Below are 70,799 nucleotides of genomic sequence, written 5' to 3'. Positions count from 1 at the left end.
CAAAACACATATATAGAAAACTATAAAACACTGATTAAAGAAATCAAAGAGGACACAAATAGATTTATACTGTGTTCATGGATTGGAAGAATCAATATAGTGAAAATGAGTATACTACCCAAAGCAATCTATAGATTCAATGTAATCCCTATCAAGCTACTAACGGTATTTTTCAGAGAACTAGAACAAATAATTTCACAATTTGTATGGAAATACAAAGAACCTCGAATAGCCAAAGCAATCTTGAGAAAGAAGAATGGAACTGGAGGAATCAACCTGCCTGACTTCAGGCTCTACTACAAAGCCACAGTCATCAAGACAGTATGGTACTGGCACAAGGGCAGAAATATAGATCAATAGAACAAAATAGAAAGCCCAGAGATATATCCACGCACTTATGGACACCTTATCTTTGACAAAAGAGGCAAAAATATACAATGGAGAAAAGACAATCTCTTTAACAAGTGGTGCTGGGAAAACTGGTCAATCACTTGTAAAAGAATGAAACTAGAACACTTTCGAACACCATACACAAAAATAAGCTCAAAATGGATTAAAGATCTAAACGTAAGACCAGAAACTATAAAACTCCTAGAGGAAAACATAAGCAAAACACTCTCTGACATAAACCACAGCAGGATCCTCTATGACCCATCTCACAGAATATTGGAAATAAAAGCAAAAATAAACAAATGGGACCTAATTAAAATTAAAAGCTTTTGCACAACAAAGGATACTAAAAGCAAGGTGGAAAGACAGCCTTCAGAATGGGAGGAAATAATAGCAAATGAAGCAACAGACAAACAATTAATCTCAAAAATATACAAGCAACTCCTGCAGCTCAATTCCAGAAAAATAAACGACCCAATCAAAAAGTGGGTCAAAGAACTAAACAGACACTTCTCCAAAGAAGACATACAGATGGCTAACAAACACATGAAAAGATGCTCAACATCACTCATTATCAGAGAAATGCACATCAAAACCACAATGAGGTACCATTTCATGCCCGTCAGAATGGCTGCTATCAAAAAGTCTACAAACAATAAATGCTAGAGAGGGTGTGGAGAAAAGGGAACCCTCTTACACTGCTGGTGGGAATGCAAACTAGTACAGCCACTATGGAGAACAGTGTGGAGATTCGTCAAAAAACCTGGAAATAGAACTGCCATATGACCCAGCAATCCCACTGCTGGGCATACACACTGAGGAAACCAGAACTGAAAGAGACACGTGTACCCCAATGTTCATCGCAGCACTGTTTACAATAGCCAGGACAGACATGGAAGCAACCTAGATGCCCATCAGCAGACGAATGGATAAGGAAGCTGTGGTACATATACACAATGGAATATTACTCAGCCATTAAAAAGAATACATTCGAATCAGTTCTAATGAGGTGAATGAAACTGGAGCCTATTATACAGAGTGAAGTAAGCCAGAAAGAAAAACACCAATACAGTATACTAACACATATATATGGTATTTAGTTAATCGGTAAAGATAACCCTGCGAGACGTCAAAAGAGACACAGATAAATAGAACAGAATTATGGACACTATGGGAGAGGGCGAAGGCAGGATGATATGGGAGAATGGCACTGAAGCATGTAAATTATCATATGTGAGGCGAGTCGCCAGTCCAGGTTCGATGCATGATACAGGGTGCTTGGGGCTGGTGCACCGGGATGACCCAGAGGGATGGGATGGGGAGGGAGGGGAGAGGGGGGTTCTGGAAAGGGAACACATGTACACCCATGGTGGATTTATGTCAGTGTATGGCAAAACCAATACAATATTGTAAAGTTAAAAAATAGATAATAAACTAATTAAAAAAAAAAAGCAAGTTAGCCATCACTGTTCCACTCAAGAAAAGACAAATCATGACACCTCATGGCTAAAAGCCTCTTTTCATTTTTGACAGTTTTCAGTTTCCCAAACAGCTAAGAAGTTGTAGCTTTTCTAGCAGAGTACACAGCATTAGATAAAAGAATTGGGAAAATATAATAAATATATACTATTAATAAATATATGATAAATTGGAATATACAATAATCATTGAAAATACAGGTTTAGCTTGCATGATAATGGAAGTGATTTTCAAATAAAACTCATCAGATGGTTCTGGTTTCCCCTTTCTACAAAACTGACACTTCATATGATGCAGAGCTGACTAAATAAAGAAAATAAATTGGAAATGGGTATTTTAAATGCTAGCAACACATATAAATATAATGCATATAATACATACAAATATGTAAATTGACAGCCTCAGGTGTCTCATACATCTTCATGACTCAGCTAATAGAAATCATCAGTACAAATGCCAATAAGTGAAGTAGTCACCCTCCCCAATCATTTCTAAGCAATAGGTCTTTGGCTATAATTCAAAACAACAAAAGAAGAGGAATAACTGTAATTGTTAACTCAACCCAAAATGTGTGTGCAATTGTGTCATAAATACATATGAGCTCATCAAATGTACTCAGAATACTAGAGAAATAGAAAGGCTAACATTTGCCCCAAGCCCTCATGAGTTCCTCAGCTGGAATTAAGGCACTTTTGTACCCAAAATCATTATTTAGGAGAAATACTAAAGATGATCATTTTCTTATAGGAAGAAGGAAAAGAGTAGCAAGTTCCAAGAGAGGGAAGGATAAGTTGGGAGATTAGGATTGACATATACATACAACAAATAGATAGAAGGGATTAGATCTGGTAGACAGAGTGCCTGAAGAACTATGAAGAGAGGTTCATAACATTGTACAGGAGTCAGTGACCAAAAACACCCAAAAGAAAAGGAAATGCAAGAAGGAAAAATGGTTGTCTGAGGAAGTTACACAAATAGCTGAGGAAAGAAGAGACTCGAAAAGCAAGGGAGAAAGCAAAGGATATACCCAACTGAATGCAGAGTTCCTGAGAATAGCAAGGAGAGGTAAGAAGGACTTCTTAAATGAACAATGCAAAGAAGTAGAGAAAAACAACAGAATGGGAAAGACTAGAGATCTCTTCAAGAAAACTGGAGAGATACAGGGAACATTTCATGCAAGGATGGGCACAATAAAGGACAGAAACAGTAAGGACCTAACAGAAGCAAAAGAGATTAAGAGGAGGTGGCAAGAATACACAGAACTATATAAAAAAGGTCTTAATGACCTGGATAACCATGATGGTGTGGTCACTCACCTAGAGCCACACATTCTGGAGTGTGAAGTCAAGTGGGCCTTAGGAACCATTACTACCAACAAAGCTTGTGGAGATGATGGAATTCCAGCTGAGCTACTTCAAATCCTAAAAGATGATGCTGTTAAAGTGCTGCACTCAATATGTCAGCAAATTTGGAAAACTCAGCAATAGCTACAGCACTGAAAAAGGTCAGTTTTCATTCCAGTCCCAAAGAAGGGCAATGCCAAACAGTGTTCAAACTACCATACAATTACACTCATTTCCCATGCTAGTAAGATTATGCTCAAAATCCTTCAAGCTAGGCATCAACAGTATGTGAATTGAGAACTTCCAGATGTACAAGCTGGATTTAGAAAAGGCAGAGAAACCAGAGATCAAATTGCCATCATTTGTAAGATCATAGGCAAAGCAAGGGAATTCCAGAAAAACATTTACTTCTGCTTCATTGACTACGCTTAAGCCTTTGACTGTGTGGATCGACAAACTGTGAGAAATTCTCAACGAGATGGGAAAATCAGACAACCACCTGTCCCTGAGAAAACTGTATGCAGGACAAAAGACAACAGTTAGAACCCTACATGGAACAACTAACTGGTACAAAATTGGGAAAGCAGTAAGACAAGGCTGTAGATTTGAGAGAGCTAAGCCTTAGGAAGGTTGATAAGGAGTCCAGGGCCCTCAAGGAGGAAGGAGTCTGGAGCCCTCGAGGAGGAGAAAAGGGACAAATGGTTTTTTTCTATATTGCTTTGTCTTAGTCACAGAAGACATTTTTTCTTAAACTCTGAGTTGTTATGATAACAGTCTTTAAGGCTAACTTTCTTTAAGCCCAGAGCTAATGATTATACAACAAAACAACTCATCTTGCTCAACGATATGTTTTTCCTTAAGCTCTGTACTAATTATTATATAACAGCAAGGTATCTTGCTCGACATGAACCTTCTGACTAATCTCATATATTGTCGGAGTGGGCCCGGTAAAAGTACATAAGGCCTTGATAAGACTGGGAATGGGGCACTCCCCCTTCTGATGTCTATGCCAGAAGCTCTCTCTGTCCCTTTTCACTTTAATAAAACTCTGCTACACAAAAGCTCTTGAGTGATCAAGGCTGGTCCCTGGTCCCAAAGCTAAATCTTCTTCTTCAGAGATCACAAATTCGACATTGTTCAGTGTATAGCTATCATATTGTCATCCTGTTTATTTAATTTATATGGTGAATGCATTATGTGAAATGCTGGGCTGGATGAATCACAGTCTGGAATCAAGATTGCTGGGAGAAATATCAACAGCTTCAGATATGTACAAGATACTGCTCTAATGGCACAAAGTGAAGAGGAACCGGAGAGCCTATTAATGAGGCTGAAAGAGGAGAGTGAAAAAGCTGGTTTAAAACTCAACATTCAAAAAACTAAGATGATGACATGCCGTCCCATCACTTCATGCCAAATAAAAGGGGAAAAGTGGAAGCAGTGACAGACTTTATTTTCTTGGGCTCCAAAATCACTGCAGATGGTGATTGCAGCCATGAAATTAAAAGACACTTAGTCCTTGGAAGAAAAGTTACGATCAACCTAGACAACATATTAAAAAGCAGAGACATCACTCTGCCAACAAAGGTCCATCTAGTCAAGCTATAGTTTTTCCAATAGTCATTTACTGGTGTGGAAGTTGGACCATAAAGAAGGCTAAGCACCAAAGAAGTAATGTTTTCGAACTGTTGCTGGAGAAGACTCCTGAGAGTCCCTTGGACTGAAAGAAGATCAAACCAGTCAATCCTAAAGGAAATTAACCCTGAATATTCTTTCGAAGGACTGCTGCTGAACTCCAATATTTTGGCCACCTGATGTGAAGAGCCAACTCATTGGAAAAGACCCTGATGCTTGGAAAAAGTCAAGGCAAAAGGAGAAGTGGTGACAGAGAATGAGATGGTTAGATAACATCATCAACTAAATGGACATGAATTTGAGCAAACTCAAATATTACAGGAATTGCAGCTGTTGAATACTTCTCCCCATGGCTGCGGACCTGGAGCCTTTTTTTTTTTTTAATAAATTTATTTATTTTAGTTGGGGGCTAATTACTTTACAATATTGTAATAGTTTTTGCCATACATTGACATGAATCAGCCATGGGTTTACATGTATTCCCCTTCCTGGACCCCCCACCCACCTCCCTCCCCATCCCATCCTTCTGGATCATCCCATTGCCCCGGAGAAAGAGCCCTGAGCCCTTGTCACATGCATCGAACATGGAATGGTGTTCTGTTTCACATATGATATATACATGTTTCAATGCTATTCTCCCAGAACGTCCCACCCTCACCTTCTCCCTCAGAGTCCATAAAATTGTCCCATGCATCTGTGTCTCTTATTCTGTCTCGTATATAGGGTTATCGTTACCATCTTTCAAATTCCATATATATGCATTAGTATACTGTATTGTTGTTTTTCTTTCTGGCTTACTTCACTCTGTATAATGGGCTCCAGTTTCATCCATCTCAGTAGAACCGATTCAAATGTATTTTTTTTAATGGCTGAGTAATATTCCCTTGTGTATATGTACCACAGCTTCCTTATCCATTCGTCTGCTGATGGACATCTAGGTTGCTTCCATGTCCTGGCTATTGTAAACAGTGCTGCGATGAACATTGGGGTACACGTGTCTCTTTCAATTCTGGTTTCCTCGGTGTATATGCCCAGCAGTGGGATTGCTGGGTCATATGGCAGTTCTATTCCCAGTTTTTTAAGGAATCTCCACACTGTTCTCCATAGTGGCTGTACTAGTTTGCATTCCCACCAACAGTGTAAGAGGGTTCCCTTTTCTCCACACCCTCTCCAGCATTTATTGCTTGTAGGCTTTTGGATAGCAGCCATTCTGACTGGTGTGAAATGATACCTCATTGTGGTTTTGATTTGCATTTCTCTAATAATGAGTGATGTTGAGCATCTTTTCATGTGTTTGTTAGCCATCTGTATGTCTTCTTTGGAGAAATGTCTGTTTAGTTCTTTGGCCCATTTTTTGATTGGGTTGTTTATTTTTCGGGAATTCAGCTGCAGAAGTTGCTTGTATATTTTTGATATTAATTGTTTGTCTGTTGCTTCATTTGCTATTATTTTCTCCCATTCTGAAGGCTGTCTTTTCACCTTGTTTATAGTTTCCTTTGTTGTGCAAAAGCTTTTAATTTTAATTAGGTCCCATTTGTTTATTTTTGCTTTTATTTCCAATATTCTGGGAGGTGGGTCATGGAGGATCCTGCTGTGATTTATGTCGGAGAGTGTTTTGCCTATGTTTTCCTCTAGGAGTTTTATTGTTTCTGGTCTTACGTTTAGATCTTTAATCCATTTTGAGTTTATTTTTGTGTACGATGTTAGGAAGTGTTCTAGTTTCATTCTTTTACAAGTGGTTGACCAGTTTTCCCAGCACCACTTGTTAAAGAGATTGTCTTTTCTCCATTGTATATTCTTGCCTCCTTTGTCGAAGATAAGGTGTCCATAGGTGCGTGGGTTTATCTCTGGGCTTTCTATTTTGTTCCATTGATCTATATTTCTATCTTTGTGCCAGTACCATACTGTCTTGATGACTGTGGCTTTGTAGTAGAGCCTGAAGTCAGGCAGGTTGATTCCTCCAGTTCCATTCTTCTTCCTCAAGATTGCTTTGGCTATTCGAGGTTTCTTATATTTCCATACAAATTGTGAGATGATTTGTTCTAGTTCTGTGAAAAATACCATTGGTAGCTTGATAGGGATTGCATTGAATCTATAGATTGCTTTGAGTAGTATACTCATTTTCACTATATTAATTCTTCCAATCCATGAACACGGTATATTTCTCCATCTGTTTGTGTCCTCTTTGATTTCTTTCATCAGTGTTTTATAGTTTTCTATATATGTCTTTTGTTTCTTTAGGTAGATATATTCCTAAGTATTTTATTCTTTTTGATGCAATGGTGAATGGTATTGTTTCCTTAATTTCTCTTTCTGTTTTCTCAATATTGGAGTATAGGAATGCAAGGGATTTCTGTGTGTTAATTTTATATCCTGCAACTTTACTATATTCATTGATCAACTCTAGTAATTTTCTAGTAGAGTCTTTAGGGTTTTCTATGTAGAGGATCATGTCATCTGCAAACAGTGAGAGTTTTACTTCTTCTTTTCCTATCTGTATTCCTTTTATTTCTTTTTCAGCTCTGATTGCTGTGGCCAAAACTTCCAAAACTATGTTGAATAGTAGTGGTGAAAGTGGGCATCCTTGCCTTGTTCCTGACTTTAGGGGAAATGCTTTCAATTTTTCACCATTGAGGATAATGTTTGCTGTGGGTTTGTAATATATAGCTTTTATTATGTTGAGATATGTTCCTTCTATTCCTGCTTTCTGGAGGGTTTTAATCATAAATGGATGCTGAATTTTGTCAAAGGCTTTTTCTGCATCTATTGAGATAACCATATGGTTTTTTTCTTTCAATTTGTTAATGTGGTGTATTACATTGATTGATTTGCGGATGTTAAAAAAACCTTGCATTCCTGGGATAAAGCCCACTTGGTCATGATGTATGATCTTTTTAATATGATGTTGGATTCTGTTTGCTAGAATTTTATTAAGGATTTTTGCATCTATGTTCATCAGTGATATTGGCCTGTAGTTTTCCTTTTTTGTGACATCTTTGTCTGGTTTTGGAATTAGGGTGATGGTGGCCTCATAGAATGAGTTTGGAAGTTTACCATCTTCTGCAATTTTCTGGAAGAGTTTGAGTAGGATAGGTGTTAGCTCTTCTCTAAATTTTTGGTAGAATTCCGCTGTGAAGCCGTCTGGTCCTGGGCTTTTGTTTGCTGGAAGATTTCTGATTACAGTTTCGATTTCCGTGCTTGTGATGGGTCTGTTAAGATCTTCTATTTCTTCATGGTTCAGTTTTGGAAAGTTATACTTTTCTAAGAATTTGTCCATTTCTTCCAAGTTGTCCATTTTATTGGCATATAGCTGTTGGTAGTAGTCTCTTATGATCCTTTGTATTTCTGTGGAGTCTGTTGTGATCTCTCCATTTTCATTTCTAATTTTGTTGATCTGATTCTTCTCCCTTTGTTTCTTGATGAGTCTGGCTAATGGCTTGTCAATTTTGTTTATCTTCTCGAAAAACCAGCTTTTAGTTTTGTTGATTTTTGCTATGGTCTCTTTTGTTTCTTTTGCATTTATTTCTGCCCTAATTTTTAAGATTTCTTTCCTTCTACTGACCCTGGGGTTTTTCATTTCTTCTTTCTCTAGTTGCTTTAGGTGTAGAGTTAGTTGATTTATTTGATTTTTTTCTTGTTTCTTGAGGTACGCCTGTATTGCTATGAACTTTCCCCTTAGTATTGCTTTTACAGTGTCCCATAGGTTTAGGGTTGTTGTGTTTTCATTTTCATTCGTTTCTATGCATAATTTTATTTCTTTTTTGATTTCTTCTGTGATTTGTTGGTTATTCAGAAGCGTGTTGTTTAGCCTCCATATGTTGGAACTTTTAATAGTTTTTTTCCTGTAATTGAGGTCTAATCTTACTGCATTGTGGTCAGAGAAGATGGCTGGGATGATTTCAATTTTTTTGAATTTACCAAGGCTAGATTTATGGCCCAGGATGTGATCTATCCTGGAGAAAGTTCCATGTGCACTTGAGAAAAAGGTAAAATTGATTGTTTTGGGGTGGAAACTCCTGTAAATATCAATTAAATCTAATTTGTCTATTGTATCATTTAAAGTTTGTGTTTCCTTGTTTATTTTCTGTTTAGTTGATTTATCCATATGCGTGAGTGGAGTATTAAAGTCTCCCACTATTATTGTGTTATTGTTAATTTCCCCTTTCATACTTGTTAGTATTTGCCTTATATATTGTGGTGCTCCTATGTTGGGTGCATATATATTTATGATTGTTACGTCTTCTTCTTGAATTGATCCTTTGATCTTTATGTAGTGTCCTTCTTTGTCCCTTTTCACATCCTTTATTTTAAAGTCTATTTTATCTGAAATGAGTATTGCGATTCCTGCTTTCTTTTGGTCTCCGTTTGCATGGAATATGTTTTTCCATCCTTTCACTTTCAGCCTGTATGTGTCCCTAGTTTTGAGGTGGGTCTCTTGTAGACAGCATATATAGGGGTCTTGTTTTTGTATCCATTCAGCAAGCCTTTGTCTTTTGGTTGGGGCATTCAACCCATTTACATTTAAGGTAATTATTGATAAGTATGGTCCCGTTGCCATTTACTTTGTTGTTTTGAGTTCGTGTTGAAACATCCTTTCTGTGTTTCCTGTTTAGAGAAGATCCTTTAGCATTTGTTGGAGAGCTGGTTTGGTGGTGCTGAATTCCCTCAGCTCTTGCTTGTCTGTAAAGCTTTTGAATTCTCCTTCATATCTGAATGAGATCGTTGCTGGGTACAGTAATCTGGGTTGTAGATTATTCTCTTTCATTACTTTAAGTATGTCCTGCCATTCCCTTCTAGCCTGAAGGGTTTCTATTGAAAGATCAGCTGTTATCCTTATGGGGATCCCCTTGTGTGTTATTTTTTGTTTTTCCCTTGCTGCTTTTAATATTTGTTCTTTGTGTTTGATCTTTGTTAATGTGATTAATATGTGTCTTGGGGTGTTTCGTCTTGGGTTTATCCTGTTTGGAACTCTCTGGGTTTCTTGGACTTCTATGACTATTTCTTTCCTCAATTTAGGGAAATTCTCAACTATTATCTCCTCGAGTATTTTTTCATGGCCTTTCCTTTTATCTTCTTCTTCTGGGACTCCTATGATTCGAATGTTGGGCGTTTCATATTGTCCCAGAGGTCCCGGAGGTTTTCCTCATTTCTTTTGATTCTTTTTTCTTTTTTCCTCTCTGCTTCGTTTATTTCCATCATTCTATCTTCTACCTCACTTATCCTATCTTCTGCCTCCGTTATTCTACTGTTGGTTCCCTCCAGAGTGTCTTTTATCTCCTTTATTTCATTATTCATTCTATATTGACTCCTTTTTATTTCTTCTAAGTCCTTGATAAACATTTCTTGCATCTTCTCAATCTTTGTCTCCAGGCTATTTATCTGTAACTCCATTTTGCTTTCAAGATTTTGGATCATTTTTATTATCATTATTCTAAATTCTTTTTCAGATAGATTCCCTATCTCCTCCTCTTTTGTTTGGCTTTGTGGGCATTTCTCATTTTCCTTTACTTGCTGAGTATTTCTCTGCCTTTTCATCTTGTTTAGATTGCTGTGTTAGGCGTGGCCCTTCTGTATTCTGGTAGTATGAAGTTCCTCTTTGTTGTGGAGGTTCCTCACTGCGGTTGGGGTTGGACAGGTGGCTTGTCAAGGCTTCCTGGTTGGGGGAGCTTGTGTCGGTGTTCTGGTGGGTGGAGCTGGATTTCTGCTCTCTAGAGTGCAATGGAGTGACCAGCATTAATTTTTGAGATGTCTATGGATTTGGTGTGCCTCTGGGCAGCCTGTATATTGATGCTCAGGTCTATGTTCCTGCGTTGCTGGAGAATTTGCGTGGTATGTCTTGCTCTGGAACTTATTGTCTCTTGGGTGGAGCTTGGTTTCAGTGTATTTATGGAGGCTATTGGATGGTCTCTTATTAATTAATGTTTCCCCTGGCTTTCAGTCTTATTCTTGCAGTAGCCTCAAGACTTCTCCTTCCATACAGCCTCAATAATAAAACTTTTAGGTTAATGGTGAAAAGATTCTCCACAGTGAGGGATACCCAGAAAGGTTCACTGAGTTACATGGAGAGATGAGGTGGGGGGGGGGGTGGGTTGAGGTGACCAGGAGGGGAAGAGGGGAATTCAAATGTGGAGAGAGCAATCTAGCCAGTAAGCACTTCCCTCTGTGCTTTCCACAGTTTGGAACCCTCAGAGTGATTCACAGAGATACATAGAGAGGGGGGAGGAAGGTAACAGAGGTGAGCATGAATAGAAAGGGAGGAATCAAGAGGGGAGAGAGAGATCTGGGCAGTATCCTGTTCCTGAAGTGTTCTCCGGTACCCAGAACACCCTCAGAGATTCACAGAATTGGGTTGAGAAGAGAAGGAGGAGGGTGGGAGATAGAGGTTCCCTGAGGGAGAAGAAAGAGCATCAATAGGGGGAGAGAGTGATCAGGCCAGTGATCACACTCCTGAGTAAAAATGGGTCCTAAAGATTGGGTTCTTAAATGTACAAAATTGATATCAAATATGTAAAACAAAGATTAAAAATCTAGAGTAGAGGTTAGACTCTTATAAAACTTACAATCTAAAAAAAAAAAAAAAAGGAAAAAGGAAACAGTGTAAAAAGAAAAAAAAACAGTAAAACAGTAAAAAAAGAAACAGTAAAAAAATGTAGAACAGGAAAAAAAACATTAAAAAAAGAAAACACAAAAGGTATAAGATATATGTATGTAGTTTGCTTCAAAAATAGGGTTTTTTTTTTTTTGCAAGTTAATAGTGGGTTATGAAAATGAAAGTTAAAGGTGTAATAGAGGACTTGAAGAAAAAGGAAAGAAGAGAAAAAAAAAATTTTTTTAATTAAAAAAAAAATAATAATAGTAAAAAATATATATATCCCGGACTTTCTCTATCCCGGACTTTCTCTGGAGCTGTTGTGAGCAGTGTGGGATCTGCTCAGTTTCAGATAGATCCTTATTCCTGCTTATACTTTTCAAGATCTATAGGTCCTTTTCAATGCAGTCGGTATTAACTACAGGGATCTTAATCTGTTGGCCTGTCCCTTCCAAAGCGCTTCCCTCTGTTTATTTGGCTTCTGTTTGGAGATCTCTTCAGTATCTAATTTCCGCCCTGCAACAAAGCGGTGGAGGTGATCTCTTTAGGTTCGCTTGTTCAATCGTGCTGTGGGGAGGAAGGAACACTGCAAATCTGGCGTGTGTGTGGTAAGCTCGCAGTGTCTCGGCCGCACTGGGTTCGCCCCCGCTCACGGCGTGTGTGCTTTCCCCGTCTACCCTGCTCAGGCTTCAGGTTACTCGGCCGGGGAGCGGGCCCTGAGCTGCGTGCACTTCCCAGGTCTAAGCCGCTCAGGTTCAGGCTCCCGGTTACTCCACAAAGGCGCAGACTCGGTTTCGCCCGCGGCTTGTGCCGTTCCCGGTCGGAGCTGCCCAGGCAGCCAGGAGTTTGGCGAGCGCGCTCTCCCCTGTTGGGGCGGTGCGGCTTATCACCTCCCTGGTCCCCGCCTCGGTTTACGGGCGCGCCCGGCTCCGGTGTGCTTTGTGTCGGTTCTGGGGAGCTGGTCTCTGGCTGCGACCCTCCCGGCGGCTGTCGACCCTCCGGGATCTCAGGCAGTCTTTGCTTAGAAACTGGGAGCCTGTTTGCAGTTTGGTAGGGGGTGCCCTCTCTGGAGCCGAGTTTGCCCCTTTCCGGCTCTGGCGGGCCCCGCCTGCCCGCTGTGTCCGGCGGGGGATGGGGCGGTCCGCAGCCGGCTAGCTCTCCTCTGGTATCGCTCAGTCTTTTGTTCTGTGAGCGGGCCGGCAATGCCTTAGAGTTGGGCTTTTCGCGGGATAGTTCTCTCTCTCTGGCTGTCCCACAGTTTAGGTTACTATCTCACGTTAGCTCCCTCAGATTGCCCTCGGGGCACTCGGGCCCGGTCCTTACCCTAGGCAATGCCGCCCGCTCCTCTCCGTTCAGCCCCCACTTGCTGGTGGCGGATGATACGAGCGTCTGGGGTTCTTTGCTGGGAGTTGCTTTAGGCACGTAATCTGTGGATTTTATTTATTTTTTTCCTCCCAGTTACGTTGCCCTCCGAGATAAGAAATCCTCCCCCACACCCGCCGGTGAGAGGGTTTCCTGGTGCTTGGAAATTCCTCCTCTTTTACGACTCCCTCCCCGGGACGGGTCTCCGGCCCTAACTCTTTTGTCTCTCTTTTTATCTTTTATAATTTCTCCTACCTCTTTTGAAGATAATGAGCTGTTTTTGTGGAAGCCTGACGTCCTCAGCCAGCCTTCAGAAGTAGTTTTGTGGAGTTTGGTCAGCGTTCAGATGTTCTTTCGATAAATTTGTGGAGGAGAGAGTGGTCTCCCCGTCCTATTCCTCCGCCATCTTAGCCCCGTCGACCTGGAGCCTTTATAAAGTGAGTGAGCACACCATCTTGTCCAGTCTCAGCTGGGAAGCCATCCAGCCATGAGGGTCTACTACCTTCTCTTTGCGTTGCTCTCCTAGTTCTTGCTGCCTGTTTCAGGTAAGATGTGCTGGGAAATGAGAGGACTGAACAGATAGAGAATTTATCATTCAGAGTCAGCCCTCTCCATTGTTCTGGGGATTTTAGACAAAGTAGATTTATTGTCCAGGAACTAGACATCATCAATTTGTTTTTTCTTTCTGCCAAGACCATTAAAAATCTGAAAGTAGTTGTCTCCATCTCTTCCGATTAGTCAATCAGCTCACAAACCACCACCTTTGTGGGAGGATTGCCATGAGACAGGAAGAAAGTTATGTAAAACTTTAATGCCAACAGGAAAAATGGGCTTAATCTGAGGACAGAAGCACAGATTCACTTTTTTTAGCTTAGTGGTTGGAGGTAGAGTCTTTTGGTCACTTAAGGACCCAAAGGACTGTTGCAGACCCTGCCTCCTAGGGGTCACTTTGTAGTGCTATGGGTAATAATTTAATGTTATTTAATAATTTATGTTACTTAGTGTTATTTAATAATAAAAATGTTATTGACTAATAATATTGCATAATATTTAATAATATTCAACAATAAAATGTTATAAATAATAACATCTAATAATAAAATTTTATTTAATAATAATAATAATGTTATTTAATAATTTAAAGTTACGCCATTAGGTGACTGTTTTGATGAAGCATGCATCAGATGGTGACCTGATGTACTGTGTTCTTTGCTTGTACCCAAACAACATGTGTACTTAGACATTACTTGTACTTAAACAACTTGTGTACTTAAACATCATGAAGAACGGGAGCATCATGAAAACATCCACCAAGAAAGGGGATGAGCATCAAGAGTGTATAAAGGTCAGGAACAGTAGGGCTTGGGGAATACCCTGTTTTTCTCCTTTGATCTGGCCAATCAAGGGGCCAGTCAAGTTGTTTTCCATTTCCCTCATTCTCAAACTCTCTGAACTCCTTTGAGAACAAAGAACTTTGTAAGATAGAAAATGGCACACACCCAGACTCATGGCGAGGTCCCGTCCATGCGTGGACGCGTGTAGTGGATGGTGCGCCCACTGGGACTCTGGTGCGCTGACCATGGTGACTGCCCAGCTTCTGTGAGCCAGATGAAGGTGCTTTCCCCTGGATGGATGAGATTCATTTGCTAAGTGCTATTGTAAATTCACTTCTTTCCTTTCGCTTTGATCCTTGATTTGTACTAGCCTAAATACTTTAATAAATTGGTTTTTGTTACCAACCTGTGGACTACATCTCGAATTTTTTAAAAGAACCACGGAAGCAAAGCAAAACATTTTTGGCATAGTCAGTAGGTTTTGAGATGCTATTACTTTTTCACGGGAAAGTTGATCCTGTTCTGGATGGGAAGATCCTTCTTTTAGCAGTTTAGCTCAGGAATGGGAAAGGGGGCTGGACTATGTGAAAATTGAGACACTGTAATGTGGTATGCTGAGCCGCTGGACATGTTGGAACAGCTTCCCATGGTTAACTTGGAGAAAGGTAAGGAACAGACTCTTTTTTGGAAGACGAGGTTGGTGTTTGTTCACGGCTTATAGGAAAATACATACTAGGAAGGCAGAATTGGAAACTGAAAAGGTACAAAGGGAAAAAGAAATGCTGGATTTACAAAGCCACATGGCTATGTTGCAATGTCAAAATTGAGTCTTACTTGATCAAGTTTCTAGACACCAGACAGTGTCAGAGAAAGCAGCAGTGCATGTGGCTAAATACAAATTATCTTCACCGCAAGGGGCGAGTCAATCAAGCCAAGGTACAGGTCGTCTTGGCCCATGCCTGCCCTGATTGGGACCCTGCTACCTGGGATGGCGCTATATGGGATGATGAGGAAGATGATGAATACATGGATGATGATGATAGTGTAGAAAAGTCAAAGGAAGGAGAACTTTGTCAAGTACAACTGGCTTTACATAGAAAGAAGGAGCAAAGAGGGGGGCATGCTCCCACAACTAAAATGATATATAAGGATTATATAGAAGAGATAAATGATATACCATCCCACAGCATGCAACAGGTCAGAGAACCACTTTTAGCCTGGCTGGTCCAACTATCTGAAACAAGAGGTCATGGAATAGTTCTAGATGACCAAGACTGTATTAAATTTATCCCTATATTCCATGACCCACAAGTTCAACAAGCCTTTGGAGATTGGAACATTAATCATGGGCAGGGACCTGTAGCTTTTCTACAATCATGTGCTGCAGGACATGGAATTAAATACCCTACTCTTGGACAGCCTGCACCAAATCTTGGTATATACTGCAGGAGTGTATACAAAGATTGAAGGAAGAGGGTATGAAAATTTCTCTATATAATAGACAGGGAGCAGCTACTATATATGATACTGCTTTGGATGCAAGTACCTGTAACCAAATTATTAAAACTGCTCCAGCTGCATATAATAACATTATTGTGATTTTATTGTTCTCTGAAACTGGAAGCCCAATTCAGGAAGTTATTGAGAAAGTGCAGCCATTAGGAGATCTGGGAAAATGGGAAACTCCCAAGGCAAAAGGTAATGGTGGAAATAATGGGAATGGCAAGCACCAAATGTCAGGAAAGATATGTGTGCTGCACTGTTGAAAGCTGGAGTGCCTTTTGCAGAAATTGATGGAAAAACAACTGTGGCATTATGGCAGAAGTATAAAGCTCTGCGCTTAGTTGCTCTGTCGTGTCCGGCTCTTTGCAACCCCATGGACTGTAGCCCACCAAGCTCCTCTGTCCATGGGTATTCTCCAGGCAAGAATACTGGAGTGGGTTGCCATGCCCTCCTCCAAGGGATCTTCCTAACCCAGGGATCAAACTCAGGTCTCCTGCATTACAGGTGGATTCTTTACTGTCTGAACCACCAGGAAGCATAAAGAGAAAGGCCTTCATATCCAAAAGGCTGAAGTAGAAACTAAAGATCTTGGAAACAATAATCCATTTTCCCAGGTCATTTCTCCTGCTGCTTCTTCTGTTATATTTGGATTTGTTGCCCAAATGAAGGGAAGGCCAAGCCCCGGAGCTTTCCAAGTCAGATTGGTTACTAAAGACATCTGTCCACATGTGCAAATTCAGATATTTTGGGAAAATGGATCTAAAACAATCACTAAAGTATTAGTTGATACTGGGGTGGAGACCAATTTAATTTATGGAAATCCAAAGATCTTTAAGGAGCAGACAGTTATTATTTCAGGATTAGCAGGCAAAGAGTCTAAAGCTGTACAAACCTTATTATACATGAAAACTGGCCATTTACCTAAAAGAGAATATTAAGTTATGATAGTTCCCATTCCAGAATACATAATTGGAATAGGTATTTTAAAGGGGCTCACTTTAAACCTAGATGACGGAAAATACCAATTTGGTGTGCACATGATTAAATCAGTAACTCCAGTGGTAGTGGGAAAATTGTTGGAGCCTCCAATAACCCTCCCAGAAACTACTAAGGTAGTCACACAAAAGCAATACTGTATTCCAGGGAGGGCAAGAAGAAATTACTAATACTATTAAGAATATGTTGATGCAGGAGTCTTAATTCCTACTCAAATGGAATGAAATAATCCTGTATGGCCTGTAAGGAAATCTGATGGATCTTGGAGGTGACAGTAGACTATAGAGAACTTAGCAAACGTACTAGGCTTTTAACTTCAGCCATCCCTGATGTTGTTAACTTTAATTGAATCAGTGCAGAAACATGCTGGTACTTGGTATGCTGTCATAGATTCAGCTAATGCTTTCTTTATTGATCCCGAACAGCGGGCTCAGTTTGTCTTCACGTGGCAGTGGCGACAGTATACCTTTACTAGACTACTCCAAGGATATATTCATAGCCCTACAATTTGTCATGGTATTGCTGCTAAGCATTTGGATGAGGTGGCTCTACCCACAGGAATGCAGATTACTCATTATATTGATGATATAAGGCTCTTTGAAGGATCTGATGAAGAAGAAGCAGGGACTCAGCTGGATATAATTATCCAGCCCATAAAAATGAAAGGATGGGAAATAAATCCTGAAAAAATTCAAGGGCCAAGACGATCAGTAAAATTTTTAGGAATAATCTGGAACAAAGGGAAACAAGAAATACTCCCTAAAGCCAAGCAGAAAATTTTGGAGCTTGCTCCTCCCCAACCTAAGAAACAGTCCCAAAAATTTTTAGGATTATTTGGCTTTTGGAGGCAGCATATTCTTCATCTCAGGCAGATATTACAATCTGTTTATAAAGTAGTCAGAAATATAATTTCAAATGGGGAGAGGCACAGAAGTTGGCTTTTGAACAAGCTAAAAATAGCCATTCAAACTGCTTTGGATTTATGGCCTATTAGAGAAGGCCTTATGAAATTACAGGTGTCTATGGATGAGAATTATGCAAACGAGTCTATGGCAAAAACAAGAAGGGAAAAAAATGCCTCTAGGATTTTGGTTACGAAAACTTCCTGATGCCAGCACTCCTTTTGAAAAACAATTGGTAGCCTGCTATTGGGCATTAATTGACACAGAGGCTATGACTTTATATCATGAAGTACTGCTGCTGCTGCTGCTAAATTGGTTCAGTCGTGTCCGACTCTGTGCGACCACCAGGCTCCGCCGTCCCTGGGATTCTCCAGGCAAGAACACTGGAGTGGGTTGCCATTTCCTTCTCCAGTGCACAAAAGGGAAAAGTGAAAGTGAAGTTGCTCAGTTGTATCCGACTCTTAGCAACCCCATGGACTGCAGCCTACCAGGCTCCTCCATCCATGGGATTTTTTAGGCAAGAGTACTGGAGTGGGGTGCCATTGCCTTCTCCATCATGAAGTACAATTAAGGCCAAATAGTCCTATTATGACTTGGGTTATGAGTATCCCCAAAACTCACTGAATTGGTTATGCTCAAGAGTCTAGTATAATTAAATGGAAATGGTATACTCAAGACCAGGCAAAACCTGAGCCATCAGGCCTTCTGTTATTACATGAATAAGTGTTTGACTGTTCTGATGAAGAATCTTCCCAATTACAATGTCAAAAACCAACAGAAGAATCACCCGTAAAACAGGAAATAGAATATTAACAGTTAACTAAGGAACAAAAGCATCGTGCATGGTTTACACATGGTTCTACTAAGTATGTGGAGGCAACCCGACATTGGAAAGCTGTGTCTTATAATCCCGCAACTCAAAGAGTAATGACCACTGACGGGGAAGGGAAAAGTAGTCAATATGTTGAGTTATTTGCAGTTTTCCAAGTGTTGTGGGCAGAGGATTTTAAAGAACGTCCTATCTATGCAGATTCATGGTCAGTAACTAATGGTCTTACTACCTGGATGCCTCAATGGAGAAAACAACTGGGAACTTGGATCTAAACAAACATGGGGAAAGGAATTGTGGCAAGAAATTTGGGAAATATGTTCACAGACTAATGTTTCAGTTTTTCCTGTAGATTCACATGCACCTGAGATAACAGAAGAAAGAAAATATAACAGGGAACCTGATCACTTGGCTGAAATCAACAGTGCATCCATTGTCCCTGATTCTGAACTGGAAGGATTAGCATTATGGGCTCATCGGAAAGCCAGACATCTTGATGAAAAGGCTACACAGAAGTGGGGGCAAGACCATGGTGTTCCTACAACACAAGATGTAATTAAAACGTAATAGCTCACGGTCCAATATGTCAGCATCTAACCAAGTGCCCCTTCCCCAAAGATTAACTGGACAATTACAACAAGGAACATTACCTGGCCAGATATGGCAGTCTGACTATATTGGACCTCTACCAGTTAGTCAGGAATGCCGATAGGTATATACAGTAGTAGACACTTATCCTGGATATCTAGTTGGTTGGGCTTACAAACATGCAAATCAGCAAAATACGATTAAAACTCTAGAAATTATTACTCCATATTATGGTACCCCAGTTCAGATTCAAAGTGAAAATGGATCATACTTTAAAGTTAAGTTAATTAAAACCTATGCCCAGACTAGCAATATAGAATGGATTTATCATATGCCTTATTATCCCCAAGCAGCCAGTTTAATTGAATGGATAAATGGACTTTTAAAACAACACTTATTAAAGTTAGAAGTGGAAGAATATAAACAATGGAAAGATAATTTATTTGAAGCCTTGCAACAATTAAATAATAGACCTATTGGACAAAATGAAACCACCTTGATGAGAATGGTGAGTCCTAATCTTAGTTTATCTGTAGCCCTCATTTCAAGATGGGATGTAACCTTAGAGCATTAGGAAATGCAACCAGGAGCTATGAAATCTTTTAAAGCCACTCCTGAAGCAGCTGGATTGGATCTATATTCTCTTGAACAGACTGATTTAAATCCCTCAGATACTAAAGTGCTTCCTACAGGAACTGGAATTAAATTATATCTTAAACATCTTGGCTTGATTAAAGGCCATTCTAGCCTGGCCATTAAAGGTATACAAGTCTTGGGAGGAGTAATAGACAATGATTATCAAGGGGAAATTAAGGTTATTTTACAAAATGGTGGGGACCACCTGGTATTAATTGCTGCTCAAGACCAGACTGCACAATTATTCATTTCGCCCTACTTACATTTAGAGTTATCTATTGGAATGCCCCCTGCCTTGCAAACCCTCCGGGGAGACAAAGCGTTTGGATCCTCTAATCTAACATGTCCTGGGGCTAAAATATGGTTTAAGTTACCCAATATGAATAAACCAGAACCAGCTGAAGCTATAGCCCAAGGCCCAAAAACGGAATTGTTGCTATGACTACGGGAATGGAAATACCTAACCATATCCCTTTACAATATTGCTATGCTCAAGAAACTTAAAATATATATAATGTTTATCACACAAACTGGCCTAATAGATCTTTTCCTGAGAACCTTTGTCGCTTGGACATGGGCCAACCCACAGGACAACGTCTTCCTTTCTTGGGCCTGCTTGTAGGCAACTTTCCAGAGCCAGTCATAGTGTTGGGCCTGTGGAGCTCTACCACTACCCTCTACTCATGGACTGCCTTGGTGGGAGTCACCCTTAAGTGGACCTGACTTTCGAGAAGTATGTCATTTTATTCAAGAAAATCAAAATCAAACCAGAAGTTTAAATGTCCTTAATATGACTTGTTAACTTGGTGTAATAATACTGATGGATTAGGACACAATTTGCATTTTGATTATGATCGAGCAAAAAGAGTTGCCTGTGACTATTATATGAAAGAAAGAACCATTGTTAGCCATGCCCATAGGGAAACCAAAGCTACACGATGTGGTACCCTTCAAATATACCAAATTTGGGACCAATGTAAGTGGGTAACTTCAGAAAAGGGGTGATTGATAAAGGCAGCCCCCATTTGCCGGGAACAAAATAATCATAACAAATTGTATCCTAATAGTACTAAATCTCTAGCATTCCTACCAACATCTTGTGTAAAATCTTGATTGCATTTGTGTAATCAAACAATAACAGTGAATCATATGAATTCATCAGATTCAGTCATATGGCCAGGAACTGACTGGATAAACAACCCAGGCATATGATTTTAGACCCAAATGGAACTCATTGGATATGTGGGGTTAATCTTTGGCCCTGGTTACCCACAGGATGGACTGGAAGATGTACTCTGGGACTGTCATTTGCACGTGGTCAAATTTTAAATGAATTACCACACACTCCAGCCAATTTCCCTATAGCACAGGCAAGATAGACAGGATCTGTGTTCCAATGATATGGCTACTTAGCTGCAATATTTGTGCCATCACTTGGCATCACTGACATAATGCTCATAGTAGAAGCCTTGACTGATTTTACAAAACAATCTTTAATGCACAAAGCCATACTTCACAATAGAATGGCATCAGATACATCAACAGCAGTGCAGTTAACTTGTGCCATAATTCATACAGCATGTTGTGTATTCATCCCTGATCATAGTGCTGATAAGTCAAATTATCTTCAACATATGAAAGGAGTGATCAATAAGTTAAACAACCCTAATGTATGTATATGGGACTCTTTTCTGTCTTGGTTTTCCTCACCTTCACATTGGATAATGCATGCTGTGGTTTTTCTAATCATACTTAACTGTCTTGTTAATTGTATGCTATTGTGCTATGCAATGTTTACCAAGTCATGTGCACAGTTAATGTTAATGCTTATAGTTACTATCATACTTGACTCCCTCAAGGCTTGTAACATGAGGGTCAAAATATAGTGTAATGGCTAATAATTTCATGTTACTGCACCATTCGGTCACCGTTTTGATGAAGCATGCCCCTGATGTACTGTGTTCATTGCTTGTACCCAAACAACATGTATACTTAAACAGTACTTATACTTAAACAACTTATGTATTTAAACATCATGAAGAATGGGAGCATCATGAAAACATCCACCAAGAAAGGGGAAAAGCATCAAGAGTGTATATAGGTCAGGAACAGTAGGGTTTGGGGAATACCGTTTTTCTCCTTTGATCTGGCCAATCAAGGGGCCAGTTAGGTTGTTTTCCATTTTCCTCCTGCGCAAACTCTTTGAGCTCCTTTGAGAACAAAGAACTTTGTAAGATAGAAAATGGCACACACCCAGACTCACGGCGAGGTCCCCTCCATGCGTGGACGCATGTAGTGGATGGTGCTCCCACTGGGACTCTGGTGTGCTGACCACGGCGACTGCCCAGCTGCTGCGAGCCAGATGAAGGTGCTTTCCCCCGGATGGGTGGATTCGTTTGCTAAGTGCTATTGTAAATTCACTTGTTTCCTTTCGCTTTGATCCTTGATTTGTACTAGACACAATACATAATAAATTGGTGTCTGTTACCAACCTGTGGACTACATCTTGAATTCTTTAAAAGAACCACTGAAGCAAAGCAAAACACAGTTGATGAAGAAGTGGCTGCCATGGTCACGCCACTTTTGAGGCTGAGATGAGTTCATAGACACGTTTTAAGTTGCTAGCCCCACCTTCACGTTTACTCCTGATGGTATAGAAAAGACAAATAAAAGAAAGGCAACAGATAACTTATTAGAGGGACTCCAAAAGCCTTGGACTTGTACCACGGCCTTCCTAGAACCTTCCCGTGTGCTCTGTTTCTTTACTGCAGGCAATGGCGGAATCATAAGCGGGTTACGGAAGTCTCATTGCAAAATAAGGGGCGGCCGCTGTGCTCTGATTGGCTGCCTTCCAAAAGAGGAACAAATAGGCCACTGTTCCCTGGGTGGCCAAAAGTGCTGCCGGAAGTAGAAATGAAAAATCCAGAAACACCAGGGGAATGTAGCAAAGTGTGAAAATGCCTCCTTGAAGACTCCAGAGGCCAAATCAAAGATTTTTTTTTTTTACAGAAACTTAGAAGCTTGATTATTATTATTGCTTTTTAACATTCTGTTTATTGTGCTAGTTGTTACCAAACAGGCAACTTAGAAAGTGTCAATGACTTACCTTTAATTCAAATAAAGTATAATCGCTAGAGGAAGCCACAAGAGGGTCTCAACTGATGTTCCAAAGATTGTCAGATTTTATTCCTCTTTCACAACATTCACCCCCCAATGACACTGGACCGCTTGTTCTTTCTGAAACACTTCCTTTGCCTTCTGTCACCCATCTGAGCTTCACAGTCTGTCCGTCTGTCATAGCATCTCCCCACCAAATCCATCTCTGAAACTTCAGGGCATCCCTGAGGGTCTTCCCAGGTCCCTCTGAGCACTTTACAGCTCAGAGACCCGGGGAACCTGGCTCCTCCTCGACCTTGCCCTCTGCTTTCCTCTCACTCTTGCCTCTGTTCTGACTGACCTCAAGCCTGGATAAAATCTCCCCTCCAGCTATGTCTCCAAACCCATCTCTCAGGGGCACCTCAAATTCTACCTCCTTCTTAAAAACACAGCTGGTTTCCCCAACAAATATGATCTTTCCTTTTAAAAGGATTCTGAGCTGAGTGCTCCATCTATGAGCGTTACTTGATTTTTGCATTCACTACATTTGTGAATTTCCGATCTCCATATTTGGTTGCAGGATTTTAAAGGGCACTTCATCATTTAATCACTTCTGGCCTAAGTGTCTTGGCACAAAAGCTTCTCAGCAAGTATTTAGTGAGTTGAAGAACATTCCAAGGCCTTGGAGGTATTGCATTGTAACTATTTAGTGGTCTCTGGAGGTAGACACAGAACGATTGCAGCAAATGGAGTGGCAGGCCCATCACCCCCTGCTCATGCCCCTAGTCACTAGCTTCTCAGGAAGAAGGGGGCACACACTCAAAGACAAGAGCTTGGACCCCACAATTCAGCATTAAAAAAAAAATGGACTGTGATGGGACGTATACTGCCCTCCTACAGTACACAACTAAGGAACCAGGCAAAACCTGTGAAACTACTGATTCAGACTCTGGGCAGGAGCCGTACAGGACGTCATTGAGGAGAGAAGGAAACAAGTGAGGGGAGGGGCTTCCCTGGCAGTTTGGCACCTGGGATTCTGCGCTCCCAACGCAGGGGCCTGGGTCCACCCCTGGTCAGGGAATTAGATCCCACATGCCGCAGCTAAGATCCTGTCTGCCGTGCTTAAGATCCAAGGCAGCCAAATTAATGAATTAGCTAATTATATTTTGAAAATCTGTGCTTAACCATTTTAAAAAAAAAGAAAAGAAAACAAGTGAAGTGAGACTTATGACATCTCCAGCCTCTACAGATTTCCAGGCCTAAAGCATGGGGAACAAGAACCCAAACAGACCAACAATTCTTCTGAGTCGAAGAGAGTGGGGTCAAAGTTCAGAGAGTGCAGACATCTTCACTTGTGGACAGAAAACCAGCAACGGGTGTCAGGATCAGGGGTGTGTGCCTGTGTGCTAAGTCGCTTCAGTTGTGTCCGACTCTTTGCCACTCTGTGGACTTGTGGAGTTGCTGAAAGTATATGGGAAAACTCTGTGCCTTTCATTCAATTCTAAAACTGCTCTAAAAAATGAAGTCTAAGATACTAGATGAAATTTTGGTTCACCATGATGGGATCAAGTGTGATGCTAAGATTTTAGATACTGTCTTAGGGAGAGAGATGGTCATTTCAGTAAAAACAAACAAACAAACAAAAAACCAACAAAAACAAGAATCAGATGTAAACTAGCTGTAAAAAACCCACTTGAGATATCAAATATAAAGGCAAATGGATTTAAAATGAAAGGATGGAAACAGATATGCTGTTGTCATTGTTTAGACACTCAGTTATGTCCAACACTCTTGAGATTCCCCATGGAATCATCTAAGCAAGATTACTGGAGTAAGTTGCCATGCCCTCCTCCAGGGAATCTCACCGACCCAGGGATCAAAACCATGTCTCTGCATCTCCTGCATTTCAGGCAGATTCTTTACTGTTGAGCCAATAGATATGCCATGGAAACATTAATTTAAAGAAAACATAGTAGGCTGTATTGGTTAATTGACAGGCTTCCTGGTGGCTCAGATGGTAAAGAATCTGCCTGCAATGCAGGAGACCTGGATTCGATCCCTGGTTTGGGAAGACGTCCTGGAGGAGGGCATGGCAACCCACTCCACTGTTCTTGCCTGGAGAATCCCCATGGACAGAGGAGCCTGGCAGGCTACAGTCTATGGCGTCACAAAGGGTCAGACATGACTGAGTGACTAAGCACAGCACACAATCAAGTAACTTTTAGGACGAAGACCAGATATAGAGAGGGGTATTTATCCTAATGATAAAATGTTTAATTCATCAAGAATACATATGAATGCTGAATCAGAATGTACTTAGCAAAGGAATTTTAAAATTCTTAAAGAAAACTTACAAGAATAAGAGGAGAAACAGACAAATTAGCAATTACTATTGGAATTTCCCTGGCAATCCAGTGGTTAAGATTCCAAGCTTTCAATGCAGGGGGCACAGGTTTGATTCCTGGTTGAGCAACTAAGATCTCTTATACCAATACAAAATTCAACCCAAGATAGGTTAAAGGTTTACACATAAGGCCTGAAACCACAAAACTCCTAAAAGAAAGCATAGGAGAAAAATTCTTTGGCATGGGTCTCTACAAGGATGGTTTTGAGCTTGACACCAAAAGCACAAGCCACAAAAACAAAGCTAAACGGTAGGATCCATCAAACTGAACAGCTTCTGCACAGCAAAGGAAACAATGAACAAACTGAAAAGAGAGTGCTCCTTTAAAGCTCCAGTGATCTCTGAGGCTGGAGGAGATGGCAGCAGTGTTGTGGGAAAGAGAGCGGGGTGAGAGAGGATGGTCACATCCCAGGTCACGTCCGAGTCCCTGGGATGGCAGCCAAGTGTGGCTCCTTGGCTTTGCACAGGCAGGAATTGAAGAGCGAGTCACAGTGAAGTGAAAGAAGGTCAATCCAGGGAAGAAACACGCTACAGAGACAGATGCGGGCCATCTTGGAAGGCAAGCACAGCACCAGGGTATGGGGCAGTCAGTGTTTATAGGGGTGGGTCAATCCATAGGCTAATGAGTGGGAGGAGATTTCCAGCTACTTTGCGGAAAGGGTGGGGATTTCCAGGAACTGGGTCAGCAGCCACTTTTTGACCTTTATGGTCAGCCTTGGAACTGTGATGTCACCTCTGGGTGTGTCACTAAGCTGCCGTGTTGCAAAGGGATTTAAAAAAATATATTTACTTCACGTCTTAGTTGCAGTATGCAGGATATTTATCTCAGCACACTGGGTTAGTTGCGGCACAGCATGTGGAGAAGGAAATGGCAACCCACTCCAGTATTCTTGCCTGGAAAATTCCATGGATGGAGGAGCCTGTGGGCTATGGTCCACGGGGTCGCAAAGAGTTGGACATGACTGAGCTACCTCACTTTCTTTCTTTCATGTGGAATCCTAGTTCCCAGGCCAGGGACTGAACCTACGTCCCCTGCATTCCAAGGCAGATTCTTAACAACTGGACCACCAGGGAAGTCCCTGTCATTCTTTTAAAGGTTGTGCCCTGCCCGCTTCTGGCCTCATTAGCACCAGATAGCTGGCATTTGACAGTGCTCTTCGTGCTTTCGTGTTATAGGAGAATGTCCTGGTAAAGTTCTCAGGACAGTGTGGTGACTGCAGGAGGCAGGCAGGAACATTTGAAGAGAGGCTGATTTTGTTCCAAGTCACCTTACTGCCACTTAGTAGACTGTGGCCTTGGACACATCTTTTTGTTGGATTTTCAGCCAATTTTAATTGACTTTTTAAATCAGTTTTGCCTGTGACCTCAGACATGACTTTCTAGTTCTCGGGACCATCTTGTAAAAAACTTGGGTCATACCTACCTGGCGGGTTTGTTTAGGGGAATTCAAAAAGATAACTTGAATAAAAGTGTCCAGCTACTGAGCAAGGCTCGTTGCAAAATATAGTTGTGGGACAAGTTCAAAGAAAAAACTACCAAAAGTGTCAGTGGTGGAGCACAGCGTTAGACCTAGACCCAGCCCGGGTCCCCTTGTGAGGACAGGTCCCCGCGTGCCTGTCAGAAGCCATGGCGCCGGCCCCGTCCACAGGAGAAGGGAACTAGGGACAATGGCCTCTGCCCATTAACACCCAGGGCTCCGTGCTGAGAACACCTGCGTTTGTGGAGTAGTAGGTATGAAGGGCTTTGCTCTTCAAAACCTTACCTGTAGGACTGGGACACCCCTTGTTGCCTGAGGAACTGACGCGCTTTGCCGGAAAGACCCTGCCTCAATTTCCTACTCACAGGTTAAAGGTTTGGGGACACAGCAGTAATCTTCCCTTTGAAGAATGAAACCATGAGTTACCTCTCAGCCCAGGCATGAAGCAACCATGTTCCACGTGGCCTTGTCTGGCTTTGAACCTGTGAAAACTAATAATCCATTTAGATTAGACCTAAAATTAACCCTTCCCTCTATCCTATATTAACTCATCTCTGGTTCCTGGTGAGCCACCCCACGGTTTCTTGGGTGTGTGACATCCGTGCTGAAGCAACAGCACCCTTCCTTGATGGACAGAGACGCTCTTAGGCTTTATCTCCAGGATTAACATAGCTGCAAAGGAGTCATCTTTAGACCTTGCCAAGGAAAAACAAGCCACAGCAACTGTGGAATTCCTAACAAGGGCCGTGTCCCACTGGTGAGGAACCATGGCAAGAAACTCCTTTGAAACTCACCATGGCTCCCTGACCAGTCTTTTGGAAACTCCCTTCTATGAAAATCATGCCCGGTCATGCATATAAAACTGCAACATCAGCTTACTTAAAAGAAAGAAAAAAGAACCTCTGCTGTGCTGCAAACCATAGATCTTTAAAACACATCAATTTTTATTTTGTTTATTTGTTTAGGCTACACCAGGTCGTAGTTGTTGCATGTGGGATCTAGTTTCCTGACCTGCTATGCTTGGGAGTACAGAGTCTTACCCGCTGGACCATCAAGGAAGTCCCGTAAAACAGCATTTTTTAAAATTGCTTTTCCAAAAAACTTTGAATTGGAGTATAGCTCATTGATAATGTTGTGATAGTTTCAAGTGGACAGCAAAGTGACTCAGCTGAGCATATACATGTATCCATTCTCCCCCAAACTCCCTTCCCAACCAAGATGTCACATAACAATAAGCGGAGTTCCCTGAAAAACAGCATTTTCAATGAAGAGACACAGTAGACAACAATTCAGTCTCACTTCTTTCTCCAGAGTAGTATTATAGCATGTATCTGAATTGACCCTGTAGTGTAGATTTTGCCTGCAAGGTCCATAAGTAAACAGATACATATATATATATATATATATTACGTATAGATAATTATACATGTAAGTAGATGATGTCTACCTGTCTCAAATATCATTTAGAGCTAAAGCAGAAGCAATCATGATCAAGACGACTTATTTTCCATCAGAAAAGTCCTAGCACTGGGTGACAGCTGGAGACTCTGTCCAATCCAGGCAGCCTCCATGGCTTTGCCGAGCCTCAGATGCGAGACTCTGAGCCACAGTGGGGGACCTGAACAGGACTGAAGCCCCGGGGGCTCCTTCAGGACAGGGTCCCCCTGGGTACCCACAGTTCTAAAGGGCTTGGAGTTCTACTCAGAGCTGCATGGCAAGTTTCATCCTGAGCTTTAGCACTTCTGAAAAGCCAGGTCACTGTCTCTCCAGCACTGAGATCGATGGATGTTACTAAGTGAGGGATGTTACTTAGTGATGGAGGTCCCCCTTACCCCGTGAAGGGGTCCCCACTGCTGGGCCTGCTTTGTGACACTAGGCTGGGGAGGGGCATTCCATGGTAGCGTCATCCTCCCACTCTGTCTCTGATGACAGGAAACGGAGCACCCATCTGTCCATCACGTGTCCCACTGAGATGTTATGAGACTGGCATGTGATTGTGTTGCAGTGAATTAAGAAAAGTTTTTTTTCTCTCTCTCTCTTTCTTTTTTCCCTTTTGTGTCTTTCTCCACTTTAACTGTTCCTACCCTATAGTCTGCACTGATAACCAAGTTTTTTCTTTTCAGAAGACTAACCTATTATGCAAACTACATCTGGCACCTATGGCCCTCTATTTCTGCAGGAGCCACATTCTGCATCTATTATCCTTTAACCTATTGTAGCCACATCCTGATACTTAAATTTATCGCATCTTAAACCTCCCCTTGTAGTTTGTTTTCCCTTCCTTTGCTCTATGTTACCTCTGTTGATGCTTAACTTTATGGTGCACTCTCTTTGGAAGCCACCCCCTTGGAGTTTGCTTCCCCCTTTTGTATTACAGGAAGAAAGTCGTTGGGAAATCCCCAAAGGACAATGGACCCAACCACCAGGACCAACTGCCAGACCCAAATACCTAGCTAGCTACCTGACACCGGCCTGTTGACTGTTGCCAAACAGTGCAAAAAGAGAGAATTCAGGATCCCTACACCTTTTCTCCCGTATCTCCAACCCCTGACTGTGAGCCCCGACTATATGATCCCCTTCGATTCCCAATGCAGGGGAGACAGGCTCCTTGGGGCAGGAGCCCACCGTGTTCTCCCTTCTGTCGGCTTAAGGAGTAAAAGCCATCTTTCCATTTGCTCCAAACTCTGTCTCCACAATTTTTATTCAGCTCCGGTGGGCAGAGAAAACCAAGATTTTGGCGGTGACTATTGTTGCCATCCTGTAACAGCTAGCTGGCGTGGGGAGCGGGTCGGGACCACTGGGTCTCTTCCCTCAGCGCCCCAGGGGCCAGAAAGAGCATGGCTGTCTCTGCGGATGCTGGGAGTCAGCAAGTCTTGCGCAGGGAGTGAAACTGCCTCTGAAGGAGTTAGTCCCCGGTTTGGCCTGAAACAGCCTCTCAGGGAAACAGTGGGCAGATTCAAAGGCCTGGAGGGGCGAGGGTGGGGCTGGGGAGCGGGTAAGCGAAGGGTCAGCAAGAAGCCTGTGCCCCGCCAGGGGAGACAGGCCCCTGGGCCTTGCCGCACCCCTGCGCATCAGCTGAACTGACTGCCAGGAAGAAGCTTCTGGTCAAAAGGGCAGCAGGAAAGCTTTTTCTGGGGTTTTCTACAGCCTCATTAGCATAAGAGTGACCAACCCTGCTTTGTGTTACAAAAGCCACTCCTATGACACACAGGGAAGAGGCTCAGTTAACCAGTTCATAATAACCGAATCTGCCGCCAGCGCTGAGCTCCTCCCGGAACCTGGGACCTTTATAAAGCGTCCAGCGCAGCCTCCCCTCCACATCAGCCGCAGGGCTCGGGACGCCAGCATGAGGCTCCATCGCCTGCTCCTCGCGCTCCTCTTCGTGGTCCTGTCCGCTGGGTCAGGTGAGCTTGTGGGAGCCCCAGGGGGAGCCGCGGGCTCGCTCTCCCGTTTCTACCTCCTCCTGTCCTGCCACCCTCATCTACACGTGGTCAGACTAAACCCACCGTACTTGATGCTTATGAAAAGCCAGCGCTGAGTCCTTAGTGGAGAGAGGGGTCTGAGAACCACCCTGCAAAATTCCTGGCTGTTTCTAAGCCACTCCAGCGAGTCAAAGCTTCCAAGCCCGTCTCCTCATTGGTTTCATGAGGAGGAAACAGAAGATGCCTCTGTTAAGTGACTCTCCTGTTTTACTTTTTCATAAAAGCAAGACATCTGATTTTGTCCCATGACAGAAGCGCAGAATATTGCTTTATACATCTTTCTACTTGAAGGGTGGCGGCTCTGGGCAACCAGAGAAGTCCAGAGGAGAGTCAGGCCGAGCCTGGGCTTCAGGAACTGCCCTTTGGATGCTCCGTGCTGAGTCTTCTCAGCAGGAAGGTCCTCCAGGACACGTCGCTAACGATGTGACCCTCACTCCACAGCTGGGAGGCAGCACATCCAAAGCAGTGTGCAGAATCGGATGTCTAATTTTCATTTTGCCCTTGATATTTCCGGAAATAGGATGAAAATACCTTGGAAGAAAGGAAAGAGGGAGGGAGAGAGAGAGCATGCTGAGACTGAGACCTGAGACAACTGATTAGATGTCAGGAATCAAGCTGAAAAGCGCTTGTCTGATCAGTCTTGTTTATGACTGTAACCCAACTCTTAGCACAGTGGCAGGAAGAGAGGACGGGGTGTAAGGATGACAGCCTCTCAGGGCCCGGGGCCCGGGTTCAATCCCTGGTCGGGGAACTAGAGAGGGACCAGAGGTGCCTTGTGGCCAAAAGAGACAAAAAGGCATGTGAGGGAGACGGGAAGGCGGCTGGTCAGGCGTGTGAGGGAGACGGGAAGGAGGTTGGTCAGGCGTGTGAGGGAGATGGGAAGGTGGCTGGTTGGGGGGAAACCCAGAAAGGGAGGAGGAGAGGGGCCGACTCAGCGCTGAGAGCGTTCTGAGTCAGGAGAGACAATGATAGAAAACTTTTTTTTCTGAACCATTGTCACTCTCAGTTGTAAGGTACTTTGAGAGTAAGTTATTTTTAAACAGTTCTTACACTTTCAGCTGCATCTTTTCCTCCTATCTTAGCTCCACTACTTGACTGACTCCATGAGTCGGAAAACTAAACGGTGAAAATAGATGCCCGTGGGCTGCTTCTGACTCCTGGCGGGAAGGTGGATGTAGCAGAGCTTCCCGGTCTTTGCCCTCGTGGTGGAGCTGACCCCACACACAACCGTGCTCCTCACGCCCCAGTCCCTCAGCCTCAGGTTCTGGAAACGTGAGGGTCCACCAGAGCCTGGGCAGGGTCAGCGTCTGTCTGGAAGCCAGGTCCACGGTGTCCTGGACTCACATCCTGTTGTCAGGAGGCCGTGCCCGCATCTCAGCACAGAAAGCCCCAGGGCGTCACTCAGAGGGGACACAGCTGGCCTTCTCGAGATGCCGCTTTTCCTGCTGACACGTTTTTTCCCTCTTCATTCTCTTTATAGGATTTACTCAAGGTGTAAGAAATCCTCCAAGCTGCCATAGGAATAAAGGCGTCTGTGTGCGGAACAGGTGCCCTGGAAGCATGAGACAGATTGGCACCTGTCATGGGCCCGCAGTAAAATGCTGCAGAAAGAAGTAAAAGAAGGCGAAGACACGGCCAGGACCGATGCGGAGTCAGAATATGCGCCCTTCGACAGATCGTCTAAAATTTAAACCAAAATAAATTTTGTTGCAAGTTAAACAATCTTGCCCGCTGGTCACTGTGGTTGTTGTGTGGTGTCTGATCCAAGGCGAATTCTGAAACCCTTGAGGATGCTCTCTGAGCTCCCCATGCGAACCATCGGGGAATCGTGGTGGGGTGCTCTGTGCTCCCAGGTGTGTGGCCCCCTGTTCTTTGGGGACCTGACCTTCCCCAGCCCCTCTGTCTGCTGTCCTCCTGCTTTCTGGCCCAGGGCACTCTGAACTTCCCCGAGTCTCCCCTCAAACATGCACCCCAGGGGTCCAGAATCACCAGAACACCAGGCCCGTAGGAAACCCCCCGCCCCTGCTCCAGGGGGAAACCTCCCCTCCTCTGTCCCCCTGCTCGTCCTCACTTCCGTTTGGTTTGTGCTTCTTACTCCTGCCTTGTGCACACGTGGATACACTTCTGATTCCCTTTTGGGCTCTAAGATCTCTACAGGCATGGACTTGTCCTCTTCCTGAATGTGCTGGGCACTGAGAGGAGACATTGCTTCACAAACCATCATCAATTGAACAACAGAGTTGACAAGGACGAAGCATCTCTCTCTGTGTGGACATGACACGATGCAACTAAGTGCTGTGGAAAAACAGGTCCCGTGGAAAGCAGAATTCAATGAAGACTACACAGCGCAGAACACAGCAAGAGGCCGCGAGGGGCAGGGTGAGCGTGCTGACCCCAGCCTGCGTGCAGCCTCTGCAGAGGGTTTGCTCATTAAACCAAGGGCCTTGCTGCTGCACGCTGTATGTGTGAGCAGCTCTCCGGTCTCACACTAACTCTTCCCTCAGTGCAAGCCGAGGCCACCAAGGGGATGGTGTTAGGAGGCAGTGCCTTTGGGAGATGATCTGGTCATGAGGGTGGGACCCTCCTGGGTAGAATGAGGGCCTTTATGACAGAGACCCCAGAGAGATCGCTCACCCCTTGTGCCAGCCGAGGACACAGGGAGAAGACCACCGTCCACCCGCCACCGGCTCTGTCTTGACCGTGGGGCTCCCAGCCTCCAAAACTGAGAAGTAAATGTGTTGTTAATAAGCCAGCTATTACAATACCCCATGTAAAATAGGCAGCCAGCGGGAATTTGCTGTGTGACTCAGGGAGCTCAAGCAGGGACTCTGTGACCAGCTAGAAGGGTGGGATGTGTGGGGAAGATGGGAGGGAGTTTCGGGAGGGAGGGGACAGGGGTGAACCCATGGATGATTCTCGTTGATGTATGACAGAAAAGAACGACATTCTGTGAAGCAATCATCCTTCAATTAAAAAAGAGCCACATCACCTATGGTGTTATTGTTTTAGAAGCCTGAAAGGGCAGATACAGGACAAGTGAGAATTAAAGCATAGGTGGGATTAAGGTACCTAATCATTTGGCCTTAAGATCGGGAAATGACGTTGGATTATCTGGCTGTGCCCAACGTCATCTCATGTCAAGGAGCCTTAGACGTGGAGGAGGGACACAGAGCAGTGACAGGGAGATGCGCGCTGAGAGACTAACGCAGCCCCGACTCCCACTGAAGTGGAGGAGGGGCCATAAGCCAAGGAGGGCAGGCAGCTTCTAAGAGTGAAAAGGAAGGAAGCCTCCAGAAGGAACAGCGTCCCGCTGACACCGTGATTCGAAGCCAGGGAGACCCATTTGGGACTTTGGATCCTCAGAACCACAATAACAAGTATGTGTTCCTTTAAGCCACTTAGCTTGTGGCAATTTGCTACAGCTGCAACAGGAAATCAATACAGCAATAGCTCAAAATCATGCCTTGAGCCTAAAATTAGCCGCTCAAAAGAGCCAAAACTGTGTGTGTTTAATGGAGGAAAAAAATGATAACAGCTGTCAATATTTTACTCAGCTTTATATTTCTTTTTTCACAGAAATGCCCATGGTGCATCTGCCAACTCCTTTTCATCTCAAAGGTTGTATCTGGGATACACTCTTACACCTCATATATCTTATATCCCTTTTATCCTTTATTTTTAACTTTATCATCATGGAAAATTTATCTGATATTGAGTGTGGTTTGGTGGTACTGTTTATTAAACTTTTATCATATTCTTTATTGGGATTTCAATTTTTAATTTTTGCTTAACTTTTTAAGTTTTATTCTAAATGTATCTGCTACTGTTTTATTGCCCTAACATTTCTGAGTGTTGTGTTGTGTTGCATTTCTGAGTGCAGTGTTCCTCCTGCGTGGGAGGAATGCTCTTCTAATTTCAGCGCCAAGAAGAGGGCGGCTTTTCCATGTGACTCATGAGCCAAACAGGTTCACGCTCTGGTCCAAGGCCAATCTTTCCACCTGGGTCCTGGGTCTCATTTCTCTTGCTTACTTGTGGGTGAGGCCCAAATCAGCTCCACCTCTTGTCCTGGTCTACTGAATCTATAGAAACTAAAAGCAGGGATTTACCTGGCACTCCAGTGGTTAAGACTCCATGCTGCCAATGAAGGGGGCTGGATTCCATCCCTGGTTGGGGAACTAAGGTTTCACATGCTAAAGGAGAGCCCAAAAGTTATAAAAGAGACAAACAAAAAACACCCCCAAAAGCCAGTGTTTAAAAAAAAAACCTAAAACAATGAAACAGCTCTTTGACACGATAGCAATCATCAGCTCGGTCTTCTTTGCACTTAGTTTTTCAGCAAAACTCTTCGAAAGAAGTGTCTGCAGCCCCCACTTCCTTGCATCACTCTCAGGGGGGTTGGTACCGTCAAGTCTGGCTGGTCCTCCCCTTCCCCCAGGATGACTCCTGCCAACAGGGATCATGAGGCATCCTGTGTGACCTCACTCACCCCTTCCTCTGCCCTTTGTTGACCTGGCCCCTGACTGTGTGGCAATGGACAGGGGCCCTCAGGTGTCTCTGCCTGAGTGGACCGGCCGCAGTCCACCTGAAAAGGGCGGAGGAGCCAACTGCAAGGCAGGTTTTCAGGAGAGAGAGACATCTGTGGTTGAAGAAGGGGTGGGTATAGGTGCGTAACATTTAGGGAGTCAGTTTAAAGGATCGCTTTCAGTATAAAAGTACAAGAGATAGAAATGTGGACCAATGCTTTTAGTTTATACTTTCTTTTCTATTACTGTTGCTGGGGCCAAGGAAGTAAAGCCCTCACAGCTACCCTGTAGAATTAAGACTTATTTAAACCGCTTACTACAAACACTCATTCTATCTTTAGGTTGATGTCACTAAACTAAAACAGATCTCCACTTTGTGAGAGATTCAAATGCTGATCAAAAGATTAAAAGTGAAAACATTTTATTGCTAAGTTGCCTCAGGACAGAGAGAAAAATGTCAGAACATATAGTTCATGTAAGATGGAAGAGAGGTGGGTGAGTGAAGGCTAGAGACCATGACGTATTATGACCTGCTTTGACCTGTTATGTTGGGAGTGGGTGAGTGGGTGCATGTGCTCGGGAACACTTTGGGATAAAGCATCTTAATGTGCTCTCTCCAGACCCTCAAACCCCTAAGGATTGGGCCCGAGCCTGCCTTCCTTTTCTCCTTCCCTCCTTCCCTCCCTGATTCCCTCCATTCATCCATTTATTCATTCACCCATATGCTGACTCTTCCATACTAGGACCTGTTCATACAAACATTTGACTGACTACCTGCTTTATGCCAGGCACTGTTCAAGGTGCAGAGAATGTGAGATAATAAAACAGGACTTGTTGCCTTAGAAATTTACATATAAAGAAAAAGAGAGAGATGAACACTGTAAAGCAAAACTGAGATGGAGCGAAGGAAGAAATGGAGAAAATTTTCAGTTATTTACCTGGTATGTGTATGTGCTAAGTCACTTCAGTCATGTCCAACTCTTTCCAACCCCATGGACTATAGTCCATCAGGCACCTCTGGCCATGAGATTTCCCAGGCAAGAATAGTGCAGTGAGTTGTCAAGCTTTCCTCCAAGGGATCTTCCTGACCCAGAAATCAAAACTGCGTCTCCTGCATTGGCAAGTGGGCTCTTTAGCACTAGGACCACCTGGGAAGCCCCACAGAGAGTACCCTTCTGTGCTTTTATCTGAAGAATATGTTGATGTAATACCTGTATTAAGAAATACTCTAGCCTGTAAAGCCTCACCTGGTTGTGGTCTGTGCAAGAGATGGCCTGGTAAGCTTGCTTAGGATGGATCAGTCTCTCTGGAAATGGTAGCAAGAAATATGTTGAGAGTGCAAAAGGAGAGAAGATCATGTCTGTTTCCAAAATTCTTTTTGCTTTTTAATTGGAAAAGTTGTGTGTGGGAGGGTGGGGCAGTATTTATTCTGAAAGGAAAAAGAGACAGATGCAGAGATATGCAATAAAGCTGAGTAAATAAATGAATAATTTGCTAACAGAATTCAATTTTTAATGATTTTTCTCAAAAAAAAAAAAAAAAAGCCCCAAACCTCAGAGCCGTAAACAGAAGTGAGAATCAATGTGGAAACCTGACTTCCTGCAAACCTCTTCCTTTACGAAAGGCAGACACTTGGGTCTGTGACCATGTGTCCATAGATGAAACACCCTCAAATTACTCCCAGGCCATAACTGTATATCTCTAGTAGGGACTTCCCAGATGGTGCAGTGGTAAGGAAACACAAGAGACGCAGGTCCAATCCCTGGATCAGCAAGATCCCCTGGAGTAGGAAATGGCAACGCACTCCAGTACTCTTGCCTGGAAGATTCCATAACCAGAGGAACCAAGCGGGCTACATCCCATGGGGTTGCAAGGACTCGAACAAGACTGAGCGCAGCACCACCACCAGCCGGAATACAAGTCTTTCTCTCTGCCTGTTTTTCAAACTGCCAGATCACCTGCCCGATCCAGGTGTGCCACCAGCCACTGCCAGGTCGACCTGGAATCCAGAAAGCTCCTCTTCCATCATGAGGCTCCTGTACCTTCTCTTCCTCTTACTCATATGTCTTATCCAGACAACATCAGGTAAGCGGCGGCTACAGCTAGCTCCAAACTTGGAGCCTGGAGTAGGGAAAGTCAGGTAGATTTCCTCATTCACTGACGTGCTGAAATACATAACAACTGAACAATATATCTGAAAGAAGCATGCATATACAATATGCTTCATTTTTCAAATAAGGAAAGAGAAGCTTAAAGTGACAAATGGTCTCCCATGATTGCCCTTAACTAGTTGGTAGTAAGTCCATAAATAGTAATGGTGATAGATAACATTTACAGGGGACTTTACAGCTAACAAATCATTTCTATGTGATTAAACACTAACACTAATAGTAACAGCAAATGATATTGACCACTTCCTCTTTACTGACACACTGAAATTTTGAATGTCTTATCCCAAATGTATTCCTCACCTGTATTTATGGGATAGGTGTTTTTAGCCCCATTTTACAGCTGGGAGTTAGAAATAAAGTAATTTGTTCAAAGTCGTGCAGGTTGGGTGTAGGGAGGACTTTAACTCAAGCCCAAGTGGGTTTGATTCCAAAGACCATGTTTTTACTTAATACTCAACAATCCCAAAAAACAAATTTACTTACTGAATTATATAAATAACAAATTTATATAAATATATAAATTTATATATGTGTTTATATATAAACAACAAATACTTTAGCTTGAGTGTGATCTGTGCAACACTTGGGACATACTTATCCTACAAGGTTATTTGTTGTTCACCCGAAATCCAGGCTAAACTGGGTGTCCCGCGTTTTCCTCGCAGCCCTCCTCATGTGACAGCATGCTCCAGGCTGTGCTGTGGTGACAGCGCCTCCAGGTCTTAGCATCTTAAAACAGCCAAAGTTAATTCTTGTTCAGATGATGCCCATCCGTGAGGGCCCGGGGTGCTCTGATCAGACCCCCCACCCCGAGGAGCAGCCACCGCCGTGAGGGCTGCCGGGCCTGTGTCCGAGGAAGCGCTCTCAGGATCTCGTGCTGGAGATTAAGGGCTCCAGCCCTGAAGGGAAACGTCGGTTCCGCTCAGAATTCATTAACCAAGCAGGTCCAGCTGTTGTTTAGTCGCTCAGATGTGGTCCACTCTTTGTGACCCCATGGTTTATAGCCCATCAGGCTCCTCTGCCCTGGGGTTCTCCAGGCAAGAATACTGGAGTGGGTTGCCATTCCCTTCTCCAGGGGATCTTCCTGACCCAGGGATCGAACCTGCGTCTCCTGTGTCTCCTGCATTAGCAGGCAGATTCTTTACCAGCTTAGCCATCGGGGAAGCCTGAGGGAAGTCCCCAGAACCTGTTTGAATGAATGAGCAAGATAACCTTCCTACAGAACAACTCATGGCCCCTTCTCAGTTCTTACTACAATTTTTAAAAATATGGAAAAGCATTCTAAGCTTGTAGGTCACACCAAAACAAGGAGAGTACCAGTTGTGTCCCTGTGGACTGTAATTTGGAGTTCCTTGCTATACAAGATGGAGAAGGAAATGGCACCCCACTCCAGTACTCTTGCCTGGAAAATCCCATGGACGGAGGAGCCTGGTAGGCTATAGTCCATGGGGTCGCTAAGAATCAGACACGACTGAGCGACTTCACTTTAACTTTTCCCTTTCATGCACTGGAGAAGGAAATGGCAACCCATTCCAGTGTTCTTGCCTGGAGAATCCTAGGGACAGCGGAGCCTGGTGGGCTGCCGTCTATAGGATCACACAGAGTCGGACACGACTGAAGCGACTTAGCAGCAGCAGCAGCAGCAGCAGCTATACAAGATGAATTCTGGTGGCTTTAGTTAAACATGCCTTATTTATTTGTGTCTTTTTCACCTCCCCTTCCTTTATAGGGAATGAAAAAAAGAAAAACCTTGAATGTGGGAAAATGGGTGGTGCCTGCAAGTATCAAAACACCCATGGGTGCGTCATCCTGCCTGCAGAATGCAAGAGCCGGAAGAAGCACTGCTGCAGAGTCTAGTTGCAGCCTCGGAGCGTCCACAGCAGCACGAGACACTGCCCACTGCCGAGTGCTGTTTAATAAGAGCCACTGCTCACCCGGGTCCCCTGGGGTCTTTCTGCGTGCATGAGGTCATGAACTGGATGGGAAAATTTCAGTTTGAAGTCTGGTCACACCACTCGTTAGCTGATTAACTCTGGACAGCCCAGAGTTAATCAGCCTTTCTAGGAAAAAAGGCCTTTCCTTTCCGAGGTCTCAGTCTCTGCTCCTGTAACTGTTGAAATGGATGTTCTCCACAACCTAATTTTATTGTTGGTGGGGTTTAGTCACTAAGTCCTGTCCGACTCTTCTGTGACCCCATGGACTGAGGAGCCAGGCCCCTCAGTCCATGTGATTTTCCAGGCAAGAATACTGGGGTGGGTTGCCATTTCCTTCTCCAGGGGCTCTTTCTAACCCAGGGATCAAACTCGCATTTCCTGTGTCTCCTACACTGGCAAGCAGATTCTTTAGCACTGAGCCCCAGGGAAGCCAACTTGTTAATATATGTCTACAAGTGTATGGACTGGGGGAAAGAGCTTTGAGTGTGTGTGTGTGTGTATGTGTTATAGTATGAAAAGTCACCGAGGTTTTGTGTCCCTTTGTTGAAGGACGTCTGTGTTTCCATTGGCACATGGGTTTCCACATGGTAAACGTGTGCTTAACTTCACAAGAGACAGCAAACTGCTTTCTGAAGCAGCCATGGTCACTGCTGATAATCTAAGTGGCCTCTGAGTTTCCAGTCTCTCCATGTTCCCATCCCTCATCACACCTCCATGTAAAAGTCTCAGTGTTTCTCTGTTAAAAGGATGAAGGACACATTCTCTAGCATCTCAGGTCCTTCACCCTTCGGCCATACTGTCTCGAGTTTTACCTCATCTCCTCATTCATCACAGCAGCTGTGACCAAGGAACACTGACCCCTGGACCCATCGCTGGGACTCACAGATGTCCTAGTGCTGTGCCAAGAATCTCACATGAGGAGCCCTGCGGCTCTCTCTTCATTCTTCCCGAAAGCCCAGTCCCCTTCTCTCTGATTGAAAATTAGCCCAGCAAGGAAACTGACTTGGGGTCAGCCTGGATGGCTGTTAGCATCACTGACGCCATCTTGGGCTCGTGCAGCTCCTGCTGTCCTTCTGCTGACCCTGCCTGGAACTGGCCTGTGCAGTGAATCACCTCTCTGTCATCAGGATCTTGTAGTTAATAGATATTTTTTAATAACCATTAGGACCAGGCAGCCTCTACTCTCTGTTAGTCCCCAAACAATGAGGAAAACCTTTCCTGGTGTATTCCCATGTGACCAGTTACCCTTTCACAAATCTTAACTTAGGAAAACACATGCGAGTTTATGATAAAAAGTGACCTTTACATGAGTCAAGGGCGGGGGGAGGGGGGGGAAGTGAGCTGTTTCTTTAATAAATCATGCAGAGCTGATTGATGATCTATTTGGAGCAAAGCTACTTTATGCTCTAAAGGAAGCATGAAATGGATTATAATGGGGTTTTTTAATATAATTTTTAGATTCAGGATATTTTGCAAAGAGTCAATATGCATTATTTGTTTTATGGAAAAATTAGAAGCCCATTCCACTAACGGAACATAAAGTGTTCTGACAGAGCACACGGTGGACCAACATCGCAGATACCAGGCTTACTCAAAGTTCTGTGATGATCTCGGTCGGCAGGCCATACAGGAAGAACAATTGGAGAAACTACATTTGTATCTGTATCTGGATATCTTTACAGATACTGATGTACACTGATCATAGCCCATTGTTCATCCCCAAGCCTGCTCTGAACTTTCTTTAATTATTCACTGATTTGGACCCAGTTATAGAACTGGTCCTCATCACATCACCGCAATGCCAGTCACACACTTTCTTTCCCATGAGATTGTTTAGGTTTTGGAAGAATGCTCGCGTCTCTTGTCCCTCCTCTCTGTCCCCCGCTTCCTGGGCACCTTGCCTCCTGTCTCCGTCTTCCCTCCCTAAACCTGCTCAGTAAACTGCAGAAAGCTGTGCTCCTGTCAAGGCCTGCTCCCTCCCCAGAGGGCGGAGAGTGACACCTGTATGGGAAGGTGACCTACTCAGCAAACTACAGCAGGGGCCAGGCCTTGGACAAGACAAGTGAACAAGGAAGACACTGAATGATCACACCTCTCTCAGGACTCCAGCCTCAGGCCAAAGTGGCTTAAGGGTCACATTTGCTCTGTGAATGAAAACACTTTGCAACATTTAAAGCATAATATAAATTTAATTCTTATAACTGTCTCCCTCCCACTGCCTACCCTGCCATGGAAAACAACTTTAATCTGTCCTAACAATAAAATCGTTGACTGTGTAGACATGAGAACTGTCTGCTTTTATTTGCACAAGAGGATCCTTGCTCTGGGTCTCTCACTGGGTTCCTCAGCTGGGCTGCCTCCATCAGCTCGGCTTTATTTTGCAGCAAACGGTGAATGCTCGGCAGGGTCCTCTGAAGGGCTCACAGCTCGGCGTCCCTTGCTTCAGGCAGATTCCACCCCGAAGATAGCAGGGTCTTTCAAAATTGAGCGCCCTAGTGCTGTCTGGAAAAGGAAAAGACATTTATATGAGGTCTCGTGGAAGTCCCATGAGGAAATCTGGGGGTCTCACCATCCGACTGGGACCCCCTTCTTTCCCAGGTAAACACCAACAGCAAACATCCCTCTTGGATCCCTCACCCTCTGTTTTGACGTAAGGTGTCATTGCTGCTGATGAACCTGGTCTGAGAAGATCCCACGTGTGGGAGCAACTAAGCCCTTGAGATGCTACCGTAAGCCTGTGCTCCGGAGCCCGGGCTCCACAGTGAGAAGTCCCTGCAATGAGAAACCTCCCTCAAATTAGAGAAAAGCCCGCTCAGCAACCAAGACCCAGCACAGCCCAAACAAATATGTGTCCTCCCAGCCACTGGAATACCTGGGTGTTACCCACAGGGTCCGTAACCACTGCCCCGTGTGCCTCACCAGTCACCCCACCTCCCATCACGCAAAACCCACCCAGCTCTCACAGGCTCATCAGATGGAAGCCTTGTCCAGTGGAACCCAAGGTCACACCGCGACATGTGTGGCAAGAGGTCTCCGGTTGGGCCTGAATAAAGGAACTTTGTCTCCATACTGTGGTATACTAACCAAGTGATTCAACTGATTTCGTTCACAAATCATCCAGATCATTCCAGGGAAAGGGGAGAAGGGAGAAGGTTATCACCACCAAGACGTTTAACGTCATGAAGACACAACAACACGCTTTGGAAAGAATTCTCTAATCACTCAGTGGCTAACTTTGGGTGTGGAGGTGACCTACTAGTAGCTCTGTCATGCTTTACTTTCTGATGATGGCCGACTTAGGGAAGGGAACACCAAGTAATGATAAGACAGGGCATCGTGGCTGGTATTTACCGGGCAGTACCTGGAAGAGGATCGAGAGAGCGGTGAGGAAGACACCGAGGAGCCTCATTGTCCTGGACTGAGGTCCCGGAAGGCCTGGTGGGAAGAATCAAGGACACAATCAGAAGTCCGAGGAGCTCGGGGCCTCCAGGACCAGAGCAGACACGACCTCCTACCTGGGGCCCCACGCCTGCCTCGGCAGGAGGAGTGTGACTGCTCCATCCTTTCTTGCTCCCTGAGCCCCAGCTGTTGCTCGCCTGGGATTCGCTCAGACCTGGGGTTTCAGATCTGGGGTTGAGGGCCTCCTGTGCCCACATCTATGGAGGCGACGTCCCTGTGAGACAGAGGCTGGAGCATCCAAGGCCAGTGGTAGGGTGGGAGTCCAGCTGTTACAAAAGGAGGGTAAGGCCAGCCCCTCGCGGGTGAGGAAGTTCATTAGAAAAGATTTAGAGCCCAGTTGATTGGATCTTCAGGGCTCTTTCAAAGGAAGATCCAGAATGGTGGTGGGTTATAACCTTCTTAGAAAATCCACATTAAAGGAAGAAAGAGTTTGTATTGGTTAAAAATTAGTGGAGAAATATGCTTAATTATTTCTAGGATTTGAATTTCAATGTCTACTTCCATTTAAATCTATCATAGTCTTTCTGATTATAAAAAATAATACATATCAGAAAATCTCAACTTAAACAAAATTTCAAGTCATAAAGAAATGCAAAAATGGATGATTTAATAAAAACCCATAGGCCCACGCTTCAGGTATAATCACTACCTACAATTCAGAGTATTTCAACTCTTTTCCTTTGCAAATGAAATTGTGTAAATATTTCTTTTTAATTTAAAATGCAGAATCTTATTTCACAACCAATGCCAATGTGTGTTTTTACCACTTAAATATTATCTTGGAAAATTTTTAATATCTATTCAAATAAATTTGCCTCATACATTTGTATGACTACACATATATCTTGAGAAATTTATGTAACACTTACTTTTGTATGAATTCCTACAAGTGGAATCTCCATATATATGCATTGTTCAAATTTTAAAGGGTTTTGCCCAATTGCCCATGCTAGAAACTGTTGTACCACTTTACCCTCTTACTGACAATGTGAAAAAGTATATCTGACAGTCAATATTCTCATTAATATTGGTTTTTATGAATTGTTTCAATTTTTGCAAATTAAATGAGTGAAAAATATTCCTTTTTTATTTTAATATATCTGAAAAATTGTTTCTGAGGTTGAACATTCTTTTAATGTTCACTGGTCATTTTTGTCTCTTACACTTAACCCATTTTTCTATTTTTCTATTCATCTTTCCTTGCTGACTTCTAAGAATCCCATGTATATTTAAAATCATTAATCCTTTCTTATATGTGTTGCGAAAATTGTTTCTGGCTTTGTGCTTGCTCATCTAATAGCTGAAATTTATAGGTACCTTCAATGATTACTTTTGCTCATTTGGCTTCCTTAAAGATATTTGTATGTTTACCTAATTCTGTCTGTATTCCGGATCAGTTTCATCCTTAATTCTTTCAGCCCTAGAATAGAGGCTCTTCTGAAAAGCTGTGACAGACGAGTCCCCAGTGTTGTAGCCACATGTTCTGGGAAACAAACTCACTCAGAAGGACAATGCAGATAGTGGAGTGCAATTTATTACACCAGTGGGCCCAAGGCAGAGTCTCCTCTTAGCCAAGGACCCTGACCAGTTTTTGTGAAAACCTTATATACCCTAAGTGTACTTGCTCAAATCCACCTCCCCAGATTCCTTGAAACTACTCTGGACAAGGTAAAAGAGAGGATCAAAGTTAACCCATGATTCATGTGTCATAAGCCTAGATAGCTAAACAGTGGACATTTATCAATAGGCCTGTGGTTATATCCCGATAAACATAATGGAATTTACGACTTTGTTCTGTTACAGAGATAATTAGCACATTCTTTTAGGAGACTGAGAGTCCAAGTCCTGAGGCTCTTTTATCTGGGAGGTCTGGTTTTCCATCGGTATGCCATTCCTATAGACACCGAGCACAAAGTTCAGAGTCCATTGGGAGGGTGACCATGCGTGTAGCCTAATGTTCGCAGCCTGGCCTAAGATGGAGTCCAGATCTGTCTGTTTCCTCCTTCACCAGCAGTGACCTGAGAACTGTTTCTTGCACAGTCCAGAACTATGAATTTCCTGAGCCCACAGACATGCCCTCACTCCCACTTGTCTCATATGGAAGGCTCATGTCTGAGTTCACGTCTCTGTCCTCTTTGGAAACCGAGTCTTGCATAGAAGAGAAACAAACTCATACATGATTGGAAGGAATTGAAAATGATCAGTGCCACCCTGGTGATCCAAGGCTGTCCGGGGGAGGACAGTGGTGGGGAGGGGGACGGCGGGGGAGGACGGTGGGGGGGGGTGGGGGGAACACATTTTGTACACCCATCAGAGCACCTAAACCATAGACTGCCTGGCACTTACCCAGTCCTGGTCAGAGACAGTTCTGTTCCTTCTGCTCTTCTGTTTGTCTCTGCAGGAGGCAGCCCTAATCTGAGCTATTAATAACAGCTCCTCAAGTTCAAGATAATCAGATCTCCCTCTTCAGTCTCTTTCAGAGTACATGGCTACGCTCAGTGATTCTCTATTACCAAATAACATTTAAATTACTCCATCAAGTTAAACACAATGTTATTGCTTCATTGAAATTACAGATTTTACTAAAGAAAAAAAAAAAATGACATGTGGGTGACTGAGTCTAAGAACAAGATTTCCCTTTACATGTTTTTGCCTCCTCTTAGTACAAACTTTTGTGTCCTTCAGTAAGTTTCTTTCTGGGTCTTTCAGAGTGTTTTTTGCAACTTGACTTCTAGATATTTCATGGTTTTTCTTTCTTTTTGAGCCACATTCTTCTTTCATTACATTTTATAACTGCTACTGTCTGCATAAGAAAAGCTGTGGATTTGGGATAATAATGCATCACTAGCCCACAAGTTGACCTCTTATTCGTTTAGATTTTTTGTGGTTACTTCTCAGTGGTTTCGCAGTCCTAAAATTATAGGTCTGTAGAAATTATCATCAACCTCCCTGATTCTGAAGTGTAGGATTCTTTCTTTCTGCTCTCAATGAAAGGCATTGACTCACAATGGCTGGAACTGTCAGAGATTCTCTAAGCCAACTTCCTCACTCCACAGAAGAGGAAACTGTGACCAAACAAGGTCAAAATCATGTGCCGGGGTTATCCTCTGGTGAACGTCTTTTATGCTGCAAACTGTCAGTTAGGACAATGCAAAAATTAACTTGTTTCTATCCATTTCTCCTGTTTTCCTGTTTCTCTTATCCCTTCTTTCTCCTGCTAAAGATCAATTTCCTCAATCTCCAAAAATGAAACAAGGTTTTTCAAAAACAGTTTTTAGAGACAGTTGCTGTTTTTTAAATAGATGCTTCCATCTTTTTTCTTTACTTGTGATTTCTTCTGTAAAAACCTTTGATTTTTCTTCCAGGGCTTGATGAAGAATTTCAACTCATGCATTAAGTACAAGTTGTGGTTTTAGCCAAGGTGTCCCTGGGTGGTCAGAAATGACTGTACTTAGTGAAGAAATGGAGGGAATTTTAATGACAACACTAACACCCAGGGCTTCTGTGATCCTGGGATTGAGTCTACCACTCTTGTGGGGTCAAAACTGAGATGACTGAGTTCATGTCAAGATTTCTGTTCGAAAAGTTAGAGCGATATAAAAATCCACATTGGGTCTAGTAATGTGGGCTAATTCTGATTATGGGCCCTGAGAGAAATCTCTGGAGGTGTAGTGAGAGAAACTGTCCACTGCAAGGATGGTTGATACTTTTAAGGAGAGAAAGGAGAAATGAAGGGAGAGAGATAGGGAGACACAGAGAGAGGTCACAAGAATCTCATAAAAGTCTTCCGTTTTGAGGCCATAAAAGGCCCCAGTCTGCTCCCCACGTGCTCCTCCCGCAGAGCAGGCCAGGGAGCAGGCGGCCCTGTGTTAACACGTCTCTTTTTGAGGAGAAAACCGGATGCTGGCAGCTCCGTTCTCACCCCGCTCCGCTCTGAGGAGCTTACTGACTCCACTCTGACAGGACAGGCCTCACTCTGAGCCCTCGTTCTCTCCCCCGAGAAACACAGAATGACGTCGTTGTCGTCATGAACGAGTTGGGTGTCCTGTTACCTGTCGACCTGTGTCTCACCTACAGGACTCCGAGGTCTCCTCAGCATTGCGCCCTTAGGTGTGAACCAGGCAGAGAATAACTCGAGCGTGGAAACAGGAAGCACCTCTGACAGAACCATAGGCGCGTGGGATTCTTCTCCCTCTTCGTCTGTGCCCAGACTTCTCCCATCCGAGCCCGGGCTCATGCCTTCCACACTGGACCCCGAGGGGCCTCACTCATCGCTGCTGACTCAGGGGCTCAGGGCCCCCGGCCCCCGGCCTGCCCGTCCGCCTCTGAACACAGTCCAGTCTCCGAGTCCGGCTTCCAGTGAGAACCGAGAAGGGGTCCTTCAAGGCCCCGACGCTCTGCCTCAGGTTGCTCTGGGGGAGGCACCACCCCACGTGCGCACAGGCGCCTTTGGGTCTCGGGCCGCGGTCGGCCGCCATGAGCGTCGGTTGCGCCCGGGAGTGTCGGGCGTCGGGCCGCACCGCGCCGGCCTTGCGCGGAGCGCCCCGGGACCCTCCCTGCGGCCTCAGACAGCTTCCGGGGGGGGCGGTCCTCGAGCGGCCGTTCCGCCACGAGGAGGAGGACCACACGAGGTCCGGAGGACTGAGCCGGGGGTGGACGCAGAGCCGGGCCCCGCCGCCGCGCGTGTCCCGTCCCGCAGCCCCCTCGCTGCCTCAGAAGCAGCCTCAGACACCTCTGGGATGTCGTGTTGAAAGATGACGCTGGACCGAGGCTTCGGACCCCCGGGCTCCGTTCCCGGCTCCGCCTCCGACTACAGGTCACGTCCCTTCACGGCGCCTCCGCGCCCTCGTCCGCGAGATGCCAGGGCTGGGTGAGCTGACCCCCACGTCCCCCCGGTTCTGAGGCGCGTGGCTCCAGGCGCTTCCGAGAGGCGCGAGGGCCCGACGCAGAGGGGCAAGCGCGGGAGGACGGCCGCTCGCCTGGTCCTCGGGGCTCCCGCCTGGGTCCCTGGAGTCGAGACCCTGTTCGCCCAGGCCCTCAGCATCGCTCCCTCATCTCCTCTCCCTCCTGTGGGCAGCGGGGCCTGAGGAGCCTCTCCTTCGTCCTCCAGGGTCTGTTCCTGGAGGCGCCCTGACGGCCCGCCGTGTTCCCGTCACCGGGCGCTAGTGAACCAGGGAAACACAGGGGGCCGCTGCGGACGCGGCGCCTCCGGGCAGGGACCCGAGAGCCGGCGCCTGGCGCTACAGCGTCGGAGCCCAGGGCTCGCACCTGCTGACACCAGGCTCTGATGAATGGTTTCTCAGCAAAAAGATACTTCCCGCACTAAGTAAAAGCCAAATTATCTGCCTCCAGGGAAAATGTGTTTGTCCCTCCTGCTTAATGAAAGGAAGTAAGTTACTCAAAATGTAGGCTTATCTGCCTGCTTCATGTTACACAAGTATAGTAATCTAACATCCTTGAAGTTTCTGGGCAAAGCACTCAAATGAGAGGAATTACACAAAGATAGCAAACAGTCAGATGGGTCCTTTCCTGCGTCACCTGGTTCTCAGGTTCTAGACTCTCCTGGCCCCCTTTCCAGGCACAGGGCAGCTTGGTCAGCACCATTCTTCATGAGACCCATTTCCTCTGCTCCCACGATTTCCAGTTACTTAGCCAGAACCAGGTACAAAATGAACAAAATGTTCTCCCGGAATGCCAGGGGCTTTCAGCTGGATCAAACAGATCCACACTGTAACAGTTATCACTATTCACTGCAGTGAGGACCAGGGGTCTTAAAGGAGGGAACAGCTGTTCCTGTTCCTATGGTGTAGGGGTGGGAGCAGGGGGAGAGGTTGAGAAAACTTGGCTGTGAGGTCAGTTTTTGATTTATGGCCTAAGGGGTCACTCAGTATTTACGAGGCAGACACACACACAGTGGTAAAGCCAGTCCTGGAAAAAGGAAGATCACAGGCAAAGATAGAAAGGTGTAGATTTCAGTGTGAATTTAGGAAGTCGTGTGTCCTTTGGCTAAAGAAAAAGGAAACACTGTAGGATATGTAGCCTCAGGTTTGGATATTTGAATTTGTCTTGGAAGCAAAGAGAAGATACTGAAGGACTTTAAATGACAAAATAACATTGTCAAATTTGAAATCTGGAAATAACTTGGTAGCCGTATATAGACTGGATTCAGGAAGCGAAGGTAAAGGACTATTATAAACCCACCATGTGTAAAATACTTAGCTAGTGGGAAGCTGCGGTATAGCACAGGAAGCTCAGCTTCAGGAAGCAGAACAGATGTGTCGACTTAACCATCACATGAGGGACCACCCTGGTCGGAAGCAGTCTTCTTAGGAGGCAGCAGTTGTGAATCTGGTTATGAGAATGTGGATGGTCCATTTGTGTCATTCTCATTGGTTACCCATTGAAAGAACGTAGTCATACTAACAATCATGCATCATAGGGAGAAATCCCCGTAGCCTGGAACCCAGTTCTGTCTACTCCGCTACAAAACCTCTTTAAAGTAGATCATGCAGGGACAGCCCTGGTGGTCCAGTGTTTAGGACTCTGCGCTCCCAATGCAGGGGCACAGGTTCAATCCTTGGTCAGGGAACTAGATCCCACATGCCCCAACTAAGCATTCACATGTTGCAACTAAATATTCTGCATGCAAGACCTAAGAGCCGGCACAAATTAAAAAACAAACAAAAAAGAATCAATCTAAAGCAAGCAGTTAAATACAATAAATTAAGAAAAATAGATAGTGTAGGAATATTTCACCTGGACAAAGATGAGTCATCATCAGACAGAAACCATTCAGAATCTCTGCAAAGATGCTGAAAGAAAAAGGAGGTGGTGGGGGCTGGGGAGGGGGGGTGGAGAGAAGGACAGGAAGGTGGGCAAGGAGCTTGGAGAGAATCACAGGCCACACGTGGGCACAGACGTGGACACGCCAGGGAGCCGCAACTGGGGAAGCTCACTTCTGGTTGCTTTGATTTTCTTTGAAAACCTGGCGTGACATCTCAGCTGAGAGCAGGCATAGGGAACGGCTGACTGGAGCTCTGGAGGAGAAGGTGCCCCGTGAAGCAGTCGTGGGGAGTGAAGGCGAGCGGAGGGTAAGGAGGCATCCAAGCAGGGCCAGTGGGGAGACAGGACCCGCTGTGCATGAGGAGTCCTGAAAACAGGCTGAATCCGGGGGCGTGCAAAGGGACTCAGCAGAATCAGGTCAAGGATTCTAGGTGCTTGGTCTACAAAAGGTTGAGCCGGAAAGACAGGAGGTGGAAGTCGAGAGCGGTTGCTTAAAGCTGAGGTCACAGAGGGTCCGCAGGTCCTGGCTGAGAGGACTTTGTGTGTGTGTTTTCCCTTCTTGACACCGATCGTGTGTCCAGGACTCAGCTCACTTCTGACACTAACCCCGCCAGAAGGAGGATCAGCCTCACAGGTCTGATCTCAGTTCCGCAGGACCGTCCCCGCCTCAGATGCCAACTTGGGTCCCCAGCTCATCCACACTTCCGCCCGACTTGGTTACAAACTCAGGAATTCCCAGTACCTCCCCTTCAGGTTGTACGATTTGCTAGACTGACTCACAGAACTCCAGAAAATGCCAGAGGAAGGGCCAGGCCACGGTGCCCTCCCCAGGCTCCTTTTAGAAACCTTGGTTGCTTTCTCTAACTGGCCATTTGGGCTCCATGGTTTTTTGCTTCTATTCCCACACTTTAAATTCTTTCTCTAATGTTTTAAATTCACCAATAACAAGTGAGCCCGAAACCTAGGCCGCCATCCTTGTTGTTGTTTAGTTGCTGTCTTGTCCTACTCTTTTGCGACCCCATGGACTATAGCCTGCCAGGCTCCTCGGTCCATGGGATACTCCAGGCAAGAACACTGGAGTGGGCTGCCATTTCCTTCTTCAGGGGATCTTAGACCTGAATGAAAGTGAAACTCCAGGCCTCTGCCTGTGTGCTCTCTCCCTGCCTGACCCCATGGCCCATGTGTGCTGCGTAATCTATAGGTCTGGTAAACAAAAAACCTCTATTTCTTTTTTCAGAACTTCCTGAAAAAGTTGAGAGCATCTTGCAATCATAATAAGACCCACAGGGGCAATTTGACTACAACCAGTGATTGACAGGCTGAGATCAGCAGAAAACAGTGCAAGACATCCTGAGCTTCTCTTTGCCGCATCAGGGATGCCCCAGCTCCTGGCTGCAGAGGCCACACGTGTGACCTGAGCCCAGTAAACGACCAAATCCTTCTTTGTTCTCAGTGTTGACTCTTTAGTCACAGATCCAACAGAGTTTATTGAGTCCCTGTCATGAGCCAAACACAGGCAAGTTCATGGTCCCTTCCTTCTCCCAGGGGACTAATGCCCACCATTCAGTGAAAATCAGGGGTAAATATTATTTGAAGATAAACTACAATGAAACTAGTTCCAAACCAGGCAAGGAGTATGTCAGGGCTTTATATTGTCACCCTGCTTATTTAACTTATATGCAGAGTACATCATGCAAAATGCCAGGCTGGATGAAGCACAAGCTGGAATCAAGATTGCAGGGAGAAATATCAATAACCTCGGATAGGCAGATGAAAACATCCTTATGGCAGAAAGTGAAGAAGAACTAAAGAGCCTCTTGATGAAAATGAAAGAGGAGAGTGAAAAAGTTGGCTTAAAGCTCAACATTCAGAAAACTAAGATCATGGCATCTGGTCCCATCACTTCATGGCAAATAGATGGGGAAACAGTGTAAACAGTGACAGACTTTATTTTTGGGGGCTCCAAAATCACTGCAGATGGTGACTGCAGCCATGAAATTAAAAGCCGCTTGCTCATTGGAAGAAAAGTTATGACCAACCTAGATAGCATATTAAAAAGCAGAGACATTACTTTGCCAACAAAGGTCCATCTAGTCAAAGCTATGGTTTTTCCAGCAGTCGTGTATGGGTGTGTGAGAGTTGGACGGTGAAGAAAGCTGAGCTCCGAAGAATTGATGCTTTTGAACTGTGGTGTTGGAGAAGTCTCTTGAGAGTCCCTTGGACTGCAAGGAGATCCAACCAGTCCATCCTAAAGGAGATCAGTCCTGGGTGTTCATTGGAAGGACTGATGTTGAAGCTGAAACTCCAATACTTTGGCCACCTCATGGGAAGAGTTGACTCATTGGAAAAGATCCTGATGCTGGGCAAGATTGAAGGCAGGAGGAGAAGGGGATGACAGAGGATCATATGGTTGGATGGCATCACCAACTCAGTGGACATGAGTTTGAGCAAGCTCCAGGAGTTGGTGATGGACAGGGAAGCCTGGTGTGCTGCATTCCATGGAATCGCAAAGAGTCGGACACAACTGAGCAACTGAACTGAACTGAACAATGAAAAGCTATGTGAGTTGAGAACTACTGGCATTACACTAGCTTCCTTGGTGGCTCAAAAGGTAAAGAATCTGCCTGCAATGCAGGAGAACTATGGAAACATATACGAACTGTTGGAATACAAAGCTGGGGATCCTTGCACTGCTGGGAATGTGTCCTGACCTCACCGCCCAGATTCCAGAGTTCTGCAGGCAGGATGAGCAGGAGAGTGTTGGAGAGGAGGAGGGGGCGGGTTAGGGTAACTCGGGGCTGGATGGGGCCGTCCCATAGCTTGATGGGGATGCCGGTTCCAGCTGAACACTCAGGATCTGTGCTCCTCACTCTATCCAAACTCTGCCTCAATTAAAAATTAGCAAATACAAAATGTAGGCTTTGTAATTTTAAAAAAAGGTACATTAGGTCTAGAAATTAAAAATGAATAAATGGGCCGGGGAGAAGGAATGGAAGATCGCCTCTGTGGGGCCTCTGGTCTAGTTCTCTAGTGATTTAGGTAACTTCCCTCAGGTTCTGTCTCTTCATGGCCACAGGACTGTCAGGCCAAGCGGGGACCATCTATGGGGTCTTGGCTTCAGCGTCATCAGCCGGGTCTTGCTGGAGAAGAAAGGCCATCCAGTCAGGAGGACTTCCTGCTTCCCAGGGGGGTGAAGGAGCCTGGTGCAACACCCAGACACAAGTGTACCCCGAGCGAAGGCGTGCAGGAGAAAGTGTTGTCTTGTCTCCACTTGCTGGGCCAGATGCAGCCAGAGGTGATGATGCCCATCCCTGGCGTTTGCCCCAGGACAGCCAGACTGGGGTGGGAGGAGACGCAGGAGCCCTGGCAAGGTAGACTTCCCTCAGGGCACCCCATTCTCCGCCTGAGCCAGACACACCTGTGCAAACAGAGCTGTGTACTCCCCTCCCCACCGTGCCTTCTCATGAGAGACTTAACTCCTGTCGGCCTAATGCTGAAATGGAGCAGAACCCTACGGCCCTTCCACTCACCTCGATGTCCTCTGCCTGCCTCTTGTCTGTGAAACACTTTAGTCAAGGAATACATTTAATCAGAGAAATGAGAGCACGCAGAAGCAAAGGAAAAACAGTCAAAGGAGACCAAATGTTAGTGTAGTCATCAAGCATAGTCAAGGACCTTTTGTTTTTCTTCAAGGGATATAGATAATATTCTGAGCTGTATCTTGTGAGCTGTCTTATAGACACTGAAACTCCACCAGGTGGGGGAAGTTAACTATATGATGACCAGAGTGTAGCCATGACATAAGTGGCCAAAATTCTGAGAACTGACATCAAAGAAATGGGAACAAACCAATCCTGTAACTGAAAATTAATTGTACTTAAAACAGTCAAGATGATGCTGCTCAGACCACCAGTGGTCAATGTGAGGGTGACTGTCAGAGCTGACTGTGCGGTTTCTGCATGTCGCCCCTTCCTTCTGTCTATAAAAGCTCTTGCCCCACGACTGTCAGTGGTGGGAGGGTCGGCCTTTGGACAAATGTCCACCCTCCCACCGCCCCCCACTTGCCAGCATCTGATATAAAGCAAACTTTCCTTTTCACCAACCTGGCCTGTTTATTGGCTTTCCAGTGGCGAGCAGCCAGACCCCACCTTTTGGTAACAACACTTTCGTGTGACCAGACCTGGCAGTGAGCAAGCAGGGAAGACCATCTCCCAGAAAGGATGGGGTGATCCCAACCTATGATACTGACGTTTGTGCTGCACTATTTAAAAGATTCTCTCCCATATACCACCTCATTTCCTTTATACAAACCTGTAAGAGACACATAACAATTCCTGTTCTATAAGTGAGGCTTGTGAAGCGGAAATGCTTTCCTGATGTGACAGAGCCTCTGAGTGTGAAATAGGGCACAGGACACAGGTGTCGAGACTCAAGACCAGAGCCCCCAGGACTGCAGAGGGCTGGGGTAGGGATGACATTTCTAAGGGACCGAAAATTCTGTCCATCTCAAAGCTTCTAATTGCTGGAAACCCACACTCTGAGAAAAAGGAGAGACAGAAGACAGAGACCAGCAAACCTGAGAAACCCCTTGTGGTGGTTCATCTTATGTGCGGACGTGGCTGGGCCTTGCTGCCCAGATATTTAGCCAAATGTCATTCTGGATGTTCCTGTGAGGATGTTTGGAAATGAGACTTACATTTATATCAGTGGACTTTGGTAAAGCAAGTTATTATTACCCCTGTGTGACATGGGTGGGCCTCATCCAATCAGATGAAGGCCTGAACAAAGACTGACTTCCCCACAAAGAAAAGAAATTGTGCCTGCAGCCAGCCTTCAGAATTGAACTCCAATATCAGCTCCTCCCTGAGTCCTGCTGGTCTATCCCACTGGATGGACTCGCCAAGCATTATACATGGCACTAGTAAAGAACCCACCTGCCAATGCAGGAAACATAAGAGACATAGGTTCAATCTCTGGGTCAGGAAGATCCCCTGGAGGGGGAAATGGCAACCCACTCAAGTATTCTTGCCTGGAGAATCCCATGGACAGAGGAGCCTGTGTCCATGGGAGGACTGTGTGCTCTTCCTCCCACAGTCCATGGGGTCGTAAAGAGTCAGACATGACTGAAGTGATTTAGCATGAATGCAAGCTTCCACAATGGTATGAGCCAACTCCTTAAACTAAAGAAATGGGTTATTTCTCTGGAGAACACTGGCTGATTCACAAACAAATCTAAACAAGTGATGGGGAGGAAGATGGGAGGGACCCTCAGCAAGCCCCACAGGGATGGGCTGTGGCGGTCTAGGCTCTAGAGGAACTTTTCCTGGGCTTCAGAATCTTCTGAGAGCTACCCCCCCACACACACATAATACAGTCCTAGAAAATTTCTAAGTCTCTTCACTGAAACTTGGCCACAGGCTGTAGCTGAGGTTGGGTTAGCATGATGTGGACCACGTGGTTCTGCAACCCTGCACATAACTGACACAGAGACAGAGCTGGTGGGAGAAATGGAAGCTAAGAGACACACAGCAAGAAGGGCGACCCAAAATGCCAGGGCCGGGAAGCCAGGAGTGGGGGCTGGGGGTGGGCAGAGGACCGGGGAGCCAGGGAGGCTCAGGGGGCAGCCAGTCCCGGGGGGCGCAGGGCTCAGAGAAGACCTTCCGCGGAGACCCTGGGTGATGATGGCGGGTCTCTGGTTTCCATTGCTTCCTTCCTCCCATGGTCCATCAGAAGAGACCTCCACCCCTGAGGCCCTCTGAGCAGCGTGGACAGAGCTCCGGTTTCTAAGGTCTTACCTCCCGCCTGAAGCTGTTGGGTAAAATAAATGAGGTGATACAGTTAACTCACTGGAACCACCGTCTACACAAGCTTGGAGCTGCTTACCTCTCCTTTAGCAGTTTTTCCTCCACAAGACAAGACAGGCTGAGGATACAGAAAGAGGGTGAGAAAGAGGAGGGGGGGGGAGGGAAGCAAAAGGAGCCAGAGCGACGGAAGCCTGCTTCATAGAACATGCATCACTGCCCCTGAAACATGCAGCTTAAAATAACAGGGAAGCTTGAAGGGGCTGGGATCTTCAGCAGGAATTAAAGCAAGGGGCATCGTCCAGGAACGTGCAGCTCCAGGAGAGAACAGGAGTCTTGCTGAGGTGAGGGGAGTTGTTTACCTGAGTGTATCCAAGGTTACAATATCATCTGTATTTGACATATGGGGGGGGGGGGGCTTTTATTTTTGTATTACAAGCTTCAAGAAAGCCTGGATCAAATCTTAGCTGAAGACAATGAGCAGCAAGTTGAATGAGTCCCAGGCAGGCATCCCTAAGAATCTCTGGGTGGAATGGGGGAGGATTTAAGTGTGGGGCTTTCATGTTAATCAAAAGGGACAGAATCTAAAAGAATGGAAGTCCACTCAATACTCTGTAATGTCCTATATGGGAAAAGAATCTGGAAAAGAGGGGAGATATATATATATATAAAACCGATTCACTTTGCTGCACACCTGAGGCTAGCATAACATTGTAAACCAACTATACTCCAATAAAAAAATTGAAAAGTAAAAAAACTGAACATTGAAAAAACACGGTTACGGGGACAGACAGGAGTTTTTTCCCCAAGGCTCCAGAGTAACTAGAAAAAGAAAGGCTAACCCTGGGAGGTGGAGTGTGTGCAAGTCTCTGACCACTAGAGGGCGGCCACAGCAAGTCCCATCCTGTGCCCGGAAGTCTCAAGGAGGACAGCTCCTTTGCTTTTGCAAACGGTCCTTCTAGACATCCTGCCAGGGATTCCAGGTTGGGGTTTTTTTTTTTTAAGAGAGAACAAATCCAAATCCCAGAAAGAAATGCAAATTGGTCAAAATGTGCACATGGAGCTGGCAACTCTCACCCCATCTCCCTTGTCAGAACTGGGGTTCTGCCCATCACCTCCCCTCACCTCCCCCCACCCTCGGAACCACATCCTTCAGAGCAATACTCTGCAAATATCTCCTGGTGAAAACTTACTGTGTTTGTGTATGCCAAATATTTTTTTTAAAAAAGATGTACAAATAATTAGTCCTATTTTTATTATTAGATGCAACAAACAAAATTGCATTTCAATAAACAAACATTATTTTGCATTTCAATAAGAATAAACATCACACAGAATAAAAAGGAAAATAAACTGCATGCATTGTCCATTGAAGGTGTGCTTACAGGCCCTGAACACAGACAATCACTGTTCTGTTTGGTCTTTCTGTCCTTCCTTAATAGATGCTTAACAGAAATTACATGTGTAACACTGATTACCCCAGAGGAAAGGCCAGTGAACATTCTGAAAGAGCACTCTCCTCAAGTTTGCTGTTTGCTTGTTACTGAATCCAAACCAGGATGATGATACTGCCACCTGCAGGCAATACTATATATAATATCTAAACTATTTCTGTGCTTTGCTTCAGTGACTCTTACCAGGCAGAACAGTCTCACCTAAATAGCCACAGAAATGAAACAAGGAATGTTAAACTCTTCAGCTAACTCAGAATCTTTTTTAAGCTTTTATACAAAATGAAGAAAATGATTCTATGTTTTTAGATTTTGTCTTCATCCGTTCCTCAGTTCCAACAAGCAATGGTTTCACGCAGATTATTCTTCCATGAAAGAAACAGACTCTGGGCCTGCACTTCCTACATATGGATTTTATTTGAAGAAATTTAGAATTTGAACATTCTACCTCCGTCAGAAGCTGTTCCATGATCACTGTTTGCTGCTGGACAGGTAACTTGCGGCACATGCTGTCAGGGTCTGCAGAACTCTGTCTTGCAAGTGTTTAACTTTCCTTTCTGCCCTTTGGTCTCATGACTTTATCGCCTGAAAGTGTTAAGGTCATTGAGAACATTGAACCAGGAATAAGCAGTTCTGGCTGGTCAATGGGCAGTTTTAAAATATGGTGACTAAATTTGTTTTTAACTCAGAGAAAAGCAAAGTCTTTCACTGGTTAAACGTTTTCAACAGAACTTTTCCTGTGCTTCCCCTGCAATAACAGCTGTTCATGATCTTTGAGATTCTCAGATTGTAAAAATCATCATCTCAAATTTACCACACTGGTCTTGATGAGGCTGCATCTCTAGTGAAATAATGCAGGTTTTCCTGAAGGGAGAGGGGACCCCACCTCCTTTCAGAGAGGAGGAAGGAGCGGGTCTTTCTCCCGCTTCAGACAGGCCAGCGTCACCTCTCAGGGAGCTGAAAGGGAGAGTGCGACTCTCGGCCATTGAGAAAAGAGGAATCATCCATTTAATGTAAGAAAAATGCCTTTATTAACTCTGGAAAGTGATCTCAGGTTGACTTGTTTCTCTGATCTGAGGACCATATACATAAACAAACATACATGATTCCAGAGCACAAGGCAGATTTCGTCACTAAATAACCTCTCCTGGAAGCTTCTAGGCTCCTGCTCTGTCTTCTTTCCTTATTTAACAAGAAAATTTCAAACTTTATCATCATTTTGCTTTCCACCTGCCTGCATAAAATCCATAAGACATGTTTTCTGGATCTGGCTTCTGTTTTTTTTTTTGGCTAAGCAAAGTTTTCTAAATCACTTAGTTCATTTGACGTGGCCTTTTAAGCCATCAGCAAGTCTGTCTGCTGGCAAGTCCTTCACCTGAAGGTGGAGAAGTAGCAGAGCTGTTTCTGAAACCGTGTTCCTGCTCCTGAGACACTTTTGTTCAGTGACCACCCCTCAGGCGCACCGCAGGAGCTTAGAAAACACTGGCTGAATTGTACCGGAAATATTCGAGGGATAACAGTCTTGACAATGTTATTTCTACCTCTGATAAAATGTGTGGTGCATGTCTGTGCATTGTGCACGTGTGCACACATGCAGGCATGTGTGTGTATCTGCGTGTACCCCCTCTGTGGGAGTGCCTGCCTTACTGGGAACTAGTAACGAGACGACTCTCGCCCTCAGGCGCGCAGAGCTGCTGCCTCATCCTGTGCAGGCCTCAGGCTCCCTCCTCAGACACTTTCCCCCACCCGCCCTCTGAACTAGCCCCTTCATCCTTTCTGCTGCCTCCTTTTCCTCATGAGCTGATCCTTTCCTACACACACGCACTCATACACTCTCACCCACGTGTGCGCGCCGTATTTGTTGTCCATCTCCCCTCATCTGCTGAAGTAAAAGTCCTTGAATCATCCGAGCCGAATCAGAGAGACAGAGTCAGCACGTGGGCCCTGCAGGGGTGTCCCCAACTGGGCCATAGCCCATGACCACAGCCTCAAAGCCCCTGCAGCCTGGACCTGGTGGGTGAAAGGCCTCACTCCCAGGAGTCTGATCAGGCCCCCGTCTACCTAGAGTCACAGTCTCCAGACCGCAGACCCCAAATCTCACAGGAGTTCCCCACGTGGCAGGCTGACTCAGGCCCATAGGTGAAGGCGTGGGGTGACGGTGCCAGTGGACAGAATAGCATCTCGACCACGCCTGACCCAGGAGCAAGGAGGGCCCCAGACACACAGGAAACCATCAGAATGTGTATATATGTGTAACTGAATCACTTTGCTGTTGACTGCAATTTTTAAAATGCATTAAAAAAATTTAAAAAAAAAGAATCACAACCAATCTTGTGTTTCTTCAAAGTGCTCTGAAGCATGATTCAGTCTATCTGACCAGGGCTGATCTGGCTCCCCTCGTGGCCCTGGTGGTTCCACGGGCTGCTGCGGGCACAGGGGTGGGCATCCCCGCGTCGCACCCGGGCCGGGGAGGGGTTCGGTCAGGCCCTGCCCTCCTGGCACCGAGGACCCAGCTCCAGCGTCCACAGCCGGGACCGCCTCTTGGAAGGGTCCCCGAAACCAGCTCAGCCCCACGGAGTCTGGCTTGATCCTCAGCCAGTGGGGCCCCAAAGCGGGCGCTCCCAGCACCCCCGCCCCCTCCCGCACCTCTGCCCCAGGTCTCACGCTCCGAGGGTGTGATCAACACCTGATGCAAACAACTCCTGCCTCCGGGAAGCGGCCGGCCACGCGGCTGGTGAGGCGGACGTGCCCTAGAGACCAGCCAGCGAGGACGGGACCCAGCCGGCTGCAGCCAAGGTCAGGCGCCAGCGAGAGAGCAGGGGCAAGTGCGGGGAATTCCGGAACACGTGCCGCCCCCGAACACCATGTGAGCTCCGTTAACCGAATAATCAGGATGCAGACCTGCCGCCTGAGCGAACACAGGGAGGATTGCTCCCCGGCCTGTCCCTCCAGCCCCCTGCCCTTTCTCAGAAACAAGTACTGCTTCCACTTGGTGACTTTCTTTTAGTCTTCGGGCTTTCCCCTGCGTTTACATACGTGGATGTGCACACACGTAGATTTTCTATTTCTTTTACCCCACACAAATGTGCTTAAATCTGAAGTTTCTCCCTGAAAAGAACCTGACTGGTGCTTCCTCAGACAGAGTGTTAATGATCATCGTCCCCCGGAAAGCAGTGAGGGATGCAGGCCTTCCTGACATGGTCCCAAACTATAAACAAGGCCTTGAGCCTGTTTTCAGACACAGCTGAACAGAATGGAAATAGCTACCGTGGACCCACGTGAAGAGGTAAACTGAGATAGGCTCAAAATTGTCGAAAAGATGAGTTTATTCAGGAACAGCACTAATTGCATCAGGGCACACGAACTGTAGAGTTATAGGCAGGTCAGTAAAGGAAAGGTGAAGAGGGGAGAGTCCAGCTACAGTCTATTAAAATAAAAATCAATTAAAATAAATTACACAGACCAGCCCTGAAAGTCCCCTGAGCAGACAAAACCAGCCCAGGCAGCAAAACAACCAGGCTGATACGAAGCAACCTCTGACAACGACCCAATCATTTAAGAAAACTGTAATATTATCACTTTTCTGTAAACCAGGTATTTACAGAAACTCTGTTTCTTAGTCCTGAAGTTTTATTTTTCTGAGGGCACATGCATGAGATTTTCCATCTTATATATTCCGGTTCTATTTCAGATTGAAATCCTTTCAGAAATGTGGGCTGCGGCATTTAGAGAGGGGCCATCGTCAGGGTGCTGCGAGGTTGGGGAGCTCTCAGGAGTGGAGTCCAGGGAGTTCTGGGGTCCTAGGAGACGGAGAGTTAACCGAGGTGCAGACACGTGTATTAGTCAGTACGGCTGCTGTAACAAAACACATAGGCTGGGAGCTTGAAGGGCAGAAGCTCCTGTCTCGTGGTTCTGGAGGCGGCCTTCTCGCCGTGTGCTCATGTGGCAAAGAGCACAACAGATTCAGTCAATAGCAGCACTCATTTCATTCATTTCCTCCAGCGACTGGTCATCTATACCGGACACCAGACCCTTCTGGAAGAGGAGATGATGGGAGTCTCTGCCGGGAGCCAGCTCACGAGATCCCCAAAAGGACTGATTTGAGCAAGGTTTCTCAGGCCTCAGGGATTCTCAGAAGCCTCAGCGCTCACCTTAAAGATATCTGTCTTTCTGATGTTTACTATAATAAACCTCTTCTTATTTTCTACGACTTAGGCAAAAGGCCTTTCCTGATTCCCTTCTAAAATAGATCATTCTGAAACCTCAAATCAACAAGGCCCCTGAATGGTAGCACCCTAAATAAAATTATCTGAGATATAGAGTATGCTGATCTAAATTCCTTTTGCTAACATATTGGTTTGTTTAATAAATGTACCTGTGCCTTTAGAGCTAATGTGCGTAACTGCTCCCTAGTAATAAAACAGCATTGAGAGCCTCCGCACAGAAAGCCCCTATGGGCACAAAACCCTTCGCAGGAAAAAAGGCTTGTTAGGAACTACAAAAAATAGTGCTTTGTGGAACTGTTACTTAATGTATATTTACTCACTATGTTTTTACTCTTAACATATTTAGCCTATATAATAAAAGCATAATAGTTAGAGATTTATATAAGTAGAAGTTTAGCTTTAATACAAATAATAAGACAATTGTTGATTTAACTGATGATTCTTACTTAAAGCTGAACTTCAGCTTGCTGTTCTTTGACTTTATGGAACTATATATTATTTTCTGTTAAGCTCAAGGCTAGAGTAAATTGCCAAAAACAGGTTTTACCTTGAAACTTCCTGTTGATGAATTCTTCCCTGATGTGCCCTATACAAAAGTATTCTGATTGATCAACCTTTATCAATAGAGAGTCACAAGGTGTTAGCAGGCCACCAGGCCAGAAGATGATGTAAACAAACTGAGGCTTTTTTGTAACTAAAGACGTGCAAACGGCTTCGATGAGGGTTGAAGCTGCTGGCCCATTGAGCTAACTTGATAGGGCCATTAAGATATACCCATTAAGCTGAATTGGTATGTCCCTTAAGCTGAATTGGTATGACTCTATACATTACATTTGTTTCTATATACCACTAAAAATATAAAAGCTGTCTTGAAAAACAATAAAGTAAGGGAGACACTTGGAAACACCTAGACTCGCTGTGTCTTCTCATTCGCATCGTCGACGCCGTCCATCCCGAGGGAACCTCTGGACCTGCTGGAGCTGGACTCCAGCAGGTCTCCATGCGGCCCCTCCCTCAGACCTCACTGATGTCGGGGGAAGCAGCCAGTATGCCAAGGACTTGACAGCAAGGAGGCTGTAAAAAGGGCAGACCAGAAGTACCAGCTACTCTTAGGATGAGGGGAGGTCAGGGAGGGCTTCTCAGAGGAGGTGGCTGGGAAACAAGATTGAGGCTCCCCCACAGGAGCTGCCAGCCCCCCAACAGCAGGGCGCCCCCTTCACTCCTGCGGTGCTCAGCACATGGTGGTTATGTCATAAATATCGTTGAGATGCAATCGAGTACATCTCTGATGCAGAGCGCTCCACGCTCAGTATTCACGCAGGGCACGTGGACTGGCCTGGTGCCTGTGAGCCGTCAGTGAAAGTGGCTGTTCTTACTCTCAGGAGCTCCCCACACGTCAGGTTCACTGCCAATCCCTCCCCTGATCTGTGTAAACACCACAGACGCCAGCCGTCCCGACCTGATGGGCTCTGTCTGAATCTCCCTGGTTCACAGATGGGGCACCTCCAGCCAAGAGGTTGTCCCGGCCGGCTCCACAGAGAAAGCGGGCGGGAGACGGGAGGGGAGGCTCACATCTCTCGTCAAGTGGCCTCTCCCCTCTTTACTCTCCCAGCTCTCCACCTTCAGGCACATTCTGGGCTCACATTCTGCATCTTGGGAAACTCAAACTGAGACACTCCTTCGGTGGAAATGTTTATGCAACTCACCACCATTTCCCCGAATCGCCTCCTCCTCCTGGTTATGGTACCTTGGTCCGGGACATCACCTTTTACCTAGACGGAGCCAGAAATCTAGCTCAATCTGTCTCCTTCCGTGTCTGGGGGACTTTTCCTTCTTAACATCCCTTGAGTCCATGTCTCCTTTCTTCCCTCCTTCACGACCTTAGTTAAGACCCTTATTGCTCCACCAGCTCCTCCTTTGTCCTCCCAAGTCCAGTCTTGCCTTTCTCCACCCACAATTCCCTGAGATGTTTTCTAAAGTGTCAACTAGCTTGTGTACTTCTCCTGATTCAAATCTTCTAAGATCTGCCTGTTGCCTAAGGAGAAAGCGAAAACCTTTCAAATGACACCAAGAACTCAAACTCACACACACTCCCTCAGAAACCGGCCTTGTTCCAAGGGCCTCACTTGCTGCCAATCAGAGCACCCATCCAGTGCCGGGGCAACGGCCTGACTGCTCTTCCATCTCCTCAGCTAGACTTTTGCAGGAAACCAACATAAATCTTGTTCCTCACTGCACCCCAAGACCCTAAAGATCACCTGGCACATAATGGGAACCAAACATACACACTTGAATCAGTGAGTGAAAGGGTAAATGTTTGAATACGACCAACTCTCTGTTCCTTCCCCTAAATATTGCTGTGCTCTTAAAACTGCTCTGAAAATTTGTCTTGACCAAAAAAAAAAAAAAAAATGTTTAAGTGACAGAAGAAGCTCATAGATTATAAAAGATTTGAGAGATATTTTGATTTAAAAAAAGCAACACCAACCAGAAACTAGAAAGACCAGTATTAGTCAACCTTGGGCCTGAAGAACATTCCATCCCTAGAGGTTGGAGGAAAGGCAGCAGCCCGGCTTTTGTGAGGGAGGAGGGTGAAGTCTGGGGCACTGTGAGGAGAGCGCAGCTCAGCTAAAGGCCTGACACGGGCTGCCAGCCACCGGGCGGCCACCTGACTCAGTGCCCCCGGGGCCACCTCTCCGGCTCCCCAGCCTCTGGCGGGAGGGGTTCCAGCGAGCACTCCTGCCCCAGCACCTCCATCTGAGCGGCTCCGCGGGGACCCAGAGCAGAGCAGGCGGGAGGAGCTGCCTCCAGGCCTGCAGGCCGAGCGCCGCGGATCCAGCTGCAGCCGGAGAGAAGCGCTCGTCCACGTGACTCCCCGACAACGCAGGGCTTGACGTGAGGGATTATTTATTAGAATCTCTCCCTGGCGTTGGACGCGGCCCTTCACGTCGGTGTGTGCGGTTGTGCAATCCTCCAGCCCTATAAAGGCGGGGACCCTGCCGCCTCTGGAGCCTCTGGAGCCCGGCCTCCCCTGAGCCTCTCTCCCAGGGCCTCCAGCCGCCCGCCGCCACCATGAGGGTCCTCCGCCTGCTGCTGCTGGCCCTCGGCCTGCTCCTCTCCCAGCTGGGCCCAGTGGTGTTGGAGCCCAAGAAAATGAAGTCTGTCCCTGTTTCCACTTTATACATCCATTTTAGATTTATAACCAGGCATGTTTTACGCTCTTCTATATGGTGTTTTTCCTTTACTTTTTCTGTTGGTTGTTAATATACGGAAGTAAAATTCATTTTTTTTTTCTTTTGTATATTGATCTCACATATAGCAAATTTGCCTGTTAATTCCATTTGGCCTGCCTACCTATAATCATAATATCTGCAAACAGAGATGGTTTTATTTCTTCCTTTCCAACCCTTGTACCTTTTGTTTCTTTCTTTCTTATCTTCTCCCCCTGGCTAGTACCTCAAGTACAATATGGAATGATAAGATAATAGCAGTTATGCTTGTCCGATTGCCAATCTCATGGAATGTCTTCAATGCTTGACCATTAAGTGTACAGTGTGCTGTGGGCTTCTGTAAGTACTCTTTATCAGATTAAGGAAGTTTCCTCTATTTCTTTATTTGCTAGTTCTTTTTTTTTCTTTAGTCATGAATCAGTGTTGAATTTTTTCAGTATTTTTCTGCATCTGTTGATATAATATAATCACTAATTAGATAATTAGCACAAGCTGCAATCAAGATTTCGAGGAGAAGTATCAATAGCCTCAGATACGCAGATGACACCACCCTTATGGCAGAAAGCAAAGAGGAACTAAAGAGTCTCTTGATGAAAGTGAAACAGGAGAGTGAAAAAGCTGGCTTAAAACTCAGCATTCAAAAAACAAAGATCATGGCATCCAGTCCCATCACTTCATGGCAAATAGATGGGGACACAATGGAAACAATGACAGACTTTATTTTCTTGGGCTCCAAAATCACTGCAGATAGTGACTGCAGCCATGAAATTAAAAGGTACTTTCTCCTTGGAAGAAAAGCTATGGCCAACCTAGACAGCATATTTAAACAAAAAAAAAAGACATTAATGACAATGGTCTGTCTAGTCAAAGCTATGATTTTTCCAGTAATCATGTATTGATGTGAGAGATGGACCATAAAGAAAGCCGAGCACCGAAGAATTGATGCTTTTGAACTATGTTGGAGAAGACTCTTGAGAGTCCCTTGGACTGCAAGGAGATCCAACCAGTCAAACCTAAAGGAAATCAGTCCTGAATATTCATTGGAAGGACTGATGCTGAAGCTGAAGTTCCAACATTTTGGGCACCTGATGCAAATAACTGACTCATTGGACAAGCCCCTGATGCTGGGAAAGATTGAAGGCAGGAGAAGGGGACGACAGAGGACAAGATGGTTGGATGGCATCACTGACTTGTTGGACATCAGTTTGAACAAGCTCCTAGAGGTGGTGATGGACAGGGAAGCCTGGTGTCCTGCAGTTCAGGGGGTCGCAAAGAGTCAGACATGACTGAGCGACTGAACTGAACTGAATTAGATAATAACAACATTTGATCTCTCTGGCCCTCCATTTCCCTGTCTATAACTTAGGGAAAACTGATCCATTTCTTGGAGGATTAAATGCAACCTAATGGGATGGACTTGTACACACTGCTGTATTTAAAATGGATAACCAACAAGGACCTACTGAATAGCACATGGAATGCGGCTCAGTGTTATGTGGCAGCCTGATGAGAGGGGAATGTGGAGGAGAACAGATACATGTATATGTATGACTGAGTCCCTTTGCTGTCCACATGAAACTTTCACAACATTGTTAATCATCTATACTCCAATATAAAATTAAAAGTTTAGGTTTAAAAAATACAACTATAAATGTGTTAGTTTCCCACCAAAGGAAAGATGACCAGCCTCAGAATCTTGAAAATGAATGAGATCACATAATCTAGTCTCCTCAACTTTAAATCTGAGAACTGGGGTTCAGAATGTTTGAGTGCTTTGCTAAAAATCACACAAGCTCATTCTAGAACAAGAAATGTAACCAAAGCACTCTGATGAGATATGTTGCTATTCCTTTTGAGCCCTATCATGTTCTGAATCTTCAAAGATAATGCCAAAAAATGTAGGGCTCGCTAAGGATGGAGACACCATAACCCACCAGCATTGAGGGGGCTCTTCAGATGCCGTGTTTCACGAGCAGCTCCATAGGTCATTTCGGTGTGAAGCTCTTGCAAGGGAAACCCCTGTGACATCCTTTGCAAAGGGCTGCCTGTCCTGCTTTCCCCGAGCATCCTGAAATCCCTGTGGCCACAAGCCGGGCATCTGACATGCTTGCTTTTCCTTTCTCACAGGTGCCAGCCGTCTTACGGCCCTCGGCCAGCGGTCTGACAGCTACACATGTGCCAGGAAAGGGGGGACCTGCAACCTCTCCCCCTGCCCACTCTACAACAGGATTGAAGGCACCTGCTACAAGGGCAAAGCCAAGTGCTGCATCCGTGACTCTGAGCTGGGAGCGACGGCAGAGGGGACTCAGGAGCCATGTGAAGTATTTGTAACCGTTGTTTTAATAAAAGGATTTTGTGAGACGTGCATTCTTGAGACCAGAATGAGTCTTGTGTCTCCTTTTGGAAGAGGTTAAGAAAGTCTGAAGTTTGAAAGGGCAGACAGGCCAGGCAGCAAAGCCCACCCAGCACGGGACTGGGGGATGCTGATGAGGCCGTGAGCCATGCCACCTCCACTCTGATTTATCACCAGATCTACAGGTGAGCGATGCAGGAGGTCCAGGTGAGACCCGCTAGAGCACATGATAAATGACACAGCCTCAGGCCTCCCGCCTTCGTAGCAGAAGCTCATCCCAGACCCAGCGATCTCAGCAGCCTGTCCATCTGCTGAGTCCAGAACCGCTGCCCCTGCTCCTCCCTGGGCCAGGACAGTGGGTTGTGGGTTGGTTAACCTTAGCATTTGAGAACTTTCATTAGGACCATAAAACTAGCCCGAGGAAGGAGGCCTAATAGCTGGTTCCCAGAGGACCATTTCTAACTCCAGCACAGTCACATGATCTACTTACGCATCACTTACAGAAGCATTCTCCAGGACCACTGCCCCTGTCTTTTGTCATTTCTGCACCACGAGGGCTGTAGACACCCACTGATGGGAGAGAGGGTTGCCGTCCCTTTTTTCCAATAAATTTCTTACAACTCCTGATGATACACACGCTTCTGTCCTCTCCTTCACCTGGCAAGAGCAAGTCCACATTCCACTTCGATCAATCACAAGCATACATAAAAATCAAGCAGTATAAAAACATGGGGGAATTCCTGGTGGTCCAGTGGTTAGGGGAGTGGGTAGTATCAACTAAGTCCTCATGGTTTATGAGACAACAGACGGTGTTTAAAGTTGATAAGTGAAAATAAGAGGGGTAAGCATGTCATTCAGAAAAGGAGCAGAGCTGAACGTGAAAAACAGTGAAAGGCAGTGGCTTCCAGTTATAAGTACTTTTGAAGAATTTTGTTTTCACAAAATACATGTATATACATGCAGAGTATAGAACATATATTTTGAAGATGCAAGACATGATTGTTGTCCAATGGAAAAGCCAAAGTCATCTGACCAGTGCCCCATGGCCAGTGTCCCTCCACAGAGCAGTATCTACGAGATTTGCATCTGTGTTATTTCCTGCACTGACATTTTGCCGAAGAATGGCCTGTTCCTAGGAGGTACAAACTGAAGTATTTAGGGCTGGCTGAAATGTCACAAAACTGGCAACTTCCTCTGTAATCGCTCAAAGCAAATTAAACTTGCAAAGCGATTACAACTGGTGGATCCAGAGGGAGGGTGCACGGGTACGTGCTGTGCTAATCTTGCCTGTACGTGTCCATCTGAAGCTTCTCAGGATGAAAGTCAGGTTGGGGGGAGGATGAAAAAAATCATCAGAAACAAGATTTTTGATGGAAGAGAAGATTCATATAAAATTAAAAGCTTATATTAAAATCCTATAGTCTTAAATTTGAATTGGATGTATTAGTATAAAATCCTGACTTTTCTTCCCTCTTAACAAGTGTACATTTCTCAGCCCCACCCCTACAAATGCAGAGACAATGAAGTAGCAATGACCACCCCTAGCACATAGGCCATGGGTCATTACCTTTCCCACTAGAAAGAACCAGGATGTCTTATAGAAACAGCAGGTTCCAAGTACGGAGCATGATATGGACAAGATGAGTCTGGGGTATCTCGTGCTAGATAGTAGAGAAGTACCAAAGGCTGGTAAATTTCCAGAGAACACTGGCCCCAATCTGAGGGGGAACTCCCTAGGCTAGGGAGTCCATTCTCTTCCATCCTGAGAGAGAATTGTGACTACAACTGATTAAATATATAAAATATATAAACACATTAAATACACAAAAATATAATAGTAAGTTATATTTTAAACACATCAAGTATAGAAAAATACATACAGATACTTAAAAAACAATATTATCTATACTTGGAGTTTGTTAAGTTTCCAATTTATCACTCTGGAAATCGGTATATAGGAGAAAAGATCAAGCACTTATTCTGCCCTTCTTGTAGAAACTGTATTTTAGGGTAAAAAATCATTATATGAGGGAAATATTTATAGAAAATTTCCAGCTAATAAATGAAGAATGGATAATAGAATTGGAAAATCACCATTTTGCACCCCTGAATGAAATCATAGAACTAAAACAATGTCAATGGATGGCTTTAAAACATCTGTTGGAAAGCTTGGCAGGGAATTTGATGATAGAGAATTCAGGCTGACATCAACTAAACTCAATGATCAACCTTGTCCTCACTGTAAGCGACAGGACCAGAGGTTCATGGATCTCCTATTGTGATTCAGAGAAGCGCACACCACCACCCAAGAAATATTCTGGCCGAAAGCATGTCCACTGAAAAAAAATGCACAACCTAAAAGTTAAGAGTTATGTTTATTCGGCCGGGAATTTTTAGGGAGAGAGCCTCTCAGATAAAACTGTTTGGGAGAGGAAATGGGGAACCCAGCATATATGCCAGGATATATAGGAGGTTTTGCAATAACAACATGTAGTCAGAACAAAAGGTTACTGTTAATAAAAGAAAAACAGATATTCCCAGTTAAGGAATTTAGCAGTTTTCTATGTATGGGAAGATGCAAGAGTTTAGGTTCACTGAAATCATTCCTCAGCTCTCTGGGGCCAGGATCCTGTGTTTTCTCATCCTGAGTTTCCTCAAGCTGCACCACTGGGGGTGGCTACAGTCTGATGGCTGCTGGATAGTGGGTATTTCTTGTTTCCTTCCTGAGTTCCCTCAGGGCTCACTGGCAGTTGAACCTGAAACTAATGGAGTTTCTACATCTAACTAACAATTTACAGGAAACGCAAAAGCTAGAGAAACAAGTAAAACAACCGCTCAAGGAAGCAATAAGCCAAACTCAGGACATGAGATGCTAGATAGGAAAAACAAACTAGTGTTTTTTACCAACCCAATGGCCTGAGGAGAAGGAAGGATTACGATTATAGAGAGCAAAGAAGCAAAACAACCAATGGGTGGGCCTTGTTTGGATTCTGTATCAAACAGACCAATTGCAAGAAAACATTTTTGAGAGGGCCAGATTAAGCTTCAATATGGACTGGGTAATAGCAAAGGCTTCTTATTGGCTTGATTAGGGTGCCAGCAATGTGGCAGTTATGCTGGAAGAGAAAGGGCCTCATCAGCTAAAGAAGCTCACTGAAGGACTGAGCAGTGAAATGACAGCGTACCCTGGATTGGCTTCAAAACTCTCTAGCAAAAGGAAAACGAAAGGGAAAATGCTCTGTGGTGACCTCAGTAGGAAGGAAATCCTAGGAAGAGGGGATACATGTATTCTGGCGGCTGATTCACTTTGCTGTACAGTAGAGACTAACACAACATTGTAAAGCCACTGTAGTCCAATGAAAAAATAAATGAATACATAAATAAAAATTAAAAATAAACACTTCCCATTTCAGTCAGAAAAAGAAAGAAAAGGAAGAGAGAAATGAAGACATGACAAGTACAGAGATGAAAATAGGTTTGTAAAATGTTTTGAAACACCAGGAAGCGTGGAAATACGAATATGACGATTCATTATACGTTTGTGTGTATTTGACATTTGTCAGATGTGAGAGTTTAAAAAGAGAAGAAGAAAAGGAAAGAAAGGCGAAACGAGGAGGAGGGAGAGAAAGAGAAAAGTCATGAATTTTAGTCATGCTACAAATATTATTCTTTGGTCTTTAAGTAACATTATGACGGGCATTCGCCATAACAAAGGAAGCACCCACGGAGGACTTTACAAGCCCCTTCAGCCGCAGGGTCACCTGCGCCCCCAGCCCTGCCCCTCAGGCGCCGTCGTGTGAGGACGCGCCCCCCCCAGCCCTGTCCCTCAGGCGCCGTCGTGTGAGGAGGACGCCCCCTCCCCAGCCCTGCCCCTCAGGCGCCGTCGTGTGAGCAGGCGCCCCCCCCAGCCCTCTCCCTCAGGCGCCGTCGTGTGAGGAGGACGCCCCCCACCCCCAGCCCTGTCCCTCAGGCGCCGTCGTGTGAGGAGGACGCCCCGAGCCCCAGGTTCCCCCCAGGGTCCGTCCGGGAGCCGGTCCGGCGCGCCCGTCTCACAGGAGCGGAGCGCAGGTCTGCTCGCGGAGCCTGCTCCCCGGAACAAGTCGTCCCCGTGGGTTTGGGTGTGAGTCTCCGAGTCCTCCCCTGCTCTCTGCTCTTCCCAGTGAACAGCCTGGCTCCACTGGACCAAGAAAAGGAGCGGGAGCTGGGCGCTGCCGGGAAGCGCGGGGTGTGTCGGCCCCGCGCCCGGGCCGGCCGTCCGTCCGTCCGTCCGTCCGTCCGTCCCCGCGGCTCCGCGCGCACTCGCCCGGCCCTCCGTGTACAGCTCCCGCCTCTCGCGCTTTTCAAAGGAGGAGTCGCAGGTCTCAAGTTTGGCCTGGCGCTCACTCCGCCGTGACAGTGAGCACTTGCGTTTCCCCGTTAACAGTCCGTCCTTCCAGGCTCTTTGCAGACTCGCTTTCAAGAGGAGTCCGGTCCCGCCCGACGCCCGGAACGTGGACCCAGCCGGTCCCTTCTCTGGCGCCGCCTCGTGGCGCACACGGCAAGGCGGGCTCCAGGGCCGGCGGCACCTTCCGGTCCAGGACCTTCTCAGTAGCTCAAAGCCAGCGCTCTGAGTGTTCGAGTTTCCCTTTTCCAACTTGCTAAAACCTCTTCCTCGCCTCTTGTAATTCAGGACCTCGAGGAAACATATTTCAGACGACTGAGGGACTTGATGTATTCCCAGAGGTCAGGTCTGTTTGGACCGCGGTTCCGCCCTCAGGGAGGTCTCGCCGGCTCTGTTCTGCTCCAGCCTCCGGGGGGTGTGGTCGTGGGGCGCGTTTCTGTTG

General features: G+C 45.2%; 2 protein-coding genes, 3 long non-coding RNA genes and 1 pseudogene across 6 annotated transcripts; 4 read left to right on the top strand and 2 right to left on the bottom strand.

The window, feature by feature from the left end:
- Window positions 1-13,285: 13,285 nt before the first annotated feature.
- LOC145516349 (beta-defensin 103A-like) lies at window positions 13,286-22,497 on the top strand (annotated as a pseudogene).
- Window positions 22,498-29,234: 6,737 nt separating this feature from the next.
- Window positions 29,235-34,457, bottom strand: LOC145516346 (uncharacterized). The gene is made up of 3 exons (XR_014061313.1): window positions 34,152-34,457; window positions 31,096-31,725; window positions 29,235-30,576 (listed from the first exon to the last, which is right to left on the bottom strand). It is a non-coding gene; the product is annotated as an uncharacterized LOC145516346 (long non-coding RNA).
- On the top strand, window positions 29,781-31,767 carry LOC145516345 (lingual antimicrobial peptide-like). The gene is made up of 2 exons (XM_081517487.1): window positions 29,781-29,967; window positions 31,526-31,767. Exons 1-2 carry the CDS (start codon window positions 29,910-29,912, stop codon window positions 31,660-31,662), a joined length of 195 nt encoding a protein of 64 aa, XP_081373613.1. The 5' UTR covers window positions 29,781-29,909; the 3' UTR covers window positions 31,663-31,767.
- Window positions 34,458-34,569: 112 nt separating the features above from the next.
- Window positions 34,570-38,678, top strand: LOC145516344 (beta-defensin 33-like). Of its 2 annotated transcripts, none has more exons than XM_081517484.1 (3): window positions 34,570-34,708; window positions 36,522-36,653; window positions 38,469-38,678. In XM_081517484.1, the coding sequence occupies exons 1-3, from the start codon at window positions 34,576-34,578 to the stop codon at window positions 38,594-38,596; spliced, it is 393 nt and encodes a 130-aa protein (XP_081373610.1). In that variant the 5' UTR covers window positions 34,570-34,575; the 3' UTR covers window positions 38,597-38,678. The 2 variants fall into 2 exon arrangements, with proteins under 2 accessions (XP_081373610.1, XP_081373611.1); XM_081517485.1 differs by having other exon boundaries at window positions 34,589-34,656.
- Window positions 38,679-40,842: 2,164 nt separating this feature from the next.
- LOC145516348 (uncharacterized) lies at window positions 40,843-46,698 on the bottom strand. The gene is made up of 4 exons (XR_014061315.1): window positions 46,204-46,698; window positions 42,025-42,108; window positions 41,311-41,445; window positions 40,843-41,175 (listed from the first exon to the last, which is right to left on the bottom strand). It is a non-coding gene; the product is annotated as an uncharacterized LOC145516348 (long non-coding RNA).
- LOC145516347 (uncharacterized) lies at window positions 46,627-50,354 on the top strand. The gene is made up of 3 exons (XR_014061314.1): window positions 46,627-47,002; window positions 49,135-49,223; window positions 50,153-50,354. It is a non-coding gene; the product is annotated as an uncharacterized LOC145516347 (long non-coding RNA).
- Window positions 50,355-70,799: the final 20,445 nt, after the last annotated feature.

Source organism: Giraffa tippelskirchi, chromosome 8, assembly GCF_054371585.1.
Source record: "Giraffa tippelskirchi isolate mGirTip1 chromosome 8, T2T-mGirTip1v1.2.pri, whole genome shotgun sequence".
Lineage (NCBI taxonomy): Eukaryota > Metazoa > Chordata > Mammalia > Artiodactyla > Giraffidae > Giraffa > Giraffa tippelskirchi.
Note: the sequence above shows the minus strand (reverse complement) of the source record. Positions and strands in the feature narration are given on the sequence as shown.

Excerpts from the sequence above, each read along its gene's own strand:
- LOC145516345 (XM_081517487.1), top strand. The coding sequence starts at position 29,910 with ATGAGGCTCCATCGCCTGCTCCTCGCGCTCCTCTTCGTGGTCCTGTCC. Across the intron at positions 29,968-31,525 it reads GGTCCTGTCCGCTGGGTCAG|GATTTACTCAAGGTGTAAGA; the intron begins GTGAGCTTGTGG and ends TTCTCTTTATAG.
- LOC145516344 (XM_081517484.1), top strand. The coding sequence starts at position 34,576 with ATGGACAGGGGCCCTCAGGTGTCTCTGCCTGAGTGGACCGGCCGCAGT. Across the intron at positions 34,709-36,521 it reads TGAAGAAGGGGTGGGTATAG|ATCACCTGCCCGATCCAGGT; the intron begins GTGCGTAACATT and ends TCAAACTGCCAG. Across the intron at positions 36,654-38,468 it reads TCTTATCCAGACAACATCAG|GGAATGAAAAAAAGAAAAAC; the intron begins GTAAGCGGCGGC and ends CTTCCTTTATAG.